This window comes from Gymnoscopelus braueri, assembly GCF_963280865.1.
Source record: "Gymnoscopelus braueri genome assembly, chromosome: 6".
Taxonomy (NCBI): Eukaryota; Metazoa; Chordata; class Actinopteri; order Myctophiformes; family Myctophidae; genus Gymnoscopelus; species Gymnoscopelus braueri.
In genome coordinates this window covers 56,968,143-57,040,231 of record NC_137607.1, presented here as the reverse complement: position 1 = coordinate 57,040,231, position 72,089 = coordinate 56,968,143, and the positions used below count along the sequence as shown (strand labels likewise).

Sequence of the window (72,089 nt, the reverse complement as noted above, 5' to 3'; positions counted from 1 at the left end):
ATGTCAACCAGTGACCATATCTGCTGCCTGCTTGGACACCTGGTTGGACGATAAGGTGCGAGAGAGACCTTGACCTGACCTTTAGCACATAGGCCAAAGACTGACCAGCAAGTCAAAATATAACATTAGAAATAGATTCTACACCTATGAATGCCCCCCCCCCCAGGTCCCCATATGAATCACGTTCACGAAGTTCACAGATTCCCTCACACAACTGCAATATTTTGTTGTTTTTAACATAATTTAGTACAATGGAACATCACCATGGGATGGACACCATCTTTTATTTGGCAATAAAAAATTAACTGATGGTAATTTCACTGATTCAGCCATATTTCTTGAACCCTAAGACCTAGTTTTAGACACCAAAACCACCTTTCTAGGTTGAACAGTATCATAAAGCCATTTAAGCTCCTGGCAGTCATATTGGACGCCATCTTGAAAATGATGGCTTTACGAGAAATATAATTTCCTAGATTTTTTTGTATGTTCTTAAGCATGCCTAGACGTACCAGAACCAATTGAAAAACCTTTTGTATATTTTGGGGGGGGGGGGGGGGGGGTTAATAGTATGTTTTCATATATTGACCCATGTAATTTTCGCCTAGTGTTATAACATAAAATGCATGATAGCACCCATAAAGCTACCATTGGTGCAAGGCTATCACATATTTTCTAACTCTAGACATGCATACCTTGACAAAAATCACTATGAGCATTATTCCCCTCAGATGGTAATGACCAACCCCCCTGGCTCACGGACTATTATAGATCTTTAACTCTTGAGAGTGTAAAATGAAACCAAATGGCATTTGACACTCTCAAGAGTTAAATTATTGTTAAACATCTGTGTGTGTGTGTGTGTGTGTGTGTGTGTGTGTGTAAAAAAATAATAAAATAAAAACACCGTCGCCCCAGGGCAAATCCGGCGGTATTGGGGGCGAGTGTGTTTTGGGGCGAGTTACTCCGGTTGTTTTCAATGTGCATCGTAGCACGTGAGCAGCACTGACTGACTGACTGACTGCACGGCACTGCACGTTACTTTATAATGGCGACGGAGAAACAAGTTGGGAGAAATATGGTCCTATATGGGATTTATTTGAATACAACAGCAAGAAAGACAATAACAATTGCCTTGTAGTGCAAACGGGTGATACAATGTGGAGCAATTATCAAGGGGAAAAACCCCACGGACCACGGTGTAAAGTAACTAAGTACATTTACTCAAGTAGCCTACTGTAGCCCACTTAAGTACAATTTTGAGGTACTTTTGCTTTACTGGAGTATTTCCAATTTTCTGTATTTTTACTTCTACTCCACTACATCTCTCAGAGGTAATAATGGTACTTTTACTCCACTACAATTATTTGAAAACTTTAGTTACTAGTTACTTTGTAGGTATTTTGATTATTATTACAAAACATACATTATACCCACTTCATTTCGGCCATTTGAAAATAGCCGATCTACAAGCTCACAATGCTTTGGTGAGCTTGTAGATCTGCTTTTTTCAAAAGATTTGTTTACCTTTTATAGCCTACATTTTGAAAACTTGTGAAATGGGACATTCTGCATAATGAGTACTTTTACCTTTGTTTGTAATTTTGATACCAATACTTTTGTGCTTTTACTCAAGTACATTTTGAATTCCGGACTTTTACATGTAACAGTCTTTCTACATTGCAGTATTGATACTTTTACTTAAGTAACAAATGTGAGTACTTTTTCCACCACTGATAGCGAGTACCTCGACAAGGCAGCCTCTCTGAGCACCTCAGAAACCTGAGACCCCTGGACCCTGTGTGTGTCATGAAAGGGTGTCATGATTTGAGGCATTTTGTTCAAAAAAAATTGTTTTGCTAAATTAGACCTGCTGGTGGCGCTATAACAGGCCAATGTCAAAAGGGTGGCATTTGCTCCTCAACATAGTGTGAATGTGCGTGCAAAGTTTGACCGCAATCGGATGCTGCATTCATGATTTGCGGCATTTTGTTCAAAACAAGCCACTACTGCAAACTTTAGATGTCAATCTTAGCCAATCAGGATGGAATGTGAAAAATCAAACACATCCGTCTTGATCACATGACTATAGAGATCATGTGTACCGATTTGCGTGAAATTTGGATCAAATCGGAAGGAGTAATATACAAAAATGTGTTTTACATAAGTCGGCCTCCTGGTGGCGCTCTAAAAGGCAGATGTGACAAATGCAGGGCAAGGGTTTTTCCTTGACCTCTAGGGAGTGCGCTTACAAAGTTTTACACAGATCGGCGCAGTTATAGGTAAAAACACGAATGGGCCTGTTATAGCGCCACCATGATGCTGATTTGAACATTTTCAAGTGGCATTTCTTCCTCTGCATAGTGGGAATATGCATGCAAAATTTCAAGGAAATTGCATGCTGTGTTCATGATTTGAGGCATTTTGTTCAAAACGGAGCACTCCTGCAAACTTTGGAAGCCATTTTTAGCCAATCAGGATGGAATATGAAAAATCTGAAAGACATGTTTTGTTTAATGACTATAGAGATACTGCGTACCGATTTACGGGATTTTTGGACAAAATCTGTAGGAGTACTGTCAAAAAATATGTTTTGCACAAATCGGCCTCCTGGTGGCGCTATAAAAGGCCCATGTGAAAAATTTGGGGCAGAGGTTCTGCTGTGGCATCCAGGAAGTGTGTGTGCACAGTTTCGCTGCGAGCAAGCCAACGGTGCCGGAGATTAGCTGTCCACAGACAGAATGACGGACACATGGACGGACGGACACACGGACGGACAGGGGGCAAAACATACTCTCTCGCCATGCCTTTCGGCCTGGCGGAGACAATAAAAACTAGCAAACCCGCTCTAAAAACTAACTAAAACTAACTGAATTAGATTTTTTTTGGTCAAAACTAATTAAAACTAACTGAATTAGAAAAAAAAGTCAAAACTAACTAAAACTAAACTATAATAAAAAATCAAAAACTATTATAACCTTGGTCGGATTGCGGTGACACTGCATGCAGATTCACACTCTGTTTCTCCTAGCCAGAGGCTGAAGATGTGGGAGACAAGGCGTACATGTTTGGGTTCTGAAAATGCATTTTGTGCTCAAATACAAAAACTTATATTATACAGTAATAGTCTGTATAGTTTACATATGAATTTAGGAAAATATACTTTTATTAGACAAAAGTATACAAATCAGTCACACAACTAGTAATCTCTCAAGAACAGATTCTGCTCTCCGCTTGAATCTGTCGGGGGGGTTCGTCATATCGCGTACGCACTGGCCTACAAGTGGGCGTGCCTTCAGATCAGGAAGCAGGCCGTGCTTTACCCAATCAAATGTAGTGGGCGGGATTTACGTGTGTACCGATCCTTCCCCACTAGAAACAAACCAAAACTCATTTAACACTAGCGTCCTCGGAGCAGACAAAACCACGGAAAGATATTCACATTTTAACTTGCTCTTTCATCATAGAAACAAGTGGGCTTATAACCAAAACGATCCATGTTCTCTGGGAGAAGTGGTGTTAGTGTTCCGTGTAGAAATATTGTTAGTGGGAATGAAAACATAGTCGCACCACCGGAAGTGAAAGGCTGAAGGCAGACCAAAACCCCGGTTTCCTTGCTCCATTTAGCTCCCCCCAGAGCCAAGTGAAAGAGTAAAAAACAGCAGAGGGTGCTGTTTTTCCTTTTTTATTTGGCGATGGGTTCCCAGATTGCACAACTAGTGAACAGATGTAATACTGCCTTCTTTTACAAAAAATTGCTCTAATGCTTGTTGGGGTCCATTAATGCTCTCTTGTTGGGGGTCCATTAATGCTCTCTTGTTGTGGGTCCATTGATGCTCAAGCGCATACAGGTGGCAAGGTGTTCCCCTTGTAGCCGGTTTCTGAGGTCAGTCTTCACCTGTGCATACAATATACTTGCAGCTTACAAGTAAAAGTCTGGAAATTAGAATTTACTTGAGTAAAAGTACAAAAGTATTGGTATCAAAAAGTACTTAAAGTATCAAAAGTAGAAAGTGCTCATTATGCAGAATGTCCCATTTCACAAGTTTTCAAATGTATAAAAGTATTTTGCAAATAGCAGATCTACAAGCTCACAATGCGTCGCATTGTGAGAGAGAGTGTGACACCGGTGAATATTGTCCACTATGCTTGATTCTTACCTTTTTCCACACATCGTATGCATAAACTAAAGGTCAGCCCCTCTGCTCTCAGAGGTTTTACATTTTAGCAGCCAAGAAAAATGTACAGACGGGTTTAAAACAAGCGTTTAAATTGTTTGTTTTTTTTGTCAGCCTATGGCCAGTCAGCCCCCGTCTGCATGCGCTGTATGGCTGACCGTTAAGGTTGCTTTGGGAAAACATTTGGAACCGTTTTATTTTTTATCATCGTGTCAGAGCTGGTATGTGGACTTTAATTCTGATATACAATCACTATGCCAGTGGTTCTCACACTGTTTAATGTTCCACGACCAAGGGGCATGGTGGCGCAGTCGGTAGCGCTGTCGCCTCACAGCTAGAAGGTCCTGGGTTCGATTCCTGCCGGGGACGTTGTGGGCGCTGGGGGCGTGTCTTCTCCTCCGCGTCACCAGCACCCATACCCTGGGTGGGGTTGGCGAAAGGGCCTACTCTGTGTGGAGTTTGCATGTTCTCCCTGTGTCTCCTACGGTAGTTAATACCCTCACAAAAAACATGTAGTTAATCCTGGTCACTATAATGCCTCCCCCTGGTCACCCGGGGCGCCTGATGGAGGGGAAGGGAACTGGTTGGAATAACGTGTTCCTTCCACGCGCCACGTCCAACCAGGGAAACTCTCCCCTGTCAGGTGACAAGAAGGTCAGTTGGCTCTCATGCCATGAAGGAGGCATGAGCTCGGCCCTGGCCTCCCTAGGCTGGTGGGGGGAGTGTAGTGCCCAGGATCACTTAGAAAATTGGCACCGGGTGAAAAAAAGGGGTTACAAAATAAAAAAATCCAGGACCACCATAACTCTGAGAGTGTACAAATGGAACCAAATGGACCCCCGAGGGTTCAAATAACTTTATTCATTGAGCACATTTTAAAACAACAGAGTTGACTAAAGTGCTGCACATAACAACAATAAAACATAATGCAATACAGAAAAACAATGAAACATTAATACAAATATCAATCAGGATTTAAAAGCCAAGGAATAAACATGAGTTTTTAGATGGGTTTTAAAAACTGGTAGTTTGGGAGTTACAGCTGAAAAGGCTCAACGCCCTCGTTGCTTAAACCTGGTCTTAGGGACGACAAGCAGCAATAGGCTCTATGCACAGCAGCCATTTTGGAGAGAAATTGGGCCTCTTCCTTACTTCCTTCACAGGTGTTATCAATGATTCTAATGAAGGCTCTGTTACATTTAGTGTAGCACAGTGGTTCTCAAACATTTTAATTTTCAAGGACCCCCATAACTCTGAGAGTGTACAAATAGACACTCTCAGAGTTTGGAATCCCCTCAAGGAACCATGAGGGTCCCTAGACCACACTTTGAGACCCACTGGTATAGCAGAGTGTTTCCAGTGAGCCAACATGCACAATATCAGCACCCTGACTCTGTTTGACCAGAATGGAACAGAGCCTTATTCAGCATCACCTGTGAAGGAAGTAAGGAAGAGGCCTTATTTCTTTCCAATATGGCTGCTGTGCATAGAGCCTATTGATCAGCTGACCTCAGAGATCTGGATGGAACATATCATTTAAGAAGATCAGAGACATAAACTGGTGCTAATCAATTTAAGGATTTAAAAACAAACAATAACATCTTTAAATGGATCCTAAAACGTACTGGGAGCCAGTGGAGGGAGGCTAGAATGGGGTGATGTGTTCGTGGTTCTGGGTTGTGACAATAAAGTTGATACTTAGTTGTTGTGCTGAATTATGGGGGAATACTTATGTGACTACCTTAAAACCACTATACATACTACAGAAGAGAGCGGTAAGGATCATGCATAATGTCAATTATAGAGAACACACAAACAGACTATTTATAAACTGGAAGAGATAGTGAAGCTACAGACGTTATTTAGGGCAAAAAGCAAAACGCTGCCAGTTAATTTGCAAAAGCTGTTTGAATGTAGTTCAGAAAGTTGGGACAGGAGGAGGACATTAGATTTTAAGCATCAGTTTGCACGGACCACTCAGAGGCAGATGTGTCCTTCAGTCATAGGAATCAGAGTGTGGAATTCTCTCCACAATGACTTAGGTTGTACAAATATTTATCAATTAAAACAATTGTATACAAATAAAATGATTAGACAATATGAAGAAGACTATTAGGAAAAGATTGGACTTAGGAGTTCTTTACTATGCAACTATTATGCATGCTACTATGCATCTCCGCCTCGGTGCATAATCACCCTGTAGGGCTTTACATTTCAATAAGGACCACCTCCTCATACATTATCCCGCTTATTAAACAGCTACTTAATAAATTGACCCAAAAGTAACTACAAAACTAAGTATTTCCTTGCTTATGGCAATGAAAGTATTCCATAAGTATTGGGCTGGGCGGACAAGTTCGCCTCGGAAAACAAATGACAGTATTCCATAAGGTAACCGGAAGACTCCTTGCACCACGATATGGAAGTGTAGTGGATCAAATAGAATCACTTGTCGGTTATTGCATCGTCTATTTCTCACTTCAAATGTTTTCAAAAACATTCTTGAGAGCAACGTTTAGTTGTAAATTACATTGTTTGTTTGTTTACATGGCTGTCATGTTGGATAAAGCATAAAACCAAGCAGCGCAGGTTGACATGAGCAGGTGTTCTGAGTCTCTGATTAGACAGCGGTCCGTTATAGAGCTCATCGGTCATTACCCAGAAATAATGACCGATGATTGACCAATCAGAATCAAATATTCAACCAAGCCGTGTAATAAATATGTTTAATTGTTCATTTGTTTCTCATTTTGTTGCTCGTTTTGCTTTGCTTGTTTTGTTTTGGATGTTGGTTTATTTTAAACTTGCATTTAGTGCAAGTACTGGCGCCGATCATCAAGTATATATATTTTTAAACTGGATAGGGGGCAGGTGTTAATAAGAATGTATTATTCTGCCTGCTCCTTTTCGCTCATGGGTGTATTTGATTTAATTAATTATTATCCTCTGATATGAACTATGTACTGTAATACACTACCATGTGCAAAATGAAATGAAATGAAATGAGATACATTTATTGATTGATTGATTGTTTTTGATCTTTCAGATGATTTCTCTGTCCAGAGTGAAGAATGAAGCATCAGGAAGGTTCATTTGTCTCTTAACATACAGGTACAACTTAATGGTTTAAAAAAAAAAATATTATGGGAGTTTTACATAAACTCACTTTGAGTTTATGTAATACACAATGTGTAATGATAATGAAGCTCACTTTAAAGCATTGTCAGGATTGTCAGGAATCAAATGGTCATTCTATTAGTTTTTGTATTTTAGTTATTTATTTTATGATAACATAAGTTATGTTGAGGCAGATGATTGGCTGTGGCGCCCCCTGTACGGAACAGCCGAAAGGAAAAGAAGATGTTGGCATAACTTGTATAATATAACTTTTATTTATAAAAGTTATATTATAATCAGAGGCTTTAACAACATATAAATACCCACCTCAGGTACTTTTATTTTCTAGTTACAAACACAACACATGATGGTGATGCAGTGTTGTGATTGGTGGAGATAGAATTTGTTTCTGTTGTCTGTTGTTTCTACTGGTCGACCACTCCAAGCTCATCACAGGTGCACCATGGGAGTTGTATTTCTAATGAGGATGTTAGACCAATCAGGAACAAGCAGATCACAGTTGCACCCAAGCCCCCAGAACCACGGTAGAACAGTGAAGCGGCCAAGCCTGGTGGTCAAATCTGATATTGCAACACTTCCGCATTTTGCGCGTGCATCTGCCGCTTGTGCGCCTGCTCACGACCCAATAGTGCATCGACCCAAAGGAACCAATCTGGAACCAATATTGTACTTCCGGGTGCTTCAAAACGCCACTGAGCAACTTTCATTGAAATTAATAGTTGGGGGTGGGGCAATCCACCCTCTAGTCTAGATATATTATAACTCTATGGTTGCACCGTGGGAGTTGTATTTCTAATGAGGATGTTACAGTTAGATCAGGTCCCAACCATAGAGTTAAAAATAATAGAGAGGGAACCGGATATCCCCTCCCATCCACTTGCATTGAGTTGCTCACACAGCGCATGGGCCGAAATCACCCCTTCTTCCGGGTTGGAAATGTGATGGGCGAGGCCTATTTGGGGACATTGGTCGAAACCGTTTTCGCTCGTTTGTGACAGAAGCCCCAGGCCGTTTTAAGCTGCAGTACCTATGAATGGCCAGCATGTCCATTGCGCTTCAATGCAAACTCTGGGTTCTGGGGGCTTGGTCCCAACAGATCACAGTTGCATGATGGGAGTTGTATTTCATTCCAGGGCAGAGGGTGGAGCTCAGATGAAGATGATCCAGACTCGACCAATGGAGAACAGTCATACCCGTAAGATACATGCTGGCTGTGTGTCTGCCTGCCTGCCTGCCTGCTTGCCTGCCTGCTTGCCTGCCTGCATGTATCTCTCTCTCTCTCTCTGAAATAAAACAATCCAAACTAATAAATGTAAAATTAAAAGGGAATAAAGAAATGTTTAAACACATTGCAACTTAGAAAAACTGGCTTATGAAAGCGCTTCAATTGTGCATTTGCTGTTAAACTAATATTTAATAAACATACATGTAAGCAAGTATAGGAAATATTCCTACCAGATATGGACTCTTTTGGACTCTTTTAAGCAAAAAGAAGCGTGTGTCGCGTCGGGTGGCGTGTGGCCCTTTCGCAAATGGCAATGGAGATGGTACGGTGCGGTAAATGGGGCACCACCGCGGTGCATCGCTTGCTACCCCTCCGCTACGCCACTGCTTTTAAGACCTTTCTATTTAGGAAGGTCTAGACTCTTTTAAGACCTTTTTATTTAGGAAGGTCTGGACTCTTTTTAGACCTTTCTATTTAGGAAGGTCTGGACTCTTTTAAGACCTTTCTATGTAGGAATGCATTTTCATGTTAAATTGTGTGAAGCTACTGTCAGAAATATCCTTTTGTGCTTGAAAACAATTTTTAACCTTGTTTTTAAAAGGTTATTTCAAATCTAACTCATTATTAAAGTCCTTATTCATGTCAATGCTAACTCCTTATTATTAAAGTCCTTATTCATGTCACTCCTTATTAAAGACCTTATTGTATTCCTTCATTCAGACCAGTCTATGGAGTCCAGTTCTCAACAACCATCAGGGACAGTTTCTGTTAAACAGGAACCTGAAGACCAACTTGACCTCCTGACCTCCAGCTCAACACAGACCACACTGGTAGGTACATCTCTGAATGGCCTGGCAGTTGTCCTGAACACTCACTGTCCTAGACTCTTCTCTCTTCTCTAAAACACCCTGGAACGCTCCACACGTCCTAGACTCTTCTCCGTTCTCTAAAACACCCTGGACAATGCTCCACACGTCCTAGACTCTTCTCTCTTCTCTAAAACACCCTGGACAACGCATCACACATCCTAGACTCTTCTCTCTTCTCTAAAACACCCTGGATGACGCTCCACACGTCCTAGACTCTTCTCTCTTCTCTAAAACACCCTGGACAACGCTCCACACGTCCTGGACTCTTCTCCCCTCTCTAAAACACCCTGGACAACGCTCAACACGTCCTAGACTCTTCTCTCTTCTCTAAAACACCATGGACAATGCTCAACACGTCCTACACTCTTCTCTCTTCTCTAAAACACCCTGGACAACGCTCCACACATCCCAGACTCTTCTCTAAAACACCCTGGACAACGCTCCACACAGCCCAGACTCTTCTCTAAAACACCTCGGACAACGCTCCACACATCCCAGACTCTTCTCTAAAACACCCTGGACAACACTCCACACGTCCTAGACACTTCTCCCTTCTCTAAAACACCCTGGACAACACGCCACACATCCCAGACTCTTCTCTAAAACACCCTGGACAACGCTCCACACGTCCTGGACTCTTCTCCCTTCTCTAAAACACCCTGGACAATGCTCCACACATCTTAGACTCTTCTCCCTTCTCTAAAACACCCTGGACAACGCTCCACACGTCCTAGACTTATCTCTTCCCTAAAACACTCTGGACAACACTCCACACGTCCTAGACTCTTCTCTCCTCCCTAAAACACCATGGACAAAGCTCAACACAACCTAGACTCCTCTTCCTTCTCTAAAATACCCTGGACAACGCTCCACACGTCCTAGACTCTTCTCCCTTCTCTAAAACACCCTGGACAACAGGCCACACATCCCAGACTCTTCTCTAAAACACCCTGGACAACGCTCCACACGTCCTAGACTCTTCTCCGTTCTCTAAAACACCCTGGACAATGCTACACACGTCCTAGACTCTTCTCTCTTCTCTAAAACACCCTGGACAACGCATCACACATCCTAGACTCTTCTCTCTTCTCTAAAAAACCCTGGACGACGCTCCACACGTCCTAGACTCTTCTCTCTTCTCTAAAACACCCTGGACAACGCTCCACACGTCCTGGACTCTTCTCCCCTCTCTAAAACACCCTGGACAACGCTCAACACGTCCTAGACTCTTCTCTCTTCTCTAAAACACCCTGGACAATGCTCAACACGTCCTACACTCTTCTCTCTTCTCTAAAACACCCTGGACAACGCTCCACACATCCCAGACTCTTCTCTAAAACACCCTGGACAACGCTCCACACAGCCCAGACTCTTCTCTTAAACACCTCGGACAACGCTCCACACATCCCAGACTCTTCTCTAAAACACCCTGGACAACACTCCACACGTCCTAGACACTTCTCCCTTCTCTGAAACACCCTGGACAACACGCCACACATCCCAGACTCTTCTCTAAAACAACCTGGACAACGCTCCACACGTCCTGGACTCTTCTCCCTTCTCTAAAACACCCTGGACAATGCTCCACACATCTTAGACTCTTCTCCCTTCTCTAAAACACCCTGGACAACGCTCCACACGTCCTAGACTTCTCTCTTCCCTAAAACACTCTGGACAACACTAAACACGTCCTAGACTCTTCTCTCCTCCCTAAAACACCATGGACAATGCTCAACACAACCTAGACTCCTCTTCCTTCTCTAAAATACCCTGGACAACGCTCCACACGTCCTAGACTCTTCTTCCTTCTCTAAAACACCCTGGACAACAGGCCACACATCCCAGACTCTTCTCTAAAACACCCTGGACAACGCTCCACACGTCCCAGACTATTCTCTAAAACACCCTTGACAACGCTCCACACATCCTAGACTCGTCTCCCTTCTCTAAAACACCCTGGACAATGCTCCACAGGTCCTAGACTCTTCTCTCTCTTGGCTCAGAAAATGTGGAATAAACTCCACAATTTCATTCAGAACTGCAGACTCATTCCCAATTTTCTGCTGTATTTTGAAAACTCACATCTTCAGACTCCACCCCTAGCACTTATCTCTCCTTGTTGTTGTTGTTGGTTACTTGTACTTGCCCACTTTTTGTATAACTTTTTTATCACAAATGTACAGACTGTTATTTAGATAGCATGTTGTTTAGACAGATGCATGTTGTTTACCTGCTATCCTACAGTTTATTTGAGGCACTAAATAGTTATATCTTCACTTTATAGTTATGTGACTATTCAGCTTGTTGTTTATTGACTAGAGTTGATGTTTTCTCTGATTATTCTGATCTCACTCTAGTAAGTCTCTCTGGATAAGAGCGTCTGATACAACGACTACATTCTAATTTTAATTCTAAATTGTAAACAGGAACCTGAAGACAACGTTAAGCGTGAAGACAAAGACCACGTTAAACATGAAGACGAAGACCACCTTGAACAGGAAGATGAAGGCAGCATGGACACCAGTACGTTGCCTGGTATGGACATCAGTACATTGCCTGGTATGGACACCAGTAAGTTGCCTGGTATGGACATCATTACGTTGCCTGGTATGGACACCAGTACGTTGACTGGTATGGACACCAGTACGTTGCATAGTGTTTGTGTTTGTGTTTGTTTATTGTGTTCGGTTGTAGTTCCGTCACCTTATCAACAAGTCAGTACTGATTCACAGACGCGGCTGATGTCGGTTGTAGTCAAAGAACTAAACATGGTCCCTTATTGTGGAATGTGTTTATCCTTGTTCTTCTAACAAGCCTGTCCTGTTCTCTCTCCACAGTAAGGAAGCGACGAGGATCATCTCTGCCCAGACATCACTGCTGTGACCAGTGTGGCAAAAGCTACGCTCACCGGTCTCTTCTAAAGAAGCACCGGGCGAGTCACAAAAAACGCACTCCAAAGAACCCCTACCAATGTGACCAGTGCGACAAAAGCTACACCGACAGAGGCGCTCTGACGAGGCACCAGGCCACTCACTCTGCAGAGAAACCCTACCGCTGTGAGCAGTGCGGGAGCGGCTTCACGCGGTGGGAACAGTTGAAGGTTCACAGCCTCATGCACACGGACGACAAGCCCTTCACGTGTGACCAGTGTGAGGAGAGCTTCAGGAGTTTAAACCACCTGAAGCTGCACCGGACCCATCACACAGGAGAGAAACCCTACCACTGTGAGCAGTGTGGCATGTCCTTCAGGTGAGAAACCCTACCTCTGTGAGCAGTGTGGCATGTCCTTCAGGTGAGAAACCCTACCACTGTGAGCAGTGTGGCATGTCCTTCAGGAGAGAAACCCTACCACAAGCAAGTTTGACACCAATTTTGATTTAGTTTTAGTCAAAGTCCTTTGATTAAAATTCCATTTAGTTTTAGTCACATTTTGAAACATCTGAAATGTTTCAGTTTTAGACTAGTTTTATGTTAAATAATTGCGATAATGTCAAATACTTGTGATTTAGCGATTGTGACGGGCCTATATAATACTTTCAGGGCGTCGAGTACATTGAAAGATCACCAGCGCGTCCACTCCGGGGAAAAACCCTTCGGTTGTGACCAATGTGGGAAAAGATTCATCGGCGCCAACGACCTGAAGAGACACCAGAGGATGCACAGCGGGGAGAAACCCTACCACTGTGTTGAATGTGGGAGGAGCTTCGCTCTCATGCATCACCTGAAACGTCACTTCAAGCTAAAGAACCACGCCCAGCTTTAGAGCCACGCCCAGCTTTAGAACCACGGCCAGCTTTCTACAACGTGAAAATATTTAATTGGTAAAAAAAAAGATTTATTTTCCTTAGTTTTTGACCTCACTTTTAGAACCACTACAATAATATGTATGCAATACTGAATGTTTGACTGAATGTTTGTTTTATGGAACATATTTTAATGAAGGTTTTAACTATAAATAAATGAATGAATTAGGACTCTTTCTCCCCTGTCGGTTTGTGCAATGCATCATGGGTAAACCGTGCAACAGTTTGTATTATAAGCTTTGTTTGTGGTGTTTCGACTAGATGGCGCTCTTCGCTAACACTTGAGTGACCATTTCATCCCCAGATTATTTTTTTTATAATTTAGAGTAGCCAATAACGCTTTACTTACTTTTTCTCCCCAATTTAGTTGTTATGCCAATTAATTCCTCCCCACACACATGTGTTTGTTGTCACTGCTGTTGTATCCTACTGACTCACCTGCCAGTGAGGAGCCCCCACCGGGAGGACGTAGGGCCTTCGTCCTACTCCTCCTCCCGCCCAACACTCCCCGCCGACAGGCTCTGCCCCTCCAATCTGTAGGGGTACGTACAGTGACAACTACCCCCCCCCCTAGCAATAGAATCCATGTTCAGAAGCAAAGGTTAAAAGGCAATGCAACTCCAGCCGGGGCGCCTGATAGAGGGGAAGGGAACTGGTTGGAATAACGTGTTCCTTCCACGTGCTACGTCCAACCAGGGAAACTCTCCCCTGTCAGGTGACAAGAAGGTCAGTTGGCTCTCATGCATTGAAGGAGGCATGAGCTCGGCCCTGGACTCCCTAGGTTGGCAGAGGGAAGGTAGTGCCCAGGATTACATAGACAATTGGCACTGGGTGTAAAAAATGGGGTTACAAAATCGTGGGATAAAAATAAATAAAAATACATACAGTAGCTGTTTGATTCTAGAGCCCGACCGATATATCGGTCGAACCGATACATCGGTCATTTTGGACCCCGATGCTGACATCGGACATCGGTCATTATTTCCCCCGATGTTCCGATGTTTATGTCATTAACATTAACAGTTTACAGGCTGACAGTGTCTCATGCGCAGCTGAGCGTTTGATACAAAGTCCTCCTAAATTGTGCTGCTGCTGCGGTAAAGGTATGTATATTATGTGAAATCCACAAAGATTTCTCGTTTTCCTCAATCTGTCAATAATAATACTGACTGAGAGATAAAGTTATGTATCACTACAATGCCTTCCAGAGACCTATATGAGCTCAATGAATTGATAAATGATATATGAATGACCCGACGCGAGGCTCGTTAATTTATGGATCGCGCAAACGGTTAGGTAGCTGATTTTTATGGGCATAGCCTACTACAATCTTCTGGCTACTTGTATATCGCTAAAGAAATCTATATTAACAAAGTCTGTCTGCGATGTTAACTTACTTAACAGCCCCACGCTGTTTCTGAACGGAGCGGGGTGAATTTGGCTGACACGGTGAACACCAAAACCCTCGCCCCAAAATTCATTCGCACCGGGGCAAATCCGGCGGTATTCACCCAAACTTATTCCTAAACTTAAACTCAGTAAAACGGTGCCAAAACCTAACCTAATGCCTAACTTAACCTCAGTAAAACTATGCCTAACCCTAAACTTATTCATAACCTTATCTTCAAACAAATACAAGAATACTAGAACCGCGGGTCCGCGAAAAAAATGGGGGCGAGGGGGTTTTGGGGCGAGTCTTCTGTGGCCGCTCGCCCCAAACCCCCTCGCAAAAAAAAAAAAAAACCCTGCGCAGTTATTTAGCCAGCTTCAACTCGCCGTCTGATCAACGAGAAATACAAATTCATAAACGAGACAAAACACAGCAGAATCCACAAATTACGAGTCTTATTATCATAATTTTATGAAATAAATGGTTTATATTTTACAGATAGTTACACTATTCTTGTACTATATTAAAATTAAGTCATCCTTAAACTTCAAGTTAAATTAATTATTTATGTGGACTTAAAAATCTTCGTTTTATTTGATGGCCTTCTTTTTGATTGGCCTTTTACAGGCCCTACCAGCCTGTAGGGGGAGGTAGAGAGTAACATATTATAATACCAGCCTGTAGGGGGAGGTAGAGTAACATATTATAATACCAGCCTGTAGGGGGAGGTAGAGAGTAACATATTATAATACCAGCCTGTAGGGGGAGGTAGAGAGTAACATATTATAATAGCAGCCTGTAGGGGGAGGTAGAGAGTAACATATTATAATAGCAGCCTGTAGGGGGAGGTAAAGAGTAACGTATTATAATACCAGCCTGTAGGGGGAGGGAGAGAGTAACATATTATAATAGCAGCCTGTAGGGGGAGGTAGAGAGTAACATATTATAATACCAGCCTGTAGGGGGAGGTAGAGAGTAACATATTATAATACCAGCCTGTAGGGGGAGGTAGAGAGTAACATATTATAATACCAGCCTGTAGGGGGAGGTAGAGAGTAACATATTATAATAGCAGCCTGTAGGGGGAGGTAGAGTCACATATTATAATACCAGCCTGTAGGGGGAGGTAGAGAGTAACATATTATAATACCAGCCTGTAGGGGTTAATTTGTATTAATGTGATTGCATTTTATTTAAATGTTCTCAATCTTCAATTCTGAGACTGTAATAAAAAAAACTAAGTTTTGAAGTTAAGAAGTTTTTGAAAATAATTTTTTATCATTTTATTTCATTACAAAATATCGGTCAAAAACATCTGCAATCGGTGGTCCAGAATCTCCAAAATCGGTATCGGCATCGGACCCAAAAATCTGGCATCAGTCGGGCTCTATTTGTGGGATGGTTTGTTTGTTTGTTTATTTATCAGGGACAGTGCACATTAATCACATTAAAAAACATGTCAGTTTTCACATCCATGTAAATGAGCCAGAGTTAGCCAAAAGCAAATTTTCATCTGTAGTTCCTGAGCAGGCTGTTAAAAAGTGGTGATATAATTACAGACAAGACAAGTAAACATGGGTTCATGGATCTTCAACATGTGGGTCTTGGACCCTCAGTGGGCCCTCAGAGTTACTGACACATTTTCTTCCCCCCAAAATCTGAAGATTTTGTCTGAAAATACACATTGACTTCAACATAATTACTGGAGAAAATGTGGATCAAAAACAAAACATGTAATGTACCGATCAACACTGATCACTGTGCTGTTGAACAAATCTATGAAGTCATGAAAGTTAAATCATCATTTAGAGACAACTCATGGTCACTTAAAATAAAAACCTGTGGAATACTTCTAAGCTGGTCTCAAATCTCTCAACAGTCATGATGAGACAATCAGCTAAATATGGCGAGTTACCTTTGAAAACCTTTTATCAAGTTGCACGGAAAAGGCTTTCTTTAAAATATAAAATTTAAAAAAGCCATACAGTATAATTAATGGGTGTCTCTCTTCATCTCTCCCTATAAGAGGTCCTTGGCCTGAAAGAAAAAAATCTATTAGCAGTGCTTCTCAAACTTGTTTGTGTCAAGACTGCCCACATTAATTTGTCTGTATGTATTTGTCTGAAAATTTGTCTGAAAACCCATCTGAAAATGTTTCGTGCAACCCCCCCTGATACAAGATCACGATTTGATACAATGTTTTCAATAATGACACATTTTTCTAAATCTTTCACGATTCATTGAAAATAGTTTGTAGATCGGTCATTTTTAAATCCAAAGCCAATGTAGCTGCATAGGTTTCAAGTGATTTAACAGATTTCCATGCTATAGTAACACATTTTTCAAAAATAGCAGATCCACAAGCTCACAATGTGTTGAGCTTGTAGATCTATGTCCGATTAGGGCTCAAGTGGTTTAATGGAGAAAAAGGAACAGTATGATCACATGTGAATGAAAGGTGCACCTTTGTACACCTGTGTGTTTTCTTTTGTTTGTTTTGTATTCTCAAAATCCAATATCCAGGCAGTTTGACATACTGGCTGCTATTTGGCTCTTGGCCCCTTGGGGGCAGAAGAGATCCTTGTGCAGAGGGAATTCACAACATATTGGGCCTCAATTCACAACACAGTGATTCACCAATATGTGCTTGGAAATGATCTTACTTTGTGTGCAGATAGTAGAAACTTAAGGATAGTCCAGTCGGAGTATCAGCGGCTAACACGCATGCAAAGTCTGTAACTCAAATAACAATGAAAACCACTGAGTGAAGACTTGAACATGAACCTTATGGGTTCCAGGTTGGTTAAACTGAACCCAATCTGGGAACCCAACGAAAACCCAATGAAAGCGCTAACTATGGTACTTCAGACAGAGGCGGAGAAAATGCCGAAACGCAAATAAAACTTCACAGATGAAATGCGCAAAAAGTACCCGTGTTTTCGTCTGGGTCGTGACAAATGTGAAGCAGAGTGTACTGTTTGCAAAGCAGGAACATATGTCTCCGTGGCAAATAAAGGTTTGTCAGACCTGCAAGCCCATATTGCCACTTCAAAGCACAAGAAAGCTGTGCAAGGTGAGACTTCTTCTGCCAAATTGACCGACTATAATAATGTGTAATAATGGGGTTCCTTACTTGTTCTAAGATAAGTCTAAGACTTGAGAGAGAGGTTATTTTATTTTGTTAAAAAGCTGAATGTTCATACAGAACTTAACATGAAATATTATAGAGCATATTTGTATGAGTGATTATTTTGTTATCTACCTCTCTTTTCTTTTTGTTTAAATGTTGAGGCATTATTTATATTTTTTACATTAGCCATAGGAGACATTATTTTGAAGAATGAGCTATAACATTGAAGAACAGGCTACTTCTCTATTTTCTTTTGTTTATAATTAACAGGTTTTGAGGCATTTTTTTTTTACATTTTTACATTATAGACATGAGAGGTTATTTTGAATAATGGGGTACCTCACTTGTTCTAAGATAAGACTTGTTGAGAGAGAGATGTTATTTTATTTTGTTAAAAAGCTGAATTATTAATTTAAGCTGTGATTATTTCGTTATCTGAAACAAACAGAGGAGACATGCTTTAGATAAATAAATATATTATTTATAAAGCAATATTTTTCAGTACCTCAAAGAGGCCCAGAATTAACCGAATTAACCAAATTAAGGTACCAAAAAAACCCCCAAAAGTTACAAATCCGGGGGAAAACCGCAAAAAAAATGCGCGCGCTGACTGCAGGCTTCACCCCCTTTTGACCTCCAACCTCATTGTGAGCTTGGAGGTCCATTTAGCTGTTCTTATCAATGATGAACAAAACCTCCTAACTCCACGTTTTTATAGTTTTTGTCATTTCCTGAAAAAATAACATTTTGGAGTTAGCTGGTTGCTGCCGGACAGCAGAGATATATTAAAACATTATAAATATATATGTTTAAAACGTATATGAATCTGTAGTATTAGCACACCTTATGGTAAGAAATACTAGTAGTGGGCAAAGGTGGATTCATTAGCTTTGACCCAACCAAATACAGTATATCATGACATCATCATGATCACTATTATATATATATTATATACATTATTTTGAACTACATGTTTGCCAGACGAAAATATGGGATGAATTGGGATCATACCTTTAACACAACCTGAACTACCAAACTACTTTACCTTCACTGTAGTAATGACTTGAACTGCTCAGGGGTAGAGTGGCCGGGTAGAGTGGCCGGGTAGAGTGAACTTGAAACCGCAAGGTTCCCAGTTCGATCCCGTGCTCCCCCAGAGTTAGTGTCGAAGTGTCCTTGAGCAAGACATTGAACCTCTAATTGCTCCCGATGAGCAGGTTGGTGCCTTGCATGGTTTCCTCCGCCATCGGTGTGTGAATGTGTGTGTGAATGGGTGAATGTAATGCACAATCTATGTACAGCGCTTTGGATAAAAGCACTATATACTGTAAATGCACCATTTACAAGACAGGTAGGCACTAGGGACATCTGGGCACCATATTTTTGGAATGACTGGGCACTTGGACTAGTGGGCACCTGAGAGGTAGGCACCAGGACAACTGGGCACCAAAACCACCTGGGCACTAGGGACATGTGGGCACCTGGACGAGTGGGCACCTGGATGAGTGGGCACCTGGATTGGGATTCGTCTTCAATCAGATTGCTGTTTTCTCTATCCTAGCATACATTTTTTTCCAGTTATTCTTCCCAAAAAAATTTAACAGTAGGCTACTCATTTTTATCTATTTTTTAAACAGTAAGCTTCTATTTATCTCCATTTTTTCTTTTTCTTTTTTTTTATCATTTTATAGTGTACTTCTCAACAAAAAAAAATAACAGCAGGCTACTATATTTGTTTCTATAATTTTAGAGTGTACTGTTTAGCTACCGGTATGTTTTCTCTATCTTAACATTGATCATTACAGAAAGTGGAGAATGGAGGGATAAAGGGAAGGAGATTTACAGGAATGGGCAACAAATGGATAAGAGAAGAAGGAAAAGGGTGAGAGGGGGTAACTCCAGTGCCAGCTTAACGGAAGGGTGCTGAAGCACAGGACAGTGAAAGAAGACAATCACCGAAAAGCACCAAATTAACACAAATTAAAGAAAGGAAAAAGAATGTCCACGCTGCCCCCAAGGTGACTGGTTCCCTTGCGTGAGAGTACGTGAGAGTACATGTATGTGTGAGACGATGTGTATGCGTGTGTGCGTGCGTGCGCATGCGTGCGTGCGTGTGTGTGGAGGCCCCAGTGAGATGGGAGAAAACCCAGCCGTGAACTGGTCATGCATATGCTCTGTGTGTGTTCACAGATAACAATCTGGGGTCAAACATGAGTTTCTTTGTTTGTCCTGTGTGCCTGTGGCCATCTACATGTACTTTGAACATGAGATTGTTTGTTTGTCTTGTGTGCCTCAAGGGCGTATCGTCATAGAGGCCAATGGGGCCATGGCCCGGTCTGGAAAACTCTGCTCTCCCAGGGAAAAAAAAACAAAAAATCAACATAACAACATTAGCACCCCCTCACCCTATTCTCTTGTAGCCAACCACAGAAATTCGCCTTTGTTTTCAAGTCGGGCTTATTTGCATTCGGCCAAATTGTTAATGGGTGGCCATTAAAAACCGGTTTCCCCGTCAAACCGGTTCTCTTGCCAGGTAAACAGTATAAAGTGGGTCCAGAAATAGCTCTACATTTCATTATTGTTGTGACTTGTGACTAGTCTACTACTCTACAACATGAAGAAGCTCAAGCCACCAACCAAAAAACGATTCGTCCAGAGCAGCATGCTACAACACTTCGCCGCCAGCTCCAGCAAGACGCCAGCAAAGGAGGACAGCAGCAGTGCCAGGACACCAGCGCTCATCACCGTGCCAGCGGCTGCTGGTGGGGGGCCAGTGTGGCCACAACCAGCAGCGCCCACCACAACGCCAGACCCGCCTTGCATATTGTGTTTTATTCACGTTTCTCTCTCTTGCATTAACGCTGATGGTAATTCTCAATAGACTGTCACTTATCAGCCATCGTTGCGCAAGCCCCCACCCGCCCCCGCCCCCCGCGAGCGGGGGGTCATAACAGGGACAACTGTCATAACAGGGGACAACTGTCATAACAGGGACAACATCTTAACTGTTGTGTGACATGCAGGTAACAGGGACAACATCTTAACTGTTGTGTGACATGCAGGTAGCAGGGACAACATGTTAACTGTTGTGTGACATGAAGGTAGCAGGGACAACATGTTAACTGTTGTGTGACATGAAGGTAGCAGGGACAACATCTTAACTGTTGTGTGACATGCAGGTAGCAGGGACAACATGTTAACTGTTGTGTGACATGAAGGTAGCAGGGACAACATCTTAACTGTGTGACATGCAGGTAACAGGGACAACATGTTAACTGTGTGACATGCAGGTAGCAGGGACAACATGTTAAAGGGATATTTCACTTTCAAAAAAACTTTGGGTCATTTTATCGTCTACTCAGGCTTTTGTGAGCCCCCCAGACCGTTTTTAAGGGGGGGGGGGGGTGCTGGTGTGTGTGTCTTTGATCTTCTGCTTTCCCGCACAAGGTTGCAACTTTGTTTAATTTCAAGCACGAGAACCTGTCTGCTCCCACACTCCAAGCACGAGAACCTGTCTGCTCCCACACTCTCCTACATTTTTGGGGCATTAAAACGCTATGGAGTTGTGCCCCAATAGAGGGTTTGATCTCTGGTCATATGAAGATTTGTACAATATATTATGTATTGGTAATCATTCATAGGGTCTTTTAAAAGTTTTAGAAAACAATTAAGTATATTTGGCATTGACAATATATCACTTAGAAAAGGATTAATGTGGAAGGTCATCTTATTCAGAGTGGTTTTTAAGACAATTTTGGGCATTTAGAGTTGTTTAAAAAATATTTAAGACATTTTTCATGGGTTATTTTTGCCAAATCCTTTAATATCAGTCTATTTACTATAAATGTAAAAGTTATATTTAGCACAATCAGCCAAAATGTCAGAATTATATCAACTTTTAGGAATCATGGGTCATTTCTGGCGGCCATTTTTGATTTTTCCTTTAAAAAACCCTTTAATGGGTCCAAATTTTTGGGCACCCCTTCTGAGATGATGAGATACATCCTAAAGAGTGCGTGTACCAAATTTGGTGCTTTTATCCGCCGCGTAACGATTTGGCCATTTTTTGTGCTTAGTACCCCCTACTAACATGAGTTTGTGTGCCTCTAACTTGAACCTGTGATGATGAAGATGAGGCGATGTATAATGGCGATACATAATGTGTGTGTATGCTATAGATTTACGACATATGTAAAGTAAAAACAAACAAACTTGTGGACACGAATCCTAATTCATGTGCCCACTCGTCCAGGTGCCCACACGTCCCTAGTGCCCAGACGGTTTTGGTGCCCAGTTGTCCCTAGTGCCCAGATGGTTTTGGTGCCCAGTTGTCCCTAGGGCCCAGATGCTTTTGGTGCCCACCTGACCTGTTATCATCTAAAGAGCACAAAGTAAGTTCCTGAACGTGCCAAAGTATCGCGAGACAAACAAATTTCGCGATACTGCCGAGCCAGAAACCAGTGTTTTGTCCACTTAATATAAGCGACTTTGGGCATATTTTTCTGTGAAGTTTGATTGATTGATGTAGTTTATTTAGTAAGACATGAGAACAGTACATGACAGTACATAACAGTACATGGAAGTACAAATTCACAATACAAGGTCTACTAAACTGGAACTCTCATTAATGTCATACAATCAGCTTTCAGGTTACTGGTATGAAGAGAGAAAAATATATATATATATACAAAAAAGGAAAATGAAGGGGGGGGGGTAGGGGGGGGTGGGTTAAGACTTAGACAGGGGCCATTTTCGAATTGCAGCCTCCTGAAGGTGTATCTTTAGGGCAGTTTTGAAAGTGAGTAGGGTTTTACACTCCTTTACTCCTTTTGGTAGGGCATTCCAGACTTTTGATGAATAGCATGAGAACGAGTTCATTCCCTTAGTTGAGCCAAATCTGGGTTGAACATGATTTGTGGAGCTGCCTCTGGTGTTATGATCATGGACTTCATTAACATTTTGGAAGTATTTTGACAAATACAGGGGGATCCCAATGTTGCTTGTAGATATTGGTAGTTGCGGGGTGCGTTTTTTTGGTCTTGTTTCTAAAGTGTAGTTGATTATTTGGGCTTGCTTCACAATTTTAAATTTATTTTAACCAGTGGTTCTCATATATTTTCATGTCAAGGACCCCTAAATTAATTAATGTATTTGTCCCTTAACCCCATCTGAAAATGTTTTGTGCCAGGGAGCCCTGTACCAGATTTCTGTTGTTAGAATGTTTAAACAATCATCCAAATATTCCACATTTTGTATCAAAATTTCTTTTAAATAGCATATCTATACAAGCTCACAGTGCGGCGCGTTGTGAGCTTGTAGATTGTGTGCTTGTAGATCAGCTATTTTGTATACAGTATGGGTTAAATTGTCATAATGGCCTAGTTCAGCTGTGGGCAACTTTGATGATGGAGAGGGCCACTATATTTCCACACTCACTCCAGAGGGCCACATTGCATAAACTGTCTTTCCGTATTTTAACCTTTTTCGTCATTTGTCACACATAAGTAGCAAAAATAGCCGGAATTGGAATCCTGAAAAGTAACATTTTTATTTAATTTCAAATTAACTTAATACAAATACATTGGACATAAAAAAGACAACATAATTTTATTTCTAGTCATTAAGCTACTAATATAGAATTAAAGCGGATCATGTTTGCATGTTTGCAATTGTAACAGCTGAAATCAATAATATATCAGTATTCCGATATTAACCTGCGGGCCGCATTAAGTGAAGGTGGGGGCCGCCAGTTGCCCAGTATGGCCTAGTTGCTTCTTTTGGGCTTGTTTTCCTAGACCTGGTTGCTTATTTCTCTCACACAATCTGGCAACACTCTGTGAAGAGTTTAGTCTTGTTTTCCTCGTCGCTTCAAACGGATTAAAAGCTGGAGACTCTCAGTGACGTCATTGATCGTCTATCAGTTTATCAGGTAAATTCATGTTGTATCTTCTTGTTGTTTTCACCACAGAATGTTACTGCGTCACATAATAACCCACACCGTGGATAAGGACAATAAGCTAAGCAGTTAGCATAGTGTGCTAGCATAGCTGCTACAGCAGTCCTAGCAGATCAAATGTGCTGTGGAATTCATGGTCATTGTAGAAGATTTTACAATAACATGACTGTTGTCAAACATGTATTACTGAATGAACTGAATAGCAAGGGTAGCCACTAGCCTAGCTGTAGAATACAACTCTCGTAGACGTATGATTATGACGTTTTCAATCTACGAGAGTTGTAGGGGTGATCCCCCATGGACACAGGGACTTTCAGCACTATACCCCGTAGATCTCCAAACATGTACAAATTGAAAAAAAAAGGTGCTTACCTCAACGCCCCAAATGTTAACTTTCTCTACGGGGTAGTAGTGCAATGTAATAATCCATATCTTTCAATAAAGAAGTGTTTTAATGCCGTCTGTGGCCGATTCTGTCGGAAGTTCCCAATGGGCGGTAGGGACTATCTGTGTTCCGTCAGCAACGATAGCGGAGCAACAATAAGACTTCCGGTGGACGATCTCTTCAGAATAAGAGTACCCTCTAAAAATAAAAATAGAGTAGAAAAACGGCTAATTTGCACATTAAAACTACAAATTAAGCATTTAAACGAAGCTACACAACACACATTATGTTTCTGTGTAACAAAAACGGTTTTTTAAACATTAATAATGTATCAAAATGGATAAATGGTCAGAAAAGGTCAGAAAAGGGCCGTTTTCAGACAATAGTGTATACAAATTGGACAGGAGACGGTGCTTAGTTAGCGCCGGAGCTTCTGAGGTACGCACGCGTTCGGGGAGAGCCCCTCTACACCGCCACACTCTCCGCTAAGCGGGAGAGGTGTATTTTGACAATTTACACCGGGTGGGTCTACCCGTATCTTCCGTATTGTTCAATAACAAGCATTTTAATCCGATCGGTGGCCATTTTCTCAGGATTTTCGCCATAACGCTTTCAACTACGTGAGCCTATCGGTTGGTAGGTGTATTGCACCCTGATACATTATAACTCTATGAAAAAAATGGCCGCTGATAGGAGTAAAATGCTTTTTATTGAACAATATGGAAGATAAGGGGACTTAGACCTGAGCTTTTTAACTTGTAACATCCGTGGCCATGGGGTTAGCACTTTATATTTGAAATCTGAATGTTTATGTAGATGTTCCTGGTTTTTGAAATTTCTACATCTACAACCCGTACAAGTAGCGCCATGACCCTCATGATATGACAGTCATGTTTCAAGGCTAACACATCCATTTATTAACATGACTGTTGTGACCTCATGAGGACATACATTTAACACGTATGTGTATTAACATGAGCTAAATACTAACAGTAAATGGGGATGCTAACCTGCGCCCTGTTAACAATACAGCTAAAGCTATTACAACCACTCTTTGTTATTTATTTATTTTAACCACATTAATCTTTGTGTCCCTGTTCTGGGGTGAATATTCTGTGAATATTCAAGTTCGTAAACAAGTCCATGTTTGCAATGAACTGAATAGCAGGGGTAGCCATTAGGCCTAGAATGTTTAATTCCATTATGCTTCTATGCACACACACACACACACACACACACACACACACACACACACACACACACACACACACACACACACACACACACACACACACACACACACACACACCTTCAACATTTCACGGAGAGAAAACATAAAAGTTTGGGTACATGTTCCCTAGATATGAACTCTCCACATCAGATCAGATTCTCAAATTTTTGAGTTGAGATTTTTTTTCGATATTCAAAACGAATAAGGAGATAACAATTTCCAAAGATTTGCTGCTCCATCCACTTCAATGTTAAAATTCAAACGGACAAACAATTCACATTGTTTTTTGGTTTAAAACTACTGGTTTTGAGCTATTTTCAAACATCAAACAACACATGTCAACGAGGTCACAATGACCTCGTTGACATTTGTGAAACCACACCTGAATCTCCTCAGTGATTAGCAACCATCAGGGGATCAATCATACTGGAGGAAAACATTCTGTGGCTACTTGAAAAGGTAACAAAATCGTTCAAAACCCTGGCAGAGGCTACAGACTGCTCTAAAAAAAACTCTGGCAGGGTAAGTGTTAAACAAGATCTGCTTTGAACTAATTGAATATAACGTAATGAAATGCTGTATTTCCATTATTTGATCTACTTTGCATGTGTGGCTGTCTGGCTGTAGTATTTATTTCATAAACATTTGGGGGATTTCTGCTTTTCTTTTCAAATGACACATGCACATTGTGGCTGATAATGCTGCTATATCTGAATTATTATTTTTAGTATTATAATATTACATCACTCCATATTATGTTTGACAGAGAATGACATGCAATCAGAGTGCCTTAATATTGTATTTTCCGTATTTTTTATTTTTTCCTGCTTTTATTGTGAACATTTCTTTTTAAATTATATTTATTATTTATTTTCTATTACATTCCACTGTCTGAACCAATCATTTAAATCATGTCTTTATGTTTGTTTGTCAAATCATGTCTTTATGTTTGTTTGTCAGGTACATTTCTTTATTCCACTGCATTTCTTACAGATTTTGTCTATTTTTTAAAAGGAAAATGTGACAGCAATAACAATATGGGGGGAGGGATGGGGAAAGGGAGAAAATGAAAAAAAGACTGACTTCATGTCTATACTGTGAACCTAATAAAGATATTTGTTTAAAAAAAAATTGTATTTTCCTTACTGTAATAGCTACAGTATTTATATCAGGGTTTCCTGCAGGGAAAAAGTTAGGCCCGGTGCTAGGCCAGGGGAGAGCAAAATTGTGCGCACGCGCCACACATTTATTTCTTATTTCCCTCAAAATATTAACGAGTTGGTGTGATGATAATAATAATTCATTAATAATAATTTAGTCTCAATCTTAGTCCAGTTTCAATCGCCCTTGTTAGTTTATCATATTTAGTAGAGATGCACCGATTAAAAAAGCCGGTTTTAGGTCAAACCGGCTGGATCGGTGCTCGGCCGGTCACTGTCATAAATTCCGATTTTATGCCGGTGAAATTGATACTGCATGGGCACTGCGCAGCAACAGCATGATGATCAAATCGTGCGAGTCGACTCGGTAAACATTAGCAAGAAGTGACAGCCTACAGATGGTGCTGATTACCATTGAAATATAAGGATACATATATCGAATATATATATTATGGAATATATTATATATTCCATAATGCTGCGCGCAGTTATAACCTCAATGCCGTGGCTGTCGGTCCATCACTGAGAGTTTAAAGGCAGTAAGGGCCCGTACAGACTGCAGGAGATTGGGTCCGATATTGCTGTCGCCGAATTTTTTTGGCGCTCGCCGACAAAACCTCCCGATCTGACGCAGATCGGCCTTTGATCTGCGAGATAATGCTCGCTGTGTGTGAAAGGCACCGCGAGACGATATGGGCGCGATAATCCGCTCTGCGACGGCTTTCCGACCGTTTTCAGATAACTACCATGTTAGATATTCAGCTCTGTCCCAGACAGGAGATCGGACAGTATCATACATTATGAAAGGGTCTGCGAGGAGATCCACGCTACAGCCAATGAGAGCACATTACAGCCACCGTGGCCAGGGGAGCGTCGCTGGATCTGACCACAACAAACAGTCCCTACCGCAATATTACCGTCCAGTCCTGTATTAAGTTAACATTATGAAACAAAATGAGAGAGTGAGCGAGCCTGGTGGGCTGTTTATTTTAGAGGAATTGGAGAGAGAGAGAGAGAGAGAGAGAGAGAGAGAGAGAGAGAGAGAGAGAGAGAGAGAGAGAGAGAGAGAGAGAGAGAGAGAGAGAGAGAGAGAGAGAGAGAGAGAGAGAGAGAGAGAGAGAGAGAGAGAGAGAGAGAGATACGCTGTTTCTGAACAGCGTTGCCAGATGTTGCGAGAGAAATAAGCAACCAGGTCTATGAAAACAAGCCCAAGAAAAGGCCACTTGAGCACTTTAAACCTATTTACAAATACATTGGATATTTGAAAATAGCCGATCTACAAGCTCACAACGCGTCGCAGCTATTTTCGAAGAAAAATCTTGAGAAAATTGTGGAATATTTTCCAAATCCACACAAATCTTGTATGGGGGTCTATGATGGCACAACATATTTACAGAAGGGGGGTCTGCGGACAAATACATATTATGTGTTGTTTAAACCACTGGTTTAAACAACATTAGGAAACAAGGCCAAATAAGCAACTACACAAATAAGCCCAAAAAATGCACCCCGCAACAACCAATATTTACAAGCAACTCTACAGAAAAACAAGCCCAAAGTCGCTTATAATAAGCGGACATGGCAACGCTGTCACTGACCGCTTCTGCGCACTTGACGTGCGAGAGAGAGAGAGAAAGAGCGAGAGAGGGGAGAGGGAGAAAGAGCGAGAGAGGGGAGAGAGAGAAAGAGCGAGAGAGGGGGGAGAGGGAGAGGGAGAGAGGCATATCACGGGATACGTCGATTAAAATGAATTGGAATAAACTCAAATGTATGTATTGGGTCTGACTCTGGAGATAGCATCCTAGTGAACTATCCTACAGTGTGTCAGCCCTTGTCGGGGATCAATCCTGTTGTGAAGACCACAACGATATTATGACAGCCGATTTCAAGAAATAAACTCCTGCAGTGTGTTATGCTTAACGATCAGATGACCCCCCGACCACTTTAAGATCCTGCAGTCTGTACCTGCCTTAAGTGTGTCACCAGGCTGCTCAGACGGTCCGTGCAGTTGAAGTTAGTTTCACTTTCAGTGACAGACAACAGCATTGTAAAAGCTGATGCAGGCTACAGAAGGAAAAAAAACTGTCTATAAACATCCCTTTTATTTTAGCCAGTTCCAAAGAAAAATCACCCCCTTCTCTCTTTGCATAAGTTGTTGAAAAGACTGTGTGTGTGTGTGTGTGTGTGCGTGTGCGTGCGCGGTGCGCGTGCGTGCACTTCTTCCAGTGGAGTAGACAGTAGCTGCTCATACCTGCAGGGTTGCTTTTTGTTCCAAATAAATTACTAGGGGCCATCTGAAAAGTCCTTGATGCATCATCCATCCACAGTGCACCGCTGGTTTGCAGACGTCTTGTCATCTATCAGCTGTAGCCTATTAAGCAAGGGATAATGCATGGGGAGGTGGTCATTATTGAAATTTGAAGCCCGACAGGGTGATTCTGCATAATCACCCTGAAGGGCTTTAAATTTCAATAATGACCACCTCCCCATGCATTATCCCGCTTATTACACGGCTACTTAATAAATACATAAATACATTTAACCAAAAGTAACAACAAAACAAAGTATTTCCTTGCTTACAGCAATGAAAGTATTCCATATTGGGCAGGGCGGACAAGTTCGCCTCGGAAAACAAATGACAGTATTCCACAAGGTAACCGGAAAACTCGCCCCAAAACACACTCGCCCCCGATTCTATATACCGCCGATTTGCCTGTAATACCGCCGGATTTGCCCCGGGGCGACTGTGTTTTGGGGCGAGCGTTTTGGTATTCCCCCGTTGTTGTGCCACGATAAACAAGGAAGTGCAGTGGATCAAATAGAATCACTTTTCGGTTATTGCATCGTCTATTTCTCACTTCAAATGTTTTCAAAAACATTATAAAAAAACGTTATAGAGCTCATCGGTCATTATCCAGAAATAATGACCGATGACTGACAAATCAGAATCGAGCATTCAACCAAGCCGTGTAATAAAGCTCGTTAAGACTCGTCCGAAAGTTTAACAAAGTCCACTGAGCAACAGAGAGTAGTGTAACATAAGTCCCAGAGGTTAAAACAAGCCAAAACAGTGACATATGGTAATATTTTGCCTTTGATATCATTGAAAGGCAAGATACTAGACTAGACTAGAGCAGGGGTCTTAAACATTTTCAGGCCAAGGAACCCCTAGCTGAGACTATATTGTATAAAATTGTGCTGTATTTTTTTTAAACTTGATCTGCTCTTTTCCCCCCTCTACACCTATACTCTTTGCCAAAAATAGCAGATCTACAAGCTCATGAGATTGTAGATCTGCTATTTTTGGTCCTCCTCAAAAATGGTATGCTAATGGTTAATGTAAAAAAATATCATATCACACAAAGCTTTGGCGGCCCCCCTGTAGTAACTCTGAGGACCCCCTAGGGGTCCCGGACCCCCTGTTGAAGACCCCATGACTAGTGACAATAAGGTACATTTCTCACTTTGAAAACAATTAAATGCAGACATACATGCTATGTGTCTGAATGGGAAAACCTTATTTATTTATTTTTGCTTTTAGTCAAAATAAGAAAATAATTTTGCATTAAGATAAGTTTTTTGTTATAAAATATTACAATTTAAAAAAAATATCATTTCAATAACTGATGTCAATTATGGACCATTTGCCATAATCATGCAGCTCTATTACAGTGACAGCCATGACAGCAATGGTACAAATAAAAATAAATAAATAGACTACAGTAGTATTCTTTTACAAATTCTTCTTCTTTTTGTAATCACCTTTCGTTGTATAGTTAGGGCATCAATATTATAGCCATCATGATATTAAACTGGATATTGTCTGTGATTGTGGATATTGTACTATTATGATATGGCATAAGTGTTCTTTTCCTGGTTTAATCTTATTGGTACTCTATATTGGCAAATACACAAAATTAAGTACTTGTACTGGGCCTGAACAAATTCTAGCTAGTTGTTTAGTTCTTAGATAGAAAATCGGTATCGGTAAAACCGGTATCGGCAGGTCAGACTTGTAAAAAAACTGTAATCGGTATTGGCCAAGGATTTTTCAATCGGTGCATCTCTAATATTTTAGTTTTAGTGAACTAAAAGTCGAACATTTTAGTCTTTATCGTAGTCCAACAAAACATTAAGTATTTAGTTTAGTTTTAGTCAACAAAAACAGTTTACATTTAAGTCTAGTTTTTTCGTCAATGATAAATCTTTTAGTCTACCTTTATTCGATACAAACTTGGCGTTTTGATTTGACCACACTGATCCCAGTACAATCTAACACTAAAGACCTGGTTATAGAACCAATGTCCAGTTCTACCAACTGATCCTAGTACAGCCTGACAACGCAACACTTGGTTATAATATAGAACCAACCCACACTGAACCCAGTACACAGCCAACACCTGGTTATAGAACATGGGTCTTCAACAGGGGGTCCGAGACCCCTAGGTGGTCCTTAGATTTACAATAGGAGGGCCACCAAATGTTTGTGTGATAGCATTTTTATTTTACATTAACCACTTGAACACTAGCATCCTTATTCTGAGGGGAACATTTGCCAAAAAATAGCAGATCTACAAGCTCCCTATTTTCGGCAAAGAGATTTGGTGTACAGGGAAAAAAAGAGTACCAACTAGAAAAAGTGCTCCTCGGAGCACAGGTCTCCGCCAGGTCAGGTAGGTTATTGTGGCCTCCTGGTGGCGCTATAATAGGCCAATGTGAAAAGGGTGGCATTTCTTCTTAGGCCTTTCAATGGGACACTGCATTCATGATTTGAGGCATTTTGTTCCAAAAATGTGTTTTGCTAAATTAGACCTGCTGGTGGCGCTATAACAGGCCAATGTGAATGTGAAAAGGGGGGCATTTCTTCCTCGGCCTAGTGGGAATCTGCATGCAAAATTTCACGGAAATTGCACACTGCGTTCATGTTTTGAGGCATTTTGTTCAAAACTGACCAATCCTGCAAACTTTGGAAGCCACTGTAAGCCAATTAGGATGGAATATGAAATATCGGACAGATCCATCAGAATCACATGACTATGGAGATGCAGTGTACCAATTTGCGTGTTTTTTGGACAGAATCTGAAGGAATAATCTCCAAAAATGTATTTTACATAAGTCGGCCTCCTGGTGGCGCTGTAAAAAGCAGATGTGAAAAATGCAGTCCAGATGTTTTTCCTTGGCCTCTAGGAAGTGTGCGTGCAAAGTTTCACGCAGATCGGTGCAGTTATAGTTAAAAATGCAAATCGGCCAGTTATAGCTCCACCATGAGGCTGATTTGAACATTTTCAAGTGGCATTTCTTCCTCGGCCTAGTGGGAATGTGCGTGTGCAATTTTATGGAAATGGCAAGCTGCGTTCATGATTGGAGGCAGTTTGTTCAAAACGGACCAATCCTGCAAACTTTGGAAGCCAACCTTAGCCAATGAGGATGCAATATGGAAAATCTGACAGATCCGGGTTGATCACATGACTATAGAGATACTGTGTACCGATTTGCATGACGTTTGGTTAAAAGCTGTAGGTGTAATGGGAAAAAATGGGTTTTGCACAAATCGGCCTCCTGGTGGCGCTATAACAGGCCCATGTGAAAAATGTGGGGCAGAGGTTCTGAATTGGCATCCAAGGAGTGGGTGTGCACAGTTTCGCAGCGACCGGGCTAACGGTGCCGGAGATTAGCTGGTAACACACGGACAGGACGCACGCAGCCACGCACGCACGCACGCACGCACGCACGGACGGACGGAGGGTAAAACATACTCTCTCGCCATGCCTTTCGGCCTGGCGGAGACAATTACAGAGCCAAAGGTCAAGTTTCTTAAGTATTGAGAGGGTTTAAGTGGTGCATTTCTGAAAATCAACATATTAATAGAAAATATAATGTGTAAACAAACACACATCATGCATTTACACATCACTGATGATTGTGCTGTCAAATAAAATAAGTATGAAGCTATCTATGAAATCTATGAAAAAGCTTAATCTGCAATACGTTATACAATATAGAGATGCACCGATTGAAAAATCCTTGGCCGATACCGATTACCGTTTTTTTTAAGTCTGACCTGCCGATACCGGTTTTACAGATTTTTCTATTTTCTAACAAGATTTTTTTACAAGTACTTAATTTTGTGTATTTGCCAATACAGAGTACCAATAAGATTAAACCAGGAAAAGAACACTTATGCCGTATCATATTAGTGCAATATCCAAAATCACAGACGATATCCAGTCTAATATCACAAGTAAGACGCGCGAACGCAGCTCGAAAATATTGTGTATTTACGGACTTGTAATCCGTGTTATTTCACCGTGATGGGGAGAGAACTGTGTGTGTGTGTGTGTGTGTGTGTGTGTGTGTGTGTGTGTGTGTGTGTGTGTGTGTGTGTGTGTGTGTGTGTGTGTGTGTGTTGCAGGCTGTTGTGCATTTTAATCAGAGCATTGTCTAAATTCCTGCACTCTGGCGCACTCTGGGGGCTGCACACAGGCAGTGCATGCACACAGAAATGCACACAGACACACTCACAACCCGAGCACGATTACATAGTAAGCTCCACTTGGTCCTTCCGCGTTCGCAATGATATGCAACAAAAGGCCTAAAGTCATTACAAAAACAAGAAGAAATATAGCTGCAAGCAGCGATAATACGGGGCCAGTGATTGCAGAGAGAAGAAAGAAAGAAGCAATGATAAGTAATATGCACAATAAGCCATAGAAACATAGAAGACTGAACTTGAGAGAAATTAACATGAGAGCAATTAACATGAGCATTTTAAACCCTCACTAACCCTAACCTCAGTAAAACTTTGCCTACCCCTAACCTCAAGAAATGACAGGAACAGGAACTCCCAGTCCAACTACAGGGAGAGAACATCAAAGAGACTGACCGCTTCACATATCTTGGGAGCATACTTGGCAAAGATGGTGGATCAGACGATGACATCAAAAGCAGAATCAACAAGGCCAGACACGCTTTTATCACGCTGCGACCCATCTGGAACTCCAAGGCACTGTCCCTCAAAAACAAGATCAGAATATTCAACACCAACGTCAAGTCAGTTCTCCTCTATGGATCAGAGACATGGAGAGTGACAAATATTACCACCAACAAACTCCAGACCTTTGTTAACCGATGCCTAAGACACATCCTGAACATCAGGTGGCCCGATAAAATATCAAACGCCAGCCTGTGGGAGAGAACCAACCAAAACGCCATCAGCCAGGATGTGAAGAAGAGGAAGTGGGGGTGGATTGCACACACCCTCCGAAAGCCAACTGACAACATCACTAGGCAGGCACTGGATTGGAATCCACAGGGCAAAAGAAAAGTTGGGAGGCCAAAACAGACCTGGAGAAGATCAGTCGAGAGTGAGGCAAAGACAACCGGACTATCGTGGGCCCAGCTGAAGAAAACTGCCCAAAATAGAGTTCGATGGCGAGGTGTGATTGCGGCCCTATGCTCCATCTAGGAGCCTAAAGGAATAAGTCAAGTCAACCTCAAGAAATACTACGCGTAAGCCTAAGAATGCCAAATCATGATCACCTCAACACATCGTCAGTGACGGGGATGGAACCGGTGACCTCCGGACTCATAGGCTGCCTTTTTTCTCATTGAGCTAGAGATATGATAGCCCTGGTAGTGTCTGTTGATATATATGTCTTTCCGTCCCTGATGAACCAAGCCTCTGTTGTAGGTCACTACTCTACTGTAGGTCACTGGTTCCCTAACCATCTACTACCGATAGAGAAATTGTACGTCTCCTTGGAACCGAAACTGGTGAAAGTAGCCGATCTACAAGCTCACAAAACGTTGCTATCTGAAAAGTTGTGAGATTGTACATCGGCTATTTTCAAAATGAAGTATGTCATAGGGATGCCACCGATTATTCGAATTTTCGAATATTCGTTACAGTCTCCATAATCGAAAATGATTTTAAAATTCGATTTTAATGATATATATATTGTTTTATTATTTAATTATTATTATTATTATTTTTATTTTTTTACTTTTGTATGCCTTAGTTTCAATCAAAATATATGCTAATACTAATAATAGTAATATTATAGTCTTAATAATTGTAAATGGCCACAGTTTGTTTTACTGTAAAGTGGAGGAAGCCAGCTGCGCTGTCTGTGCAGACTCAGAGTGCTGCTGCAGCCACACACTCAGGGCCGGATTGGCCGTCGGAAGGACCGGGACTATTCCCGGTGGCCTGCCTCCTAGTGGCCTGCCTGACCTGATGAAAAAAAAAAAAAGTTCCTTTTTTTTTCTTCTTTTTTTTAAATATAATATAACATAATAATATAACCGTCGAATAATCGAAAAATATTCGCCAGGGCTGTCCAAATTTCGAATTGGCTCAAGGTCAGATTGTGGCATCCCTAGTATGTCATACATTGAAAAAAAATACTCTCAATTGCACATGAATTCATTGATATAGTCATGTTGTTTGCAATGCAACTTAAATGTCTGCATCAAGTGAGGCTTCAACTGGCAACCTTGAGGTTGTAAGGCACACGCTTAAGCGAGAAGCCAATGGACCAACAGACCTGATCTAGTGAAAAAGGAGGTCAGACAGATGATATCGTTTCACGCAAATAGCTAAAAAATCCTGGGTTTAACACATTGAATGCCAAAAACGGTCCGGACCGTTTTTGAGGGTCCAAACGAGAAGTGCCGAAAACGGTCCGGACCGTTTTTGACCCAATTCTATTTTTATACATGTGGGCCACGTGGGGCGCTAAAACGAAACTTTGACATCACCCAAGCAGTTTCTGAGAAGAAGAGGCTGGATGAGGCTCCATGTCAAAAATCCTTCCGGTCGGCGTTTTCAATGTTTTCAATGTTATCTCCTTGATTAAAAGCTTAATATCTCCATTTCTTTTTAATGTGGTGGAAACGAGCCGTTTTCGATCGGCGATCACGCTGCAATGGAGGGTCGCGTTGGAAATATTATTGTTCCAGGCGTTAGTCGGGACCCTCCGCCGTCTCGCACGCACGCTTTGTTTACATGCATTTCCGCGTCGGGGCTTCTCACAGCACGAAATGTATAACGCAAGTGGATGGAAGAAATGCTGGCACTCAACGTATAATATTTTAATAAACCTCTGGCACCCAATGTGTTAAGTGTTCTTCAAACTGCTCAAAATTGCGGAAAATCTAAGGGCGGAGCTTACTGGTAAAAGTGATACATGTGTTCCTCATGTGTCAAGGCACAAGTGTAAGCAAGTTTCATGGCTGTCGGCCAAACGAGGCATGAGTTATGCCTGTTTAAAATTAGCATTTAAATATGATATTTGGAATGACCCTCTACATTACGGCAAAGTTTCAAACAAGTGTGAGTCTGCATGTGTGTGTTAGGCGCAGATGAATAATTGTCATAAAACTGTAATAGTTAAAACCTATCTCCTCCTTGGATTTTTGAGCAATAACGTAACTTTTTACACATGAACTTAGGACCTTTGCCGACAAAACGTTAGCGGCGGATTTTCCATAAGTGAAAGAATTAAGCTTTTAAGAACTAATGAATGTTTTTCATATAATTTAAAATGGTGGGAGATCTAAAGGTCAGAGGTCAAAAGTCAGACCACGAAAGTTGTCGGGCATGAAGAGACCCATGTGTGTACCGAAGTTTCATGGCTGTAGATCAAACATGAGTTGTACCTGTTCAAAGTTGGCACTTTCAATGGAGTGCTATAGCGCCACCCTCTGACGAATGAGTGTGAGAATTATTTCTTGATAGTTTTTCATGACCATCTACCATATGGCAGAGTTTCGTAAAAAGCGTATGCACGGTTAAGCCAGAACTGCCAAAAACAAGTTTTTTTCAAACTGCTCAAAATTGCGGAAAATCTAAGGGTGGAGCTTACTGGTCAAAGTGATACATGTGTTCCTCATGAGTCAAGTCACAAGTGTAAGCAAGTTTCACGACTTTCGGCCAAACGAAGCATGACTTATGTCTGTTAAATGTTTGCATTATTTTTTTTTTTGCTATAGCGCCCCCTTTGGCCAATTGGAGTAAGATTGGTTTCAGTGATATTTGGAATGACCCTCTACATTTCTGCAAAGTTTCAAATAAATGTGAGTCTGCATGTATGTGTTAGGGGCAGATGAATAATTGTCAGAAAACTGCAATAGTTAAAATCTATCTCCTCCTGGGATTTTTTTGTAATCTGCACGAAACCTTTTTTTACACATGAACTTTGGACCTCTGCCGACAAAACGTTAGTGGCAGATAAGTGAAAGAATGAAGCTTTTAAGATCCAATGACTGTTTTTCATATAATTCAAAATGGTGGGAGATCTAAAGGTCAGAGGTCAAGAGTCAGAGTGTGAAAGTTGTTCAGCATGAGGAGACGCATATGTGTATCGAAGTTTCATGGCTGTAGGTCAAACAGGGCATGAGTTGTACCTGTTAAAAGTTGGCATTTTCAATTGAGTGCTATAGCGCCACCTTTTGACGAAAGATTGTGAGAATTATTTCTTGATAGTTTTTCATGACCATCTACCATATGGCCGAGTTTTGTAAAACGCGACAGCATGGTTCAGCCAGAACTGCGAAAAGTGGCAGAAGAAGGAGAAGAAAAATAATGCCAACATCAAAACGGAGCCCAGCTCAGTGCCTGAGCTTTGGCCCCGTAATTTTAAAAAGAATACTACTGTATGTCATTTTTTTTAAATTTGTATTTGTACCATTGCTGTCATGGCTGTCACTGTTATAGAGCTGCATGATTTTGGCAAAACTTATTATGGGTCCATATTGAGATCAGTTATTGAAATTATTATTTATTAAAAATGGTAATCTTTTTAACAAACACAATCTTATCTTAATGCAACATTATTATTTTCTTATTTCAACTAAAAGCTAAAATAAATAAATAAGGTTTTCCCATTCAGACACATAGCAGGACATGTCTGCATTTAATTGTTTTCAAGGTGAGAAATTTACCTTATGTCACTCTAGTCCAGGGGTCTTCAACAGGGGGTCCGGGACCCCTAGGGGGTCCCTAGAGTTACTACAGGAGGGGCCGGCAAATCTTAGTGTGATATGATATTTTTTACATTAACCACTAGCATCCTATTTCTGTGGAGGACTAAAGCCAAAAATAGCAGATCTACAAGCTCACGAGCTTGTAGATCTGCTATTTGTTTTAACCTCTGACTTAAAATGTTACACTACTCTCTGTTGCTCAGTGGACTTTGTTAAACTTTCGGACGAGTCTTAACAAGCTTTAATAGGCTACAGGCACATGAATTAAACCAGCGGTGTCGATGGCTGATATCATGATCACGTCTTTTTGAGTTGTTGTTGGAAGCTGCTTACTGCATTAAGGACTTTTCAGATGGCGCCTAGTAATTTATTTGGAATAAGAGGCAACCCTGTGTTAGATTAATAGCTGAACCTTCACACCATTTTCAGGTCTACTACTTCATAAATAAGCAAGGTGCATGGTTCAGTCCGGTACCCCTTGAAGAATAAGAGTCGCTACACAGGTGATTACAATTGTGGTTGAATTCAATTATTTTATTACCCTTTAATCTAAGTTTACAATTATTTATGAACCTATGAAACTATCAGAATGAATTATCAAACAAACATAAAAGATACAATACCAATCGTTAGTACATCAATCAAAGCTCTGAAACAAAATTCTCGCCCTCTGCACATGTAAGTCGGGCAGCAGTTCAAGAAATCTGTCTGGCTTGTCTCTCTCTCAGAGCAGTTTTAATAATACAAATATTAGATCATAGTGAAACATTAATAAAATTCATCCACAGGAGTCGCTGTTGATCCAACGTAGGGGAGAAGTGGTGGCTTCCTCCCTGCCGTCTCACGGTCCCGACCTTGGCTCACACCTGTGGAATTTCATCCTCCCTTACTCCTGAACTAGATAAGAGTTCTATGCAACTATTGTCTGGATAACAACTTAAGAGTCTGTTTGCTGGGAACTGGCCTACTGATTTGTGATGTGCAGGCAGACATCCATTTCACTTGTTATCCACTAAAGCTCTTAACTATAACCAGTTAGCATTATAATAATAGTATAAAATAGTTAAGACCACAAAACATTACTAACTTTATGAACTCATTTAAAGCACTATACTAACATTACAGCAATAGTGTGTGTCTATAGTCAGTTTATGACTCCCTTTGAGGAAGTGTGAGGGGCCTCAAAGGTGATGACCTCATCTCCTGATGCTACACAGAGTCTGTTGCTCAACTGAACAGGATAGCTGAGCTCAAAGCAGTGTAAATATATATATATATATATATATATGATTCTGACAGCCCTATAGAATTTCCTTTCACCTGCAGGTAGGAGGAGCAGGCAGCCACTGTCTGTATGAGAGAAGTGCGCGCGCACACACACACACACACACACACACACACACACACACACACACACACACACACACACACACACCACTCGTCCGTGCCAAAGTTGTACTGTCTTTTCAACAGCATATGCAAAGAGAGACGGGGTGATTTTTCTTTGCAACTGGCTAAAATAAAAGGGATGTTTATAGGCAGTTTCTTCTGTAGTCTACAACAGTTTTTGCATGGACCGTATGAAAAGCCTGGTGACGCACTCACTGCCTTTAAATTCCCCGTGATTGACGGACCGACAGTCACGGCATTGACTAGGCTATAACTGCGCGCAGCATTATGGAATACAATATATTAATTCCATAATATATATATATTCAATATATGTATCCTTATATTTCAAAGGTAATCAGCACCATCTGTGGGCTTCTCTTGCTAATGTTTACTGAGGGCGGATTCACACTATGGTCCCGGGTGCGCACCCCGGACCACATGGCAGATGTTGTGGTAGTGTGAACGTAGCGAACCGTTCCCCGTAACGCATCACCGTACCGTACCCGAAACCACCTGGGGAGGTAGTCTCGGGTCCGATTGCTGCGCGCTCGGGAACGGAACGCGGCAGTGTGAATCATATATATCATATATCATTTATATATTTTTATAATGACACATTATTTTAGCTGGGTTATACCTTCTCATAGTTCTACTTGAATGTTGACAAGAAATAATAATCCCGCTAGTGTTTGAGTAGCGCGAGCCGTGAAAAATAATGAACAAAAAACACATGTTTGGCGAACGTATATATAAGGATAAATATACCAAGGATTAGTCCGTGACGTCACTGCTAAAATACCAAGGATGTATCAGTGACGTGACTATCATATTGATAATAACAGAGACGCGAGAGAAGACGTTACATTTTGAGGTTTGAAAGACCAATGCACACACTGCTTTGGTTGTGTATTGTTGTTCTGTTATTATTACTAGACCATACCCGGTGAAGTGCGCAGGCAAAAGTAGTTGCAAACGTGGAGTTATTGCACGTCCTACTGTGCATACATACATATATACATATACATATATACACACACACACACACACACACACACACACACACACACACACACACACACACACACACACACACACACATACATATATATTCTGTCATGCATTGTACTTATATTAGAATGAATTGATTACTACAGCAAAAATAATTATACAACACTGTTATTACAACTTGTACAACTATTATTTCAACTTAACAACAACAATATAATTATGTGCATGCAGATATGCACGTAAAGGGTGCACATTCAACAGTGGAGAATGTATGGGCGTCCTTAACAAAGAAACGCTCTCCACCATTCGTTGCGATACGGGGCGACCGTGTTTAGGGGCGAGACAATTAGGGCTGTATCCAAACGTTCGAAGGTTCGAACCTTCGTTCGTTATGTCGGGATTCGAATTTTAATTAATGAGTTCGAACCTCCGCTTTTTTTAATATAAATATATATTTAAAAAATAAATAAAAAATGAAAAATATATATCAGAATGTGATATATATCGACTTTTTATGTTCGACTTTCGAACCATCGTTTTATTAATTAATTAATAAATAAAACGATGGTTCGACTTTCGAACTATCGTTTTGTTAATTAATTGATTAAAAACAATGGTTCGACGTTCGAACCATCGTTTCATTTAAAAAAATGAAAAATATATATCAGAATGTGATATATATCAGAATATCACAGTAGGTCTACTATGTTGTGTTGACAATAATTTGAAAGTCACGAAAGTCACGCACAATCGCATCGCACGCACAGTGTGTCTCTCCAATGATTCCACACAGTCAGCGAGTTGAGTCGAGGTGAGGAGGGGTCATAATCAGGAAATCAATAATGGCAGCTGCAAGCGCAACAAGTGGGAAGAAATCCCTAGTGTGGAAATACTTCTCATTAACAGAGGATAAAAGAAAGGCTGTGTGTCAAATATGCGACAAACATATGGCATTCCACGGTGGCACAACAAATCTGGCTGCTCATGTAACAAATGTAAGTATCGGCGCTAATTATAAGTATCGCTGTGCAGGCCAGGCCGCTGCGGCTGTTGGACTCAAATAAATGTAATGAGAGCTAAATAATATAGGCTAATAATACTAAAATGCATTATTGTAGGTACACAAGCTGGATCTGGACCCGTCTCCCGCTTCTACAACAACACAGACGCAGCTGCAGTTTGAACAGCCATTAACTGAGAAGAGAAAGAAGGCGATATTGGACGGCATTGTTGATTTTATTGCTTTAGACATGAGGCCCATAAATGTAGTAGAGGGTGCTGGATTCAAAAAGTTAGTTAAAGTGATGGCTCCAGGTTACACCATGCCCACAAGAACCACCGTTTCCAAATCCATAACCCTGAAGCATGAGGCCGTGCGGGACAAGGTTTCATCTTGTATAGACAATGCCATGGCTGTAGCATTCACAACAGACATTTGGACGTCCATGGGGATGGAGGCTTATATGGCAGTCACCTGTCACTTTATTTCCGACGAGTGGAAACTACTCGGATACGTCTTGGAAACAAAAGAGCTGGAAGTCAAACACTCTGGAGTTAACATAGCACAACGACTTAGTGAAGTGGCTGACGCTTACGTCATACCGAACTACAAACGAGTCGCTGTTGTACATGACAACGCCAGTAATATGACGCTGTGTACCGACACATTGAAAGCAGACCCCGAACATTGGGGCAAGGTGCAGGGGGTCCGCTGCTCGGGACACACAATACAGCTGTGTATAAACGCATCTATAAAACATAGCGCAACAATACAACGCACTGTTGCAGCGGGTAGGAATCTTGTAGGGCATTTCAGAAAAAGTGCAAAAGCTACAGCTGCTTTGAAAACTGAGCAAACTGAGCAGGCATTGTTGCCGAATGACAATGACAGTGACACACACAAAGATAAGCACAAGCTTATCCCAGACGTAGCCACTCGTTGGAACTCCACACTAGCTATGCTGGATCGCTTGGTGGAGCAACGCTGGCCAATAACAGCCGTGTTGTCCGACCCCACCATCTCCAAGAAATCAGATCGTTTACTCGACCTCAATTCGGATCAGTGGAACCTGGCAGCAGATGTCGCGGACGTGCTTCACCCTCTAGAGACGCTCACAGAACTCTTTTCCAAAGAGGACAATGTGTCATTGTCAGCAACCGTGCCCATGTTAAGTAACCTAAAGAAAAGCCACTTGTCACCAGTGGAGGAAGATAGCCCTGCTGTAAGAGATCTTAAAAAGTCCCTCATCACCGAAATTGACACTAGATGGGAGCTACTAAACCTGGAGGCCACCAGCATCTATCTCCTTTCTGCAGCCCTGGACCCCCGGTTCAAACATCTCAAATTCGTTGATGATGAGATGAAGGACAACGTATACATCCAGGTTAGGCTAATATATTAAATATGAAAAACACTATTGTAGATATTCATACAACTATCTTAATATGCCACATTGTAGCCTGTCTATGCACAACCTTTTCTCCGATTTTAATTATCAATAAAATATGTTTTGATATTATTACTTCAGGTGGTTCTCCTGGCTGACCACATACACCAGCGTGACACACCGGAGGAAGACGGTGCGAGCGAGGGAGAGGAGACTGAGGCCCCAGCGGGACCACTACCCAAAAAAAAGAAACAGCATGAGATCGAAATGTTGCTTCAGTCGGGGGGTGAGGAGGAGGAGGGGGAGGAAGGCGACGGAGACTCTGTTAAAAAAGAGATGGAGCGTTACCTTCAAGACAGGTCCAAAGTAAAGTCCGGCCCGCTACTGTGGTGGAAGGCGAATTCTGACCGCTACCCGAAACTTGCGTTGGCAGCAAAACACTGCCTTTGTATCCCAGCCACTTCCACAGCATCGGAACGCATCTTTTCCAAGGCAGGATATATAGTTAATAAGACCAGGAGCTGCCTCCTCCCTGACAATGTGGACAAACTAGTGTTCTTGGCACACAACATGAAGAGAGTATAGGAGAGGTGAGGGCCGAATCGGCAAGACTTTTTTTTTTGGGTTCGTCACGAGACGAGAGTGACGCATTTTATTTTAAAAGTCATTGTTTGTTAACTGTTTCAAGCTTCCACGCCCTGCCATACTTATGTTTTATAGTTGTTTAATGTAACTAACAGGCCTGTGCAGAATAGTGTCTGTCGTATTGTTAGATAATAGATATTGGCCAAAAAGAGAGCGAGTTGTCTGGAGAAAAAAAAGACACTGAAAATTAATGCGCCTGTTTTATTTTTTATTTTTCTGCATTGCTTGTATACTGTCTGGTTCTGGGAGCTGGGAGTTCTTCAGCAATAAATCCTAAACTTTGGGAAATATCTTGTCTTGTTTGATCCTTAAATCCTTTCAATACATTATGGGCATTATGAAACCACTTTTTTAAAAACCAATAGACGATGCAATGTCGGCTCTATAATGTATTAATTAATTAATAAATAAAACGATGGTTCGACTTTCGAACCATCGTTTTATTAATTAATTAATAAATAAAACGATGGTTCGACTTTCGAACCATCGTTTTATTAATTAATTAATAAATAAAACGATGGTTCGACTTTCGAACCATCGTTGTATTAATTAATTAATAAATAAAACGATGGTTCGACTTTCGAACCATCGTTTTATTAATTAATTAATAAATAAAACGATGGTTCGACTTTCGAACTATCGTTTTGTTAATTAATTGATTAAAAACGATGGTTCGACGTTCGAACCATCGTTTCATTAATTAAATAATTAAATACGATGGTTCGAACGTCCGTTCGAAATTCCTCCCCGAAGTTCGAATCCTAAAAACAGGGTTTGGATACAGCCCTATGGATACAGCATGGATCCCTAGCATGTTACTCGCCCGCCCCCTCCCGCTCCCACCCCGGCCCAGAGTGGGCGGAGTCTATGGTGTGACAGACTTTGGTGTTGCCATGTTCGCCTATTGTAAGCGGTTTAGGGGCAATATTGGTGGAAGTGTGTTTTTGGCGTTGGTTGTGAAAGTGCAGGTGGGTGTGGGGACGCGTTGTGAGCTTGTAGAGCGGCTGTTTTCCAAGAGGCAATGTATATGTGTGACGGTGCTTCGTTTGGCCTTCTTTTCATAGACCTTGTTGCTTGTAGGGCTCGCTTCGTTTGGCCTTGTTTTCATAGACCTTGCTGCTTGTTTGTCTCGCGAAACCTGGCAACCCTGCGCAGCGTGATCTCCCATTGTTTGACACATAAACGGTGATAATAAGCTGAGATTTGATGTAATCGAAAAACGGGCTTCACAGTTCCATGCACATGGTAATGGTCAATGGCTGTGCGCAATTTGAGATCAATAGCTCCAGGCACTGAGGAGAACCGGGCAGAAACATTTTGGGCTCAGAGGGCTCAGAGGTTTGGGCTCAGAGGTTTGGGCTCAGAGGTTGGTCTCAGAGGTTACTAGAATTATAGGAGGATAACTCAAGACAACGTGAGGAACACAGTCAAACTTTATTATTCACTTTAAACTCTGACAAGTGACTTCTTCTGTGAATGACATTCTGTATCTCCCAAAGCCCCATAGTCAACATGAGGCACATATTTACCATTACTGTTAAATGAAAATGGTCTCGAGTGCGGAAGGATCTTGGCCAATGTGAATGCTGGCCAGCTGGGAGAGGCTAGCCTGGTAAACCCTACCTCCAGAAATCTCATTTCTATTTGATTCCAGGAGTGAGTCTGGCCTGATCGCCCATTCTACAATATTGGCTGTGGGCTGGAGTTGGGCGGGAGTAATACCGTTGACTGACAACCCCTTCAGCCAATGATCGTTATTCCCCTTCAGCCAATCAGCAGTTCACCAGTCTAATGTGACGCAACGGGACTTTTGAGACGGCCATGCCCAAAATGGGTTGCCTTATTCGGATACATGGGTGTCACTGCCCGCCCCTACCGGTTCTCAAAATTTATATTTTTAAATAGGCTCTGTCATGATTAATTGACCACATATATGAAGTTAAACAACTAAATTCTATCCAAACGATATCTTATAAGTAAATTCCGTGCCTCAAAATAGAAGTTAGAGAGCTTTTTGAAGTAAAAAAATAGCGGAGAATATAGCGGACAAAAAAGATGGCTGCCGTTCGTGTTTTGTCGGCTGGATTCAGGCTGCACTCGGTGCCATTCGGGCTCACTCGAACTCGCCACCTGATTGGCCAACTGTCGCTGTCAATCACAGAACGATGTGCGACGACGCTGATAGGCTCGGTTAGTTGGTAATTCCACTAGAAACCCCCACAATGGGCTATCAGGCCAGACTCACTCCTGGAATCAAATAGAAATGAGATTTCCGGAGGGAGGGTTTACCAGGCTAGGGAGAGGCCATTCGTACTCGGGAACGGTTCGATTCAATCGGACCCAGTCTGAATCCGCCCTGAGTCGACTCGCACGACTTTGATCACCATGCTGTTGCTGCGCAGTGCCAACGCAGTATCAATTTGACCGGCATAAAATCGGAATTTATGACAGTGACCGGCCGAGCACCGATCCAGCCGATTTGACCTAAAACCGGCTTTTTTAATCGGCGGCCGATTAATCGGTGCATCTCTAATACATGTAGTGGGGGGTCCCACTCCCTGCTTCATCTCTCTGACAACTTAGGGGTCCTTGGCCTGAAAAACGTTGAACCGGTATAGAACCAATACTACACTGATCCCATAACATCCTAACAAGACAACACTTGGTTATAGTCAGAACCAATGTCCAGTTCAACCACACTGAACCCAGTACAGCCTAACATTACTAAACACCAGGTCGAACAGTCGCGCGCACACACACACACACGCACGCACGCACGCACGCACGCACGCACGCACGCACGCGCGCGTGCGCGCACACACACACACACACACACACAGTGCATGCCGCACGCTGGGTTCATGTGTGTTGCTACAAGTTAGGCTTATGTTAACGCTAGAGTATAGATTGATTGATTGATTGAATACTTTATTTAGAAAAGACATGGAAACAGTACATGGAAGTACAATTCACAATCATAGGTCCTCTAGACTGGATCGCTCATAAAAGCACAATGGCTTATTTAAAATGAGATCCCCATGCACTCAAATCATGATGAAATTTAAGAAAACAGACAAATATACACTACTATGCAGAACGTCATACAATCAGCTTACAGGTTACTAGTATGAAAAACAAGAAATATGTACAATAGACAGTTCGAGAAGGAGGGGGGGGGGGTTAAGAGCTGCCTCTGGTGTTATGATTATGGACTTCATTTACGTTTTTTTAAAGTATTTAGACAGGTACATGGGTATCCCAATGTTGTGGTGTATCTTGTAGACCAGGCCCATTGCAAGTTGCTGTACTCTGTCCTCAACCCTGAGCCAACCAACCCTAGCAAAATGAGCAGGGGTTAGGTGGGTTGTATGTTTGAGGTCAAGAAGTAGCCTTACCAGTTTGTTTTGGGATGTTTGGAGCCTTGTTTTTAAGGCCTTGGTGGTGTTGTGATACCATGAGAAGCATGCATAGTCGAAATGGCCTGCAAGAATCCTCAAGGTATTCTTACTGACTACGAAAACGTGTTCTTTGATTGACCTTTTTGATTACTCTTTCTGCCATTTTATCATCAGAGAGGTTTGTCTTCAAGATGGAACCCAGGTAGGTAATGTCCTCCTTTCTTGTGATAACATCGTCACCCGCTTTGATGGTGAAGCTCTCAGCCTTGCTAAGGTTAACACTGGACCCAAAGAGAATGGATTCGGTTTTACCCAGGTGTAATGATAGTTTGACGTCAGAGAGCCAGATGCACACGGGGGGCACGGTGGCGCAGTCGGTAGCGCTGTCGCCTCACAGCTAGAAGGTCCTGGGTTCGATTCCCGCAGGGGGACGCTGGGGGCGTGTTCTCTCCTCCGCGTCATCAGTGCCCACACCCTAGGTGGGGTTGGCGAAAGGGCCTTTCTGTGTGGAGTTTGCATGTTCTCCCCGTGTCTCCTAGGGTAGATACCCTCACAAAAAACATGCAGTAATCCTGGTCACTATACTGCCTCCCCCTGGCCAGCCGGGGTGCCTGATGGAGGGGAAGGGAACTGGTTGGAATAACGTGTTCCTTCCACGCGCTACGTCCAACCAGGGAAAATCCCCCCTGTCAGGTGATAAGAAGGTCAGACGGCTCTCATGCATTGAAGGAGGCATGAGCTCGGCCCTGGCCTCCCTAGGTTGGCAGAGGGAAGGTAGTGCCCAGGATTACACGCTTAGGCATTGGCACTGGGTGAAAAAATAGGGGTTACAAAATCGTGGGATAAAAATTTAGAAATAGAGAGCCAGATGCGGATCGTATCGAGTTCAGAGCTGAGAGTTGTCTCAACCTGCAGCCTGTCCCTGTCCGAGACCAGCAGAGCCGAGTCATCTGCAAACAGGAACAGGTTGCAGTCGCAAGCTGATGACATATCGTTCACATATATCAGGAACAGTAAAGGTCCTAGTATACTTCCTTGCGGAACGCCACAACTCACTGGGAGGGGGGGGACAGGGTTCCGTTCACTTCGACCACCTGTTCCCTCCCCTCCAGATAGGATCTCATCCAACTAGCTGACGTATCATCAAAACGTATTGCTTTTAGCTTATCATGCAGAATTGGGTGGTCAACGGTGTCAAAGGCCTTCTAGAGGTCCAGCACGACCATGCTGCAATATTTGCCCTTGTCGACCTCTTGTTTGATATAGTCGTTCAAATAGAGAAGGCATGTTTCAGTGGAGTGGAATTTGCTGAAGCCAGATTGGAATTTGTAAATTAGCAAGATACTTATCAACCTGTTCATAGACTATCTTTTCGAGATGGAGCTAAGAATAGAAATAGGGCGGTAGTTGCCGGGGTCTAATTTGCTTCTTTTTTTGTACAGAGGGGTCACTCTTGCTATTTAGAAGTCACTAGGGACCGGTCCCTGTTTGATGGAGAGGTTTATTATGTGAGTGATGATTGGAGCAATGGAGGCGGCTGAGTCTTTTAGAAATTTGGAGGGAATATTGTCGAGGCCTGTGGCTCTGTGTTGTTGTAGTGCGTAGAATTCCTTTGTAGAATGCTTGGAAGTGCTCTTTACCAAAAAGCACAGATTGTTAACCAGTGTTGTGGCTATGGTTGTAAAGAAGATGTTGAAGAATTTTTTCTTTTTTAAGGCTACTTTCATCATTGTAGGATATTTGTAAACCACATATTATATTATTGTTTTTTATTAATTATGTAAAAAAAATAAAAAATACATGATACATATGGAAGCTCCTTAAACTTTGGTGGGTGCTCCTAATTTGTATTGGTGCTCCTTAATTTTTCTAAATTAGTAGCAGCAGTTCTACCAAGTAAAACAGTTACATTTGAGACCTGTCTGTGGCAAATTCTTTAGAAGTGAGTCTTTGGAAAGTATTTTAAAAGTATCATGAAAGTCTTCTAAATGTGATGTTGATTTAACATAAAACTACCACTGTATTGTTGAAGCTCTTCAGTGATCTTCTCTGTGGTATGTAAGGTTGATGAATGAAAACTAAATGTTTTTTTAATTCTATTTCCACAGAGCACCTCAGGGAGAGATCTACGCTATCAAGAGAGATGGCCTCCAAAAGATCATTAACATCGTCAGAGGAACAGCGAGAGATGGACCAGGGACATGGACTGTTTGATGCAATGCTGCAACCTGTAGTAAAGTTGTACAGGTTAGGTATGTACTGTTTTATTAACTGGATGTTTCAACTGACTATTACAGAGAGAAGTCTGTATTTACAGAATCATATGTTCATAGTAGCCCATCTACAAGCTGTGCTATACAGTATTTTAAAGACAGATCTCCGTGATGTTAGTTGCAAAGTAGGCAGTATTATTGTATTAAGTGTCCCCGGTAGTAAATTGTTCAAATTTGCCTCAGCAATAGAAAAACAAAAAATCCAATAAGAAAATAGAAAATAGTAGAATAGATAGTCACTCAACACTTCTGTTAAGGGTTAGGGAAGTCGGGAAAGCCACTGAAATCTACACTTGATGTACACTCACGTATAATCGCTCCAAGCGGCTTGGGGAGCCTCCTCTCTACTAACTCTGGAGGAGGAATTGGAATTTAACTTTTCAGTTGCTCTCCCCTGATGTTCTCCCTCCTCTTTCCGCCTTCTAGACCTCACTCTACTTCCTGAACAGCAGGAGAGGAAACCCAGTCTGGTCCAGGTGAAACTAGAACCTCCACAGATTAAAGAGGAACAGCAGGAGAGGAGCCCCAGTCTGGTCCAGGTGAAACTAGAACCTCCACAGATTAAAGAGGAACAGCAGGAGAGGAGCCCCAGTCTGGTCCAGGTGAAACTAGAACCTCCACAGATTAAAGAGGAACAGCAGGAGAGGAGCCCCAGTCTGGTCCAGGTGAAACTAGAACCTCCACAGATTATAGGGGAACAGGAAGAGCCAGTTCAAAGACCAGAGGAGGCTGATGGGTCATCATCGACATCACTAGATAGGAGGACAAGTGGAGACACTCTCTCAGGTTAAAACAATCACTTTATTACTACTAATGTAAGAACATTGGTAATGTTTTGGTAAGTTGACCTTCATCAGATAAACAACACATTTGCTTGCAATATAATTTCCCCCAAGCACTTGCGAATGCAGGAGCAGTTGGTATACACTCACCCCTCTCATCTGACCCTGTCAGTGTGATGTGATGCAATGTTTAAAAAAACTTTTTACCATGATTTGTTTGGTTCTTGCCACAGACAGAAAGTTTGATTCCCAAAAAGGAGTTCCTTGATTGATTGATTTACAGATTATTTATTAGACAGAAATGTAAACAGCACAAGGTGCAGTCACACATGTGGGCTAACAAAAAAGTCCTGGGGACTTCTTCTCATTGTGGTCTTATTAACATAATTCATAACATGAATTGAACTGCTTGTATTATTAACTGATGAAAAGTAGCCAATAGCGATGAGATGCATTAAAGGTTTAATGACATTCACTTTTACACCACATTCAAAGTCTTTGTCCTGGTCCTTCAAAAGTGTACAAAAAGTTTTAAGTGAAAATTCCATTCCAGTGATCAATGGCAGGTGTTTTTCTCTCACATTTCTAAAGCCTTTTCAACTGCAATGAAAAAAGAAATCTTTGCCTGCGGGTGTCGCTGGTGAGGGATTTTGCCTGTCAATCATCGCCTCTGCTCCGCCCCCCCCCAAAGGAAAGGATAGGGGAGGGGAGGGGCGAGGAGGAGAGTGGGCGGGATTATTCGACAGTGACCTCACTGTCGAAGGGCCAAGCTCAGATTACTTTTCAGCCTAATTATTCAGAAAACCCCAGACCACAGAAAATCCACTGAATGTTTTAAGTTCAGGTTTTTTGGGTGTAATTGAGGTCATAAAACCCCAAATAAAACATTGAAAATAAAAAAAGTGAAAATGAATGTCATGATACCTTTAAGATGCATCATAGAATGATCAATGTAAAGACATGAGTGTGTGATGCTTTTAACACATTCCCTACCAGGTATTCATTAATTAATTAATTATGTAGCTTCTGCCAGGGTTTTTTACCTTTATATTGGCGATCTTTGCAGAGCCACGGGAGCCGTGATGTGCGCGTGCACGTAAACAAAGCATGTCTGGGGGATGGGGGAGGGTCTGATCTCTCCACCAGAGAAAAACAACTGTAACTGCCAACCTCCATTTTGTCTCGGTCGGCAGTTGTATAACAGCCGTTTTCACTGGTTTTCTAAAACTGATAAAGAATGAGCGGACGGGAGTGTCATTCTTTGGGATGACGTCACATCTGTCCATTCTTTCTTTCAGGGTCCTAGGATCATTCCTAAGTTGCGTTAGAGCGCCCTCTTGTGGATTTTTTTATTTTGTATTTTAAGACTGTCAATGGCAGGGAATGTGTTAATATTAAAACATCAGTTGGTAATACAACACAGCTTGCACGTTATTTCAAAACAGTGTATGTTCCCTCATTTTCCTTTCCAGGTGTATTTCCTGCACAACTACCAGTGAAGAAACATACCTACTGTGACCAGTGTGGAAAAGATTTCCACACAAGCCAGAGGCTCAACAAACATCAGAGAACTCATAAAGGAGAGAAATCCTACCACTGTGACCAGTGTGGGAAAGGTTTCAGCTTAACCAGTGATCTCAAACGTCACCAGAGAATACATACAGGAGAGAAGCCCTACCACTGTGACCAGTGTGGGACAACGTTCAGCCTCAGCAGTAGTCTTAAAAAGCACCAGAGAATTCATACAGGAGAGAAGCCCTACCACTGTGACCAGTGTGGGAAAGGGTTCAGCCAGAATGGTGATCTCAAACAGCACCAGAGACAACATACAGGAGAGAAGCCCTACCACTGTGACCAGTGTGGGAAAGGTTTCAGCTTAACCAGTGATCTCAAACGTCACCAGAGAATACATACAGGAGAGAAGCCCTACCACTGTGACCAGTGTGGGACAACGTTCAGCCTCAGTAGTAGTCTTAAAAAGCACCAGAGAATTCATACAGGAGAGAAGCCCTACCACTGTGACCAGTGTGGGGAACGGTTCAGCTGTAGTAGTATACTCATAAGTCACCAGGTAATTCATACAGGAGAGAAGCCCTATCACTGTGACCAGTGTGGGGCAACGTTCAACCATAGCAGTAGTCTTAAAAAGCACCAGAGAATTCATACAGGAGAGAAGCCCTACCACTGTGATCAGTGTGGGAAAAGGTTCAGCCAGAATGGTGATCTCAAACAGCACAAGAGACAACATACAGGAGAGAAGCCCTACCACTGTGACCAGTGTGGGAAAGGGTTCATCTCAAGCAGTAAACTCAAACGTCACCAGATACTTCATACAGGAGAAAAGCCCTACCACTGTGACCAGTGTGGGAAACGGTTCAGTCACAACAGTAATCTCAAACGTCACCAGATACTTCATAGAGGAGAGAAGCCCTACAACTGTGACCAGTGTGGGGAACGGTTCAGCCAGAGCAGTACTCTCAAAATTCACCAGAGAATTCATACTGGAGAGAAGCCCTACAACTGTGACCAGTGTGGGAAAGCGTTCGGACATCAGTGTACCTTAAATAAACACATTCAAACAATTCACACTGAACTGAAGCCTTTCAGTTGCGAATAGTGCGAGAAGGGTTTTAACCGACATGGTTTAAAGTCTCATCAGCACATCTATAGTGGATTTGCTGTTGTACATTTTAAAATTTTAAGTGAATTATTTCACGGAACCTTTGTCAGGAAGGCACATTTAGTGGTTACACTTCCTCCCTTTGAAGACATTAACACATTCATTGCCAGGTATTAATTCATTCATTCATCCGCCACTGCAAGCGATTTTACCTTATTTTGAATCTTTCTGACGATCCACATAATGTTTTTTTTTCTAAGGACGAGTCTCTTTTTTCCACCGGAACAAAAACATTGTAACCGCGATTGTCTGTCCTGTAGTTACCGGCAGTTACATAAGGCTCGTTTTCACCAAAAACGCAGTCTGGGAGAAGAAATCCGAGATGTTTTTTTATAAATGGCATTGCAGTGGACAGGGTGATTTAACAAAAACAAAAAATTGGATGACGTCATTTCCGTGTGGTTCCTTCTCTCGAAGTCAAGGTATCATTCATAGGTTGGCAAAAGGGCGTTGGCAAAAGGGCGTTTTTTTTTAATGATGGCATAATATTACGTCTTTGACAGTGAAGCGTTGAATTTGAGATGACGTACTATTGTGTCCTTGGCAGTCAATGTGTTAAGTGGAAGTAGATGTATTTTTTCCCCCTATATATGAATATTGCATTGTCTAAAAATTAATATTGCATTGTCTAAATATCAATATTGTATTGTCCAAAAATGTATATTGCATTGTATAAAAATGCATATTGTATTGTTTAAATATGAATATTACATTGTCAAAATATTATCCAAACATATGAATATTGCATTATTTAAATATGAATATTTCATTGTCTTAATATGTATATTGCATTGTCCACACTCGGGTGGCACAGTGGTAAAGTGGGTTTGAATCCAACGTTGTGAATCCGGCTTTGTCGAGCGTATATACGAGCACAATTGGCCCGTGTTCAGGTGAAGGGTGATATTTTGTCACTACAAGTATTACACCTGTCAGCAGGGAGTGTTGGGTTGGAGGAGTAGTACGAAGGCTCTATGGCGTCGTCCTCCTGGTGGGGGCTCCTCACTGGCAGGTGAGTCAGTAGGATACAACAACAGTGACAGCACACACATGTGTGGGGAGGAATCAATTGGCATAACGACTAAATTGTGGAAAAAAAGGGGTCTAAATATGAATATCGCATTGTCTCTTTATGGACATTTGGTGTACAGACTAAATTCATTACAGTTGTATGCAGTCAGTAATGTTTATTTTGAGGTGTGCATGAATTTTATGCTACTGTTATGTTTATATCATAATGCATAATGTGAGTGCTGTTTATCTTACTGTATTAAGTTTGATGGTTTGATGGTGCATTGAGGCTGATATAAGAATGCTGTGATTGAGCCAAATAAACCCATCAGTAGATGAAGAACAAGTGTGGTGTGTTTTGCCTGGAGGCAGTGATAATGACTCTCTGTTGATGAGCTCTGTGCTTATGTTTGTTGAAGCTCTTCAGGACAACACTGTAATGCAGTGCTTTTCATACTTTGTGTCCAAGGCACACCAATGGGCAAGTGAGAATCTCTACACACACCTGTATTCACAGCTAAAATAGCTGCTCGAGCTTGTAGATCGGCTATTTCTTTTATAACTCTGAAAACAAAATAAAATTAATAATTACACATTTCTGTTGATAATGACATGCTGGAAAAAAACGGTTGTCAGGTTGAAAGTGGTTAAAATATTATGTTGCATTTTATTACATTTATATTTATGTTGTACTATAATGGCCTTCAAATCCAGTCCCATATTGCGCTGATCAGAGCAATGGTCACTGGGTTATGGCCATTTGAAGTGTTAAACACTGCTGTAGCATTGTTGGGCAAAGGTGTGGTTGTGGCCCCCGGGGGGGGCTGATGTGGCCCCTGGTGTGTCTATTCTCATGGAAGACCCCTGAACAGTGTTTGTGGCACGTTTGGTGTGGATTGGAGCAACATGAACCTGGGGACCTGGGGCGGTCCCTGGGGTCCACACATAGTCCCTGGTGTGGCTATTCTGACTGCAGTCCCCTGAACAAACTTTGGTGCGGATCGGAGCAACGGTGCGCCTCACAAGTCTTATGTTTCTGACACCCAGCGGTCCACTGTCGAACCTCCCTCTAAGCAATTTTAGTATAGCATATTTTACAATAATTATATTAATAATAGAAATTCTTCATGGTATGGCACTGGTAAAATACATTTAGACAGGAGTCAAGAAGTCCTTCTCTGTGTCAGTTTATTGTGCGGATCTATCCGGGGAGTTCTCCAACAAACAGAGCATACAGGGGTTTATATACACCTCACTCTCACAAGAAGCTTTGTATCCATCTGGGATCCTCAAAATGTGGTATTGATTACAGGCTGGCCTTTACCTAACCTAGGTCATATAGGTCATATAAACAGACCTTTAAGCCAAATTCCAATCCCCAAAGCTCTGTCACTCGCTCACTCTCCTCGCTTCCTCCACTCACGCCTAAGCCCCGCCCCTGCGAGGAGCCGAGGATTATTTGTGAGGACGGAGTGGTCGAGCGGTTGCCCTCAAAGGATCGGACTGCACTCAGCGTCATTTCAAAGCGACGGCAAATTCCGCGATCACTTATGACGTCTCACACAGCTGGACCAGAGCAGCAGAGGCGTGGATGAAAATATACATGCATAGAATAATATGCAGGTATAGAATAATTCAGAATATAAGAATAGACAATTCATCAATGTGGATGGCCACATTGTTATCTTTATAGTTAACATTTTGTGCAAAGCCATTTATTCCTGAATTAGTGAACGAAGCGCCAGGATGAGCAAACTTACATTTAATAATAATAATAATAATAATAAACCTTATTTGTATAGCACCTTTCATGACATGAAATGCAGCTCAAAGTGCTTTACAGAGCAAGAATACAATTACAGTTAGAACCAATTTAACAATAAAGCAAACAAAGATAAAATAAAATAAAAGCAAGCAAAAGCAAAGGCATAAAACAACATTAAAATAGGGAATACAGTGAGGAATTAAAAATCAACCAAAGAATCAGCTAAAAGCAAGAGTGAAGTAATAGGTCTTGAGCTGTGCTTTAAAGCTATCGACAGAGGCTGCCTGTCTTAGGTGTAATGGGAGTTTATTCCACACTGTCGGTCCGTAAAAGCAGAATGCTGCTTCACCGTATTTTTTATATGTCATTGTAGGCACCTCGAGCAGGTCAGCACTTGAAGACCTGAGGGCCCGGTTTGGAACATATCTCTCTAGGCAGTCAGAGAGGTAGGTAGGTGCCAGACCATTTAGAGATTTATAAACTATTAAAATAATTTTAAAATCAATCCTAAAAACAACCGGGAGCCAGTGTAGTGAAGCAAGAACTGGAGTGATATGTTCTCTCATCCTGGTTTTAGTTAAAATTCTGGCTGCCGCATTTTGAACAAGTTGTAATCTGTCAGTTGTTTTCTTTGGCAGGCCAGAGTAGAGTGCGTTGCAGTAATCAAGCCGAGAGAAAACAAAAGCGTGGATCAGCGTCTTTGCATCGTCTAACGACAGATAGTCTCTAATTCGCGCAATATTTCTAAGATGAAAGAAAGCAATCTTGGTGACATGATTAATGTGTGTATTGAAATTCAATTCAGAATCGATAATCACCCCCAGGTTCTTTACTGTGGTGTTACTTTCTACAGCCAGGTTACCAAGTCTACTTGTTATTGATTCTCTCTGCTCACTGGAGCCAATTATGAGAACTTCTGTTTTATCCTCATTTAGCTTAAGAAAGTTCTCACTCATCCAGCATTTTATACTGGACAGACAGGTCAACAATGGGTCTAGAGCGCAGGGGTCGTCTGGAGCTACTGAAAGATACAGCTGGGTATCATCAGCATAGAAATGGAAGTTCACTCCGTGATCGGCGATGAGTTCTCCCAGCGGTAGTATATACAGGGAGAACAATAAGGGACCCAGAATTGAGCCCTGTGGAATACCAGAACAGATGTTGTGTTTGTCTGAGTCAAAGTTAGCTAGACTGACAAAATAGCTTCTGCCTGTTAGGTAAGAGTGAAACCAAGACAAGGCTGTGCTTGACAAACCAATCCAGTACTCCAAGCGTTGTAGTAGAATTGTGTGATCAATCGTATCAAAAGCAGCGGTTAAGTCAAGAAGTAGGAGAACAGATACATTTTTGTCGTCAGCGGACACCCTTAGATCATTAATTACTTTTACAAGTGCTGTTTCTGTACTATGACCTTTCCTGAAGCCAGATTGGAATTTGTTATGAACCTTATTGTTCTGTAGGAACACATCCAGTTGATGAAAGATAGTTTTTTCTAAGACCTTGCCCAAAAATGGCAGATTTGAGATTGGTCTATAATTACCCAGCACCAATGGATCAAGGTTGTGTTTCTTGAGTAGCGGCCTGACTTTATGAATTAAATCCTGAAATCCTGAAATACAATACATTATTTTAAACATAATCTTTGTCACAGTAATTTATAGTAGTCCATGCACTGCATTGAGGCATGCACGGAGAGAAATTAACTTTTTTTTTTTTTGAGACAGAATAAGTGTGCTAAATATATTACAAGGTATATAATTGTATTATACTTTATATCATACAACGCAATAAAGCCAGTGGCTTGTTGCGTCTTTTCAGTTAATTTACACTGTGTGTGTGTGTGTGTGTGTGTGTGTGTGTGTGTGAGTGTGAGATGCGCAACGAGTGATCGGCGGGGGCGAAGGGGGGGCAGCCGGTGTTTTCGGCATGGTTTCGGGTTTCAAGCATTGTTTGTGTGGCCACATGTGGAGGAGGACCATGTATACGTCACGGGAGAAGGGAAAAAACAAAAAAAACGTGTACACGTGATGCGGAGGAGCTGTGGAGAGTGGTCGAGCGTACACTTGATGTACACTCGCTAAATGCGGAAGTGGAGAGCCTCCTCGGCTCCTCCACTCGACTCCACTCGCCTCCTCCAAGAAGCAACTGAATAATTGGACCCTGACTACTTCCGGTTTGGAGTCGGAGTGACCGAGTGGGAGTGAGCGAGTGGCCGAGATTTTCGGGTTTGGAATTTGGCTTGCCTAACCTAGGTCTTATAAACAGACCTTTACCTAACCTAGGTCATATAAACAGATCTTTACCTAACCTAGGTCATATACTGTAAGTCATATAAACAGACCTTTACCTAACCTAGGTCATATAAACAGACTTTTACCTAACCTAGGTCATATAAGTCATTTAGGTCATATAAACAGACCTTTACCTAACCTAGGTCAAAGATCATATAAACAATCAACTGTGTATCCTGAACTGAACCCGTGTCCCATCAATGTGCTTTTTACTACCATGGCCGTGTTCGGCCGCTAGAGGGCAGTGTAAACCCATATAATGGATCAAGTGTATTGGAGCAGTGGTTCCCAAACTTTTTAGCTCAAGCTTGTGGATCTGCTATTTTCACTACTTCTTAAACTTTTTGTATTTATTTTTATTCATGGAAATTATTGAAAAAAATAATTATTGTTTTTAATTAATGAAAATTTGCGATTTTGTTTTTTGAATCTTTTGAAATATAATTGTTTTGAATGTAGGAAACACATATTTTTTTTACTTGCGACCAATAAAAATTGGTCCGCGACCCAAACATAGGTCCTGACCCACTGTTTGAGAAACAGTGTATTGGAGTGATGTAGCAGAGAGACTACGGTGCAGAATAGTCTTGTTGTTACAAATACATACAGTAGTTGATTGATTCCCATTGTGGGATGGTTTAGTTCTTGGGTCTTCAACAGGTGGGTTCAAGACCAAGATCTTGGACCCTCTGTTGGCCCTCAGAGTTATTACAGACACATTTTCAAACCCTTTCCTACGGACACTATAAATGGGACACTTCCCGTTGCCCGCAGCACACAACGCTGATGAAGGCTTGACGCCGAAACGCGTACGTTGTTGGCTGCTCTGAAGCATACCATGCCTACTTAATAATTATAAATAAAAGTGCCTTAAAAGGACTATTCCGTGATTGCTGGTATTCTCTTTAATTGTGAAGTTATTTTTCCAGACCGTGCACCCGTTAAGAAAGTGTAGTATTGTTGAAACGAGTTGGAGTCGTGCTCGCACCCTTGATTTGAACATTTTCAACATTAAAGAAGCCAATGTGTATATATAAAAATTAAAAAAAAAAAAAAAAAAAAAACATGTAATGTACCGATCAACACTGATCACTGTGCTGTTGAACAAATCTATGTCAAAGCTGCATCATCATTTAGAGACAATTCATGGTCACTTAAAATAAAACCTGTGGAATACAGTACTTCTAAGCTGGTCTCAAATCTCTCAACAGTCATGATGAGACAATCAGTTAAATATGGTGAGCTACCTTTGAAAACCTTTTATCAAGTTGCATGGAAGGCTTTCTTTAAAATAGAATAACAAATTTCCATACATTACATTTACTCTGCTTCATCTCTCTCTGCTAAGAGGTCCATGGCCTGAAAAAAAAAAACATCTTCTCTATTAGCAGTGATTCTCAAACGTGTTTGTGTCAAATGAATGAAAATGAATTGTGCCCAAATGAACATGTATTTGTCTACAGACCCCCACCTGAAAATGTTTTGAAAAAGTCCCTGGACCCCGCTTTCAGAGCCCTTGCCCTATAGGATCATTTACATGTGGTGTTTGTGTGATACAGTAACAGACACTGACAGAAAATGGATAAAACGGTAGCATTGTTGGTGCATCAATGCTGATTTTACACAAACATGTAATCAAATTGTAAACCAACACCAGGACAACAAGGACATGATGCTGACAAACATTATTTGTCAGCATCATGTCGTAGTTTATTGTTTAATTTTATTTTAAATTACTTACATTTGTTATAATTGACAAAAACAGCAGATCCTCAAGCTCACAATGTGCTGAGCTTGTAGATCTGTTGTCCGATTAGTGCTCAAGTGGTTTAATGGAGAAAAAGGAACAATATGATCACATGTGAATGAAAGGTGAACCTTTGTACACCTGTGTGGTTTTTCTCTATTTTTTCCCTAAAAAATCCAATATCCAGGCAGTTGGACATACTGGCTGCTATTTGGCTCTTGGCCCCTTGGGGGTAGCAGAGATCCTTGTGCAGAGGGAATTCACAACATATTGGGCCTCAATTCACAACACAGTGGCCCTCATTTATCAACGCGGTGCAGCCCAAATGATGGGCGTACGGCGAGATCACCACACCTTTCGGCAATTATCAATATATCCTGACGTGGGCTTCATCCTACGTGTGTGTAACAGAAAGCGAAGCGAGGCGAGCTGGCGAAACTCTTTCTTTTCGGTTCTTCATGTCGTAAAATCGGGGTGTTTCCAGAATATTTAAGGGCGTGTTATTTAAATGACCCTCGTTTTCAGACGTGAGATTTATCAAAGCTCCGACCTGATGTACGCCAGGATTGGCTGTGTAGGATTCGTTGATAAATGTGACTTCGACGTTGGTGTACGGCCGAATATATGGAAAAATATAAGCCGGTTTATACGCTCCGTTGATAAATGAGGGCCAGTGAGCTTCATTCACCAATATGTGCTTGGAAATGATCTTACTTTGTGTGCAGATAGTACAAACTTAGGGATAGTCCAGTCGGAGTATCAGTGTCTAACACACACATGCAAGGTCTGTAAGTCAAATAACAATGAAAAACTAGACGCGTCGCAATTCAGGGCAATTGCAACGTGTGGTTGCGCCGACGCGAGTCGCGGGTCGCTGCCGCCGGGACTCGAGGAATACGCTGGGAGGAATACCGTCGGAGGCCGTGTGACGTGCCATTCGAATCGGGTGCCGATCGGATACTGCCTTCGTGATACGTGCCGTTTTGATTTTAGGAAATAGGCCCCTCAAATGTAACGGGCCAATCATATTGTCACGTCACTCCTGATATCACTTTTATTTCATTTTGAGAGGATTGATCCCCCCAAAAATCATGTTTTTGCATCAAACGGTTACGTTTTGTGCATTTGTGGCGCCCCCTATGGGTCAAAGTGGAAATGCTTTTGGGGATTCGTTGAGTAAACCACCCTCGACATGTGACTCAAATTTGGGATTGACTGGACGTTTCGTCCGTGATTTTTGCCATTTTTGGTAAAACGGGCCCCTCCCACTAACTTTGGGAGCCAATTAAGGCCAAACGGTATAGAGTATCAAAATTCCGCTTGGATATGTTTATCGCATGGGTCCATGATCATGTGTACCGATTTGTGTGAGATTTGGACAAAATCTGTAGGAGGAGCTAAAAGTGTTTTGAAGAAAATTCAAAATGGCGGAAAATCTATCCAGAAGGAAATGGGCGTGGCCTATATGGGGAGTTGCGTCATGACCCAAGGAATCCAGGGAAAACGTTTTTTTATTCTACGACCTACGGTTCAAGAGTTATAGGCCAAAAGGTAAAGTGGGCTGTTATAGCGCCACCATGTGGCCGACTGGTGTGATTATTTCTTTAATAATTTTGCAATAAACTATTAACCTCCCCTCCAAGTCTTGTAACTGTAGCCCTTACGGTTTCCGAGAGAAAAATACTTGAATGGGAGTTTTTGCAATTCCCATTAAAGTGGATGGGGAAATGTAATGCACTAATAAATCAATATAAAAAAATCTATCCAGACGCAAATGGGCGTGGCCTATATGGGGAGATGCGTCGTGACCCAAGGAATCCAGGGAAAGGGAAATTTTGATTTTACGACCTACGGTTCAAGAGTTATAGGCCACAACGTAAAGTGGGCTGTTATAGCGCCACCATGTGGCCGACTGGTGTAATTCTTTTATTAATAATTTGGCAATAAACTATGAACCTCCCCTCCAAGTTTTTTAACTCTAACCTTTACGATTTCTGAGAAAAAAATACTTGAATTTGAGTTTTTTCATTTTTCCATTAAAGTGGATGGGGAAATTTAATGCACTAATAAATCAATATCAATTAAACTATATAACCAATCTCTTAGCAAAGTACAAGCACACGATTCCCGGTGTAGCCGGTCATTTTGACATATGGCACGAAATTGGGAAAAATAAACTGTGGGAGAAATAGCCAATGAAAATAAAGTTTATCTAGAATAAAGTCGGTAGAGTACTGTAGTCTGGGCAACCACACTAAAAAGCACAATGAACGCCAGAATAAAACAAGTAGGCTTTTAAGAGATGTGATATTATTCATCATGCACCACTTCTGTTTGTTTCCAGAAAGTGATCATGTTGATGATACTATGAATGTATTAACAGCATCGGTCTGCTCACCACTGAGTGAAGACTTGAAAGTGAACATGAAAGTGCTGGGGACCCCTAGAACCCCCTCAAGGACCCCTATGGGTTCCTTCCAGGTTGGTTAAACTGAACCTGACAGGACAAGGGTTTTTTTAAATTATTTTTTGGCAGGGACCCCACATACAAGATTTATGTTAAAATGTTTCAAAAATATTCCAAGATTCTGTAAATAAATGCATCACATCTTGACACATTGTGAGTTTGTAGATCTGCTATTTTCAAATAGCCAATGTATATAGGGCATGTATATTATAATTGATTAAACTGGTTTTGATGCTATATTAACTCCTGTAATTTAGCTAGGGACCCCTTCAAGGACCCCCCAGACCCCACTTTGAGAACCACTTTGATATGAGTCCATGGTTCAAATCAACACCGCGACAGTTAACAGTCTACTAGCAGAGTAACCACTACTTATTTTGTATTACTTACTGCATTGTAAGTAACTGTATTACCTGCTCCCTTTCAAGGTATATAAAAATAAGGTATAGACATTTTCGTCGGCCGGGAGGCAAACCTCAGACGTGGAATACATTGGAGTCTATGAGAGCCATGGTGGACCAGCTTAGAACAAACACTATTTCTGAACGACTGTGACCTTTATAAAGTGATCACTTCTGGAAAATAAAAGAAGACATATAACACATTGTTTTCTGTTGTGTTGCTTTTCGATGTGTACACTATCTATAGGAATAGAAGACAGGTGGGCGCTAATGTAATTGTGGGCTCGCGAGCACACTATAGTTATTGTCGTTTATTTCTTAATTATTCTCCCCAAAACTTTGGCACCTAATTACTCCTATATACTTTCACTTAGAAACTCCATTCAAACTGTAACAAAAATCAGCTTACTGTGGACATCTATGCTTGTACTTTTCTTTTTGAAATAATTTGTAGTTTTTGAAATAATTAACTTTAAGCACCCAATGCATTTCCAATGGGTTTTGCTAGTGTGGAGAGAGAAGGACAGAGGAGAAATGCCCCATGTTTTCACTGTGTCACTGTGGCCACATTTTTTACACTACAAATATATTGTATGTATATATATGTATTTTACATCACCAAGTTCGCACAGGACTGCTCTCCGATTTAATACAAAGATCTAAGCTGTGCGATGTATATATTTCGAGTTAAGACCATTAATATCAACCCATGTCTCTTCACACTCTAGCAATCATTACACCTGGTGAAAGCTAGCCTGTCAGTCATTGGCTGCTCAGTGGTGCTGCAAAGTATCTAAGTACATTTACTCAAGTACTACAAGTGCTTCCAATGCACAATACAATTTTGAGGTACTTTTACTTTACTTTCTATTTTTGTTACTCCTACTCCACTACAATTACAGCATATTGACAGCTTTAGTTACATTACATTTTTGATTATTAATAGAAAACCTACAGTAACCACACACAGCTGATCTACAATGTGACGCGTTATGAGCTTGTAGATCTGCTATTTTCTGAACATTGAGTACTTTTACTTTGGTACTCAAAGTATATTTTGATGCTAAAACGATTGTACACTGCAAGCTCCAACCCCCCCCCCCCCCACACACCCACACCCACACACCCCATACTCCTGACAAAGACAGAGATACAGAGTCAAACTGAATTTGTACATTTTATAACTACATTTTTTTGGCTTTAAAGCCAGCCCACATTGTTTCTTCAGGATCAATATTTCTAGTTTTAGGATAAAATATAATTTCACCCCAACTTTTAATTGTGTTTGTTTTAGCAATCCTTTCCCTACATATTACCAAAATAATATGCATACCATTTGTTGATTTAATTGAATTATGATTAAAAAACACCCCTGTTATTGTCCACCCTGTTATGTTTTGCACTGTAAGAGGGTGGACGGATAATAGGGTGGACAGGACATAACAGGGTGGACATTAAACCAATAAGCAAAGAAAAACCTAACACAAACATTTAATTAAATACAATTAAGCCTAGACAATTATTATAAACATTAATCTGAACAAAGAATGCAAATATCCTTTCCATTAATAATTAATTTGACCCACTTTTTGTCCACCCAATGTAACAATGTGTCCACCCTGTTATGTTTTACACTGTAACAGGGTGGACACATTTTGGACAATAACAGGGGGGACATTTTATGCTAAAGATGGCCTTATCTCCTCATGTAATGAAGAACATGGTAGCACATTGTGTTCACCGAGTAAGGATTTTTATATATTTATCAACCATATTTTCAGAATTATGAAAATATATCAATTTCCTCAATAGTTAAGCATAACAGGGTGGACACTGTTATGCTTTACCACATCAGTAATACAACCTAAAACATTGATAAAAAGACAAATTAAACAACAATACTTATACTTCTTCTGGTATAGGGTTTCCTTTCAAAAATGTATGCTACTTTCTGACGTCATGTGGCTAGAGGAATAGTCAGGGTACAGGTGGATTTGCATCTAGGGGGCACAGTCAACTCAGGGACACACATTGATTTTAAGCATTAAACATACATTTATCACAATTCAAAACATTTGGTAAGTAACATTAGAACTGATACTATATATAATATTTTTTTATTTTGTTTGAATTTTATTACTTATATTTGTAACTGAAGCTGAGTAAACATGATTGGGGACATGGCATTTTTAGCTTACCTCTACTCAAATAAAGTGATTATTTAATTCACCCTGCGGTACATATCATTGTGTTCTATCGTAGAGAGGCTTTAAAAGTATATTGCTTTTTGGAATTCGTTTTTTTTGCTAATTTTACACAATATATGCTGGATTATGTCATGGGGACACAAATGGCACTGAATACTAGGAATGACCCATAGGCCTATAGATAGATATATAGATAGATAGATAGATGGATAGATGGATTGATTGATCATTAAAATAAACATTCTCTCTCTCTCTCTCTCTCTCTCTCTCTCTCTCTCTCTCTCTCTCTCCCTATATATATATATATATATATATATATATATATATGGCTGGGGACCCCCTCAAGGCCCCGTGGGGGTCCCCAGACCCCACTTTGAAATCCACTGTTCTAAGTGATCAAAATAAATCTGATATGATCTGTATAACGTTGTGTGGATTAGAGGGAATAGGAAGGACATGATGCAGGCCTGTGAAGCCCAGAGCCGAAAACAGTAGATCTACAAGCTCAGTTGTGTGCCTTTATCTTGTGTGAAATCTTGCCGATTTAGCCAATTTAAATATGTGATTGTTTTTTATTTGATACTTATTTCCAGAACACAATGGATTGATTGATCATTAAAATAAACATTCTCTGAACATGCACGGCCCACCCATCTGACTGCTTAACATGTGCTGTGTGAAGTGGTCAGATGGGTGGGCCGTGAACGCTTTGGAGATTGTCAAGTGGGCCCTGATCCAGAAAAAGGTAGAAGTCCTGAGGCTGCATCTAGCTTACATCCTCTGTTCACCTGCAGCAAGAGCACTGTTTGAGAAGTTGTTTACTATGATGAACATTTATTTCAATCAGCATATTTTAGCATTTTAAGCTAATTTAGTTATATCCGTGGACTTAAAATCATTGTTATGCGTATTTGATAGACGTGCTGCCCTGGCATTTGGCCTCCTACTAACGCGGGAATTTGATACCATAGTGCACTTGGTGATACAAGCGCGAAATTTGGCACAGATGTCCTTCATATGACCCTAATTGATAATCAACCTCTGGCCACGCAAAAATCCTAATATTTCAAGATGGCCACCACCAGTTTTCAAAATGGCTGCAACTGGGCCAACATTTTGGACTATATCACTTTCCTGGGGCTGTAAATCTTTGATTTCCCCCTTATTTTAATATAGGAGAATATGTTCTGAAGGTATTTCTACCAATTAAGATTAAAAAAATATATTAGGTTCCAATATGGCGGCATATTTTCCAATATGGCTGCCGATAAATTGCATAAATGTACATTCACATGAGCTTGTAGCACATGTATTTGTATTAATTACCATACACAGAATCAATTTATAGCACATTTTAAAGTGATTTTGTAGCTTTTTAATGACCTAGGGCAACAGACTTTTCAATATGTTCACCAATAAATACAAAAACTTAGATATATATAGGGATATTTTCTCAAACAGGTGCTGACCTTTTTCTCTTTCCGTGGAAGGACAACTGTATGGCATCTGCTGAACGCATGAAAGAAGCAAAGACCTGATGACTTTGATCCAATAGCTGATGCATTTTCATGAAGGGGGATCCATCTGAGGTCCTTCGACAGCTTTTTCAAGCCAAGTCTTTGTGTCTGGGTAGCTCAGTCGGTAGAGCTTTCACCTTCGGATCACATGGTCATGGGTTCGGTCAGGATCAGTGTATGAGTAGGTACGGTGAGTGTGGTGCTCCACCTCAGCAATACCAGGGGGTCTATAAGACCCCTGCGTTCTCAGCTGATACTGACAATAAGTCTCAGACTTACTTAATATGAACAAGTGCAACTGCTATGACAACAACGTCAGTATCTGAGCTGCAAATCATGATGTGTCAGATGCTATCCTCTGCAGCTCTGCCTCAGATACTGACATTGTTGACATAACAGTTTAACTTGTTCAAAGACTTGGCTTGAATTAGCTGTGGATTGCCTTTGGAAGGAGGGAAGAATCTCAGATGGATCCCTGTTCATGAAATTGCATCAGCTATTGAATCAAAGTCATCAGGTCTTTGCTTCTTTCATGCATTCAGGGGATGCCACACAGTTTCGTCCTTCCATGGAAAGGGAAAAAGGTCAGCATGGCAGACAACTTCTCCAAATTAGGTTCAACACCTGTTGCAATAAATGATAAACATATGCAAGTCATTGAGGAGTTCATAGTACTAATGTACGATAGAACTTCATAGAAGTAGTTCCTACAAGGAAGTGAATGCAAGTGAGGTGAATTCCAAGCAGGACATATATGGGGCCAGTCACTCTTGTGCAGTCCTGTTTGCCAAATTATGCCAGAAGCTGATACGATGTGGATGTAAAAAAGCATGTTCTGGACACTGCAAATGCTTTAAGTTTGGACTTATCTGCACACCCCTCTGTGGTTGCAGTTGCTAGTACACTGGCCTGTCACTTGCCCAGCCACCATTGTAAATGAGAATGTGTTTATAATGACTTATAACAAAACAAAAAGTAAGCACTAAGCTTTACCAAGCTAATAAATCACTTTCAAATGTTCCATAAATGGATTCTGTGTATGGTAATTAATACAAATACATGTACTACAAGCTCATGTGGATAAACCATAAGCAGATGCACATTTCTGCAATTTATCTGCAGCCATATTGGAAAACATGCCGCCATATTGGAACCTAATGTTATTTTTTATTGTACTTGGTAGAAATACCTCCAGAACATATTCTCATAAATTAAAATAAGCCCCAGCAAAGTGATATAGTCCAAAACATTGGCCCAGTTGCAGCCATTTTGAAAACTGGTGGTGGCCATCTTGAAATTTTAGGATTTTTGCGTGGCCAGAGGTTGATTATCAATTAGGGTCATATGAAGGACATCTGTGCCAAATTTTGCGCTTGTATCACCAAGTGCACTATCGTGTATTGAAAACGGCATATTCCCGCCTTACTATCTGTGCCCTGACTTTTTTCTTTTTTAAAACGACGAAGGCCAAGTGGCCTTGCCCCTAAAATGACTAAATTCCAGGCCTGTTGTGCACCATGAATTAAGTTGGGTTATTGTGCGCATGCAACAGCCTTTTATACACGTCCATTTGACGTAGACTACATTCTTTCATGTCAACTGATCCATACATTCTCTGTAGCTTGCTCGATGACCTCTGCACAATGACTTGTGAGAGGTGTGTGTGAGAGAGGGAGAGAGGGAGGGGGGTGGGTTGATACAGAACAGCATTATGGACTGTGCTCAAGTAGTAAAACTATATGGCATTCAGAAATTGTGGAATAGACTCTGTAGCTACACCCCCCGAAAGCTGAGAATATTTAGGCGGGCCACGATGGCGTAATGCCTGACTTAGGCTATACTTAGCTGTGTGCCGAACATAGCCGATCTACAAGCTCGCAACACGTCCGCGACACCTTATTTGTTTTGTTTAGGTTTTGTCAGTGAATAAAGGTAGTCGACAAACATCTATCTATCTATCTATCTATCTTTCTATCTATCTATCTATCTTAGGAGTTAGATATTATTTCCCATTGAATGGAGGTCTCATACACTGCCGCCTTTTTTCCTTTTTCTCTCTACATACATAGGACCACAACGGAAACAAGTCCCCATGATTGGTTACATGTCGGCTTTCCGACATGTCGCCTTTCCGACGGTTACTAACCCTATACCTAACCCTAACCCTAACCCTAACCGCACTCGGAAGCCACTAGTCGAGGGAGTGAGATGTCGGAATGGAAGGAGCACCCCCCCATGATTACATGTTTTTGTGTTGGCCTTTTAGCCTAATGTTTTACTGTTTGTCTGTCAATCAATCAATCAATCAATCAATCAATCAATGAGTATGTCTGTCTGTCTGTCTGTTTGCATTTATTTATTTATTTCAGTGACAGCTACACACCCCCTCCACCAGGTGGCGAAATGCATTATGGCAACAGTTCCTTGACCGTGTAATGTGCATGTGTGAAACATGTTGCCCCAGAAGTACTCAGTGCGTGTCATAACCACAGTCTATGGTCATAACCCAAGAGGGAAATAGCAAGAGTCGCATTCTCCGGTTTACTTCCCGTTTCTGAGTGACGTAGGTGGACACCTTTTTAGGAGACAGGAAGCAAGTTGGAGTCTATTGATTCCAATGGAAGTGAACGTGAACACAGCTTCTGAACCATTCTTTAGCTCCATGGTCACTGACCTAAATATTGGACCCAATCGTCACAAGACACACAATATGTACGATTTTCATACTTAAATGGCTTTTTTTTTTGTGACACAAATTAGGAGAAAATCTACGTTGTTATCGACTTTTCTCTATCCCAGCAACCCACTCTCGCGAGATTTGGGAAGATATCTGAAGGGTCCATCTCGGTCCATCTGCAGTCTGACGGACGAGACAGAGGGCTCTGTCCCCCAGCCTTCCCAATTGTCAAGCTCACCCGCCGCCTATGACTATAGTCTATAGTGATAAATATATACATTATAAATAAAAGGCCCTGTTACAATGTGCAGAAACAGGAGCACATCTAGAATAAGACTGAATAATACATGTGGTGTGTTTGTGGGGGTTTTCTTAAAAGCATATTTGCCAATAAAAGTTCACTTTCAAACATGTAAAGCATTTATTTTCTTTGATGAAGAAAGTACACGAATGCACATGATGAGCAAAGTAAGACAGGTGACATTATGCAAGACAAAAACTTCTCCTTACCATACCATCTTATCTATTTACATAGGAGAAAGAGATGGCTGGTCAACATCAGAAGACCAGACCTGTCTCCAGATGACCTCCGAAAAGGAGGCTATGGAGTCTGTGAGGACCACTTTGAAAATTACATGATTGTCCAAATGGTACATTCACTATATATTCACTATATCCTACAATCATTCTTGGGGGGAATGGAATAGTGCAATGAAGAATATTTAGTGTGAAGACGAGAGGTCCTCATGTGAATATTATTTTGCAGAAAGTGAGAAAACGTCAGACGATGCCACCCCAACATTAAATTGTGCCGATCCTCCACCATCAGCTGCTGGTAGACGTGTGCTACGTGGACTCCTCCATAGCATTGGTAGGTAACGGGTGACAGTAAAACAATTTAATCTCCTTTCTAGTATAGATTCTGTAAATGCAAGTAATAACATCAATAGATTAGGTGGAGTACAGGCTCTATCTCCATCTTTTAGGGACCTAAGGGTTGAAGTGGGCCAGACCAATATTGGCAGCACCTGTAAAAAATACAAACGCAGAAAAAACATCATTATACCCATGCCGTTTTATAAAGGTGAACTTGCCATCTTTACTTATTATCAGCATTATTTATTTTAAGTTGCCCCAGACCAATCTGGGAACCCAGAGCCAATCCAGGCGCCAATCCAGGAGACAATACAGGCGCCAATACAGGAAGAATTACTGATTGAGGTAAGGTGGTTAAATAAGTCCATTTGAAATGCTAAACATTGCCATTTAATGGTGGTTACGAATGAAGAATACAATGTATAACACTAGAATTAAGATTGCTATTTTGTAAGATGGATTTCAATGCTCCTTTCTTAACAATAGCAACGGCCAGAACTCTCACTGGAAACGGAGCGAAGACTTGTCCTTGAAGAACAAGTCAACACAGAAATACAGCAGAAAAGGAGGATGAGAGCACAGCTTAATCGGGAATAGGCCAGCAAAAAGAGACTGCAAGCCAAAGTCAAAAGCCTTAACCCATTGATACCTGGAACGCATCTGTGTCACTTTAGATGTCTTTGGCTATTCAAAAATAGCAGATATACAAGCTCATAGCGCGGCACCGAGTGCCGCGCTATGAGCTTGTAGATCTGCTATTTTTGAAAAATCGTGATTTATTGATTTTTTTGATTTTTTTCAAAAAACTGTTAGGATTTAGAAAACATTTTTAAGAATGGCCTCAGGTCTTAATGGGTTAAAGCACAGTAGGCATTCCTTTACAGTAGAGCTGATGTGCTTTGTGTGTTTTTATCTTAACTTTTTAGCTTAACTTTCCTCCTGTCTTTAAAAAGAAAACCTTTTTTTTCTCAAGGCTTTCAGCTGAAAAGGCTAAAGCGAAAAAGAAGGTCTCTGATGCCCTGAAAGCTCTTCCTCCAGTGACTGCTGAGTTCATAGACCATCAATTGAAAACCCGCGGCCGAAACCAGAGAGGAAAGGCATTCCCAACATCTGTCAAACAGCTGGGTGTGAAGATTCTGCATCACAGCCCCAATGCCTACAGGACACTGAGGAAGCACTTTGTCCTTCCATGCCCAACAACCCTGAGATGCTTCATAAATAGTAATTTCAGCCATTTCCATGTAAGTAGTTCAAGAATGGATCATGACAAAATTATGTCAGTTCATAATAACATATCCAGTATTGCTGTGCTTTTGTTCAGCCATAACAAATCTATGAAAATGTGTCCTTCCTGCATTGACCTTCCAGATGTTTTTGTCATTCCATTACACTAACATGCTTGTTATGGAGACTTGTCCTACCTTTATTTTCAAGTCGCCAGCCAGCGCGGAGACGGTTTAAGTTGAGACGCACTTTACAATTCAAGGGTCCAGTTGTTTGTAATAACAGCGTTGTTTTAACAAAACAAACTTAAAAACAATGAAACGATCAGCTTCGCTGTGTGGTGTAAATAAATCAGTATAAATGTATGTTTAGTCCAGTATAAAGTAACAAACAAAAACTTTCTAATTTCTTCTTTCTAAATCGGGTTATATATTCGTGGTCAAAAAACTGTTTGCTGCCGTCCTCACTCAGGCTCCAAACATTTTCCCCTGTCCAACTGTCTTCCGACAGTCTGTCTGTCTTAATCAAGGGGTTCCCGCACCCTGTGGGTTCTATTGCATAGCTCAAGCAGCGGGGGGCAGCAACGGGTGTCCAAAACAGTAAATAAAATATAGATAACTAAATTGGCTCTAACATACCGGCCCCTAATTGTTAGCCGTCTTACAATTACTTAAAAACAAAAAATTAGCCAATCAAAACAAATTAAATCTTCTTGAAGTAGGTGCAAGATTCTGATCTCTTCAGATTTGAGATGCACCTATCTTCAGTCTTAGGTTATTCAATGTTCAGCTTCTAAGAGAAGACACAGCTTATTTACTGGTCTCTCTAAAGTACTTGTTTTAGTCCTGATCCTCACACTTCGCACAAGACCTTTTGATCCGGGTAAGGTTTCAATAATCCGGCCCAGCAGCCAGGAGTTCCTGGGAGCGGTATCGTCCATGATCAAGACTAAATCATTTTTGGCGAGGTTCCTTTTTGGTTTCAACCATTTACTTCTCTCTTGCATAAGGGGAAGGTACTCGTTTGTCCATCTCTTCCAAAAAAGGTCCGCAATATATTGTACTTGTCTCCAGCGTCTGCGGGAGTACAAGTCTACCTTTTGGAAGAGTCCTGGTGGCATGACTGGTTTTGTTTTTAGGAGGAGCAAATGGTTTGGAGTAAGAGGTTCCAGGTCGCTTGTTACCGTAGTAATCAGGCGGTCATTCATAATGGCCTCGACTTCACAGAAGGCGGTTTGTAGAGCCTCTTCATCCAACCGTTGTTCCTTGAGGACTGAAATAAGGATTTTCTTGACTAGACGTATCAGTCTCTCCCAAACTCCGCCGTGATGGGCTCCAGTGGGAGGGTTGAAAGTCCATCTCACTCCTTCTTTCAGCATTGTATTCTGTATCTTTGTGTGATCCAATTCCTTTAGGGCCTTTGTTAGCTCTCTATTTGCTCCTATAAAGTTGGTTCCATGATCCGATCTGAAGCTCGACACAGGTCCCCTTCGACAGATGAATCTGCGTAAGGCGTTTATGCAGGAATCAGTGTCCAGATAGCTTGCCACCTCCAAGTGAACAGCACGGCTCACTAGGCACGTGAAGATCACTCCCCAGCGTTTTACCTGCGACCGGCCCCGCTTTACCTCAATTGGACCGAAGTAATCAACCCCCATGTGAGTGAATGGCGGTTCATCTGGTGAAGCACGGTCACAAGGTAGGTCTGCCATTTTCTGTTCTCCAGGTCTGGCTTGGAAGCGTCGACAGAAAACACAGTTCTTGATTACCTTTCTGGCTAAAGAGTTTGCACAAGGTATCCAACATTTCTGCCTGAGTCTGGAGAGCATGTGACCTCTTCCTGAGTGGCCGACCTGCTGGTGAATTTCCTGTAAGATGAGTTGAGAGATAT

The 72,089-nt window shown here is 41.4% G+C and overlaps 2 protein-coding genes across 2 annotated transcripts; both read left to right on the top strand.

The window, feature by feature from the left end:
- Positions 1–7,229: 7,229 nt before the first annotated feature.
- On the top strand, positions 7,230–13,189 carry LOC308086240 (uncharacterized protein). Its single transcript, XM_080429700.1, has 6 exons — positions 7,230–7,289; positions 8,450–8,511; positions 9,262–9,371; positions 11,837–11,969; positions 12,248–12,659; positions 12,951–13,189. Exons 2-6 carry the CDS (start codon positions 8,469–8,471, stop codon positions 13,171–13,173), a joined length of 921 nt encoding a protein of 306 aa, XP_080285826.1. The 5' UTR covers positions 7,230–7,289; positions 8,450–8,468; the 3' UTR covers positions 13,174–13,189.
- A 10,378-nt stretch (positions 13,190–23,567) lies between these two features.
- Positions 23,568–53,266, top strand: LOC308087238 (uncharacterized protein). Its single transcript, XM_080430968.1, has 4 exons — positions 23,568–23,662; positions 48,390–48,533; positions 48,981–49,340; positions 50,809–53,266. Exons 2-4 carry the CDS (start codon positions 48,425–48,427, stop codon positions 51,951–51,953), a joined length of 1,614 nt encoding a protein of 537 aa, XP_080287094.1. The 5' UTR covers positions 23,568–23,662; positions 48,390–48,424; the 3' UTR covers positions 51,954–53,266.
- The last annotated feature ends 18,823 nt before the right edge of the window (positions 53,267–72,089 follow it).

Coding starts and splice junctions, on each gene's coding strand:
- LOC308086240 (XM_080429700.1), top strand. CDS start 8,469: ATGAAGATGATCCAGACTCGACCAATGGAGAACAGTCATACCC. Junction 9,372..11,836: donor GCTCAACACAGACCACACTG/GTAGGTACATCT, acceptor AATTGTAAACAG/GAACCTGAAGACAACGTTAA. Junction 12,660..12,950: donor CAGTGTGGCATGTCCTTCAG/GTGAGAAACCCT, acceptor TAATACTTTCAG/GGCGTCGAGTACATTGAAAG.
- LOC308087238 (XM_080430968.1), top strand. CDS start 48,425: ATGGCCTCCAAAAGATCATTAACATCGTCAGAGGAACAGCGAGAGATG. Junction 48,534..48,980: donor AGTAAAGTTGTACAGGTTAG/GTATGTACTGTT, acceptor TCCGCCTTCTAG/ACCTCACTCTACTTCCTGAA. Junction 49,341..50,808: donor AAGTGGAGACACTCTCTCAG/GTTAAAACAATC, acceptor TTTCCTTTCCAG/GTGTATTTCCTGCACAACTA.